Genomic DNA, 72,089 nt, shown 5'->3' on the forward strand with positions numbered 1-72,089 from the left:
TACAAGATATTACAATAAAAACATTTTACATACAATATAATATCTGATGCAATAACTGATTAAACATGTCAGCTTAATGCATTTACAACAATAATAAATCATCTTCATAGCGTGCCATGCTGATCTGGAAAAGATAAAGCTGCTGGTGTAACCCTAGATAACCCTGGACTTATTTGCCAGTAAAGGCAAATATGCAAATATGAATATACCAATGATCAATTCTTCAAAACAAAGTGTCCATATTATGTCTTCAACATTATCAAGTGTCTTCCATATCATTCCAGGTACCGGTGAACCATATACCAGTAACTGTGCAATAGTTACTTGCTTGCCAGTGAATGTTGTTGGATCTCCAAAGTGCTAGTGTTTTAGTAGGTGTTGACATCAATGACAAAACCATACCAAAATACCAACAATTTCCATGTACAAATACTGGTGTTATGTGTTGTGGATGACTTTGTATTTATGTTTCATGCATTAATCTTTACCGGTATAGCAATTTACTATTAACACTGTCTACCGACATACTTAACTGGTTTACCGGTATTAAGCATTAAGTTGGTTAAGTGGTTTTTGGTTTGAATTTATTAGACAATTGATTCACCCCCCCCCCCCCCCCTCTCAGTTGTCTCCAGGACCTAATAGTGGGTGATTTATTACATACATTTAAATAAAATCAAGTCCCACCTTGTAAAAAGTGCACTAGTAAATTAGGCTTAAGTGGGGGAGTATTCCCCTCTCCAAATGAACATTAAATGTATTACTAACATGTTTTTGATTAAGAGAAAACAAATTTTGAAAAAGACCTGAAACCCTATACAAAACAGGTTTAGGAAGGACCTGAAACTCAAATCTTAAGATAAGCCTAAAAGTCCACTCAATGAAACAGAAAACAAGAGAGACACGACCAAACCAAACAAAAGATGGGGGACAACACAAGAAGGACCCCCAACAAGAACCAATTGGTTGCAGCAAAGACCAGCAAGTAGCCCCAACCCAACCAAGACTGATCAAGAATTTGATCTACACTTGTGAGATCGAAGGGTCATATCAAAAGAGGCTTGGGACGATTTAGATTTCTTACTTTTAATGGTAATCTGGATCCCTCCTCAACCCTAGCAACGGTCCTTTGCAAATAAGATGGGTCCAGAATAAAGGACCTCCCACCACCAAGAGGAACAAAGGCAGCAATCAGAGAGGCAGGGACAACAGAAATCTGAGAATCAGAATGATCAGACAAAGATCCAACAGCAATCTGGGAAGCAGGAAGGTCATCCTCCAAAGAAGAAGATCTAGCAAGTGGGGTAATAGACAACAAACCATTTTCAATAGAAGAGACAACAACATCCTAAATTCCAACAATTTTTATCTCCGAGCCATCCTTAGTGGCATCCAAAGAAACATTCTTCACCTTTAAACAATTCTAACCAGCCTTTGAAATCCCAACATGCAATGATTCATTGGAAGAGTCCAAAGATTTATTAATAGAATAATGCAGGTAAGAGGCCCCTGACCACCATGAAGTCACAATATTTTTCTTCTCGAACCTACAATTCCCAGCTGCATGGCCGGTTTTGAAGCATTTATGACACCTGAATGAAATACCTTCGTAATCCAAAGTTTGGACCCAACTACCAAAAGAGGAGTTGATGGCAATCTCAGCTGGAAGTCCCTTAGACACATCTAGCTCCACCAGAATGTGAGCGAAATTAGTGTGGTAAAGCTCAAAGGATTCGTTATCCACCATGATGAAACTCCCAATAGCATCCCCAATTTCCTTAAAGAGAGAGTCAGCGCACAAATGGATAGGAAGATAAGGAAGTCAAACCCAAACTAGGATTTTGTTGAACTTCTCATAAAGGGGGTTAAAATTGGAGTGCCAGGGTTTGGCCAAAAGCGGCATTTTATCTTTCTCATAGAAAAAAATTTCACACAATTTTTTTTTCTATCCTTAGCATCTTCAAATCTAGCTACAAAGAAACCTATACCCATAGGGTATATATGAACAATACCAGATATGAGTGGTTCCCAATGAAGAGAGATCCATTTATGTAGCTCTGGGAAGCTCAGCCAAAAACCCTTGAATCTGCAAATAACACCATGCTCCATAAAAACCTTCACATTATTCTCTATTTCCCTATCTGAATCCTTGTTCACATTAACAAAGGCCAAGCAGGAGATAGGGACAAACCCCCTCCCCCCCCCTCTGCAAAAATTTGTTGAAAACTCCCAAGTAATGTTGATGCAAGGGGTATCTTCTACCACCATTTCCCAAGAGGGACCAACAGCCACTACAGTAGACTGGGTCGCGGATTCAACTGGGAGAGCGGTAGCAGGGGATTGGGCTAGATCAACAGGTGGGACAACGACGGGGGGCATTTTCAATTCTTGTATATTCAATGTTATTTTCTATTAACCATGTATTCCTAACAAGTTTTTAATAATAAAAGCAACCAAAAATGAGGGGGTTGACCCATAGGTACAATTAAGAGAACAGTGGCAGGACCATTGTTTGCATAAAATCAGCAAAGTAGCAGCCTTTTACCTCTATCAAAAACAAAAACCATACTACAAGAGTTTATCAGTGATAAAAAACTACCAGTCAAAGTATAATTCATATGCCACACAGGGCTATAAACAACAAAATATAAACATAAGCCTAAATTGGGCTTATCCAGCCCGCAACTACACAACATAGACAAAAAACTCCTCCACATGCAGACAGTTATTTCTTTTTCCCTTGGCTCTTCTTAGGGAGCAGCTTTCTAGCCCATTCCTTCATGAGGAACTTGAATAGGCCTTTGCATTCATTGTCCTCGTTACCTTTCCCTTTGGCCATGGTATCCTGCAACATGCACAACGTAGTAGCCGAGCATCTCATTACATTTAGCGCGAACTTGGACACATCGTGCATCTTGGACTCCGTCACCTCCAGTCTATTGGAAATCACCTGCACATTGTCAGAGAGGGCCTCTATCTTTTTCTCAAGCTCAGCTAGGTTGGGATCTTCTTCCTTCATGCTATTGGCCTCTTCAACAACCAACATTTTTTCAATCCTAAAGGTCAGGGATGGGAAATTGGTTGGCTCCAAATTCATAGAGGAGACGGGGCTTTCAGAAATCTGGGTGGAGCTCACAGAATGGGGGGTCTGCTTGTGCTGGGTTAGGGGCATTTTGACATTCAGAATGGAGTTGCCCATGTCATGCGAGGAGGAGGGGTCTCTCAGGGATTTCTCTGAGGGTTTAGAGGCCAATCTGCTAGAGCGACGGGGGGTGTTGGCTTCTTCAATAATGTCCAAATCAGATGCAATCTCTTGGATTTTGACTCTTTTAGGGGTTTTGACCTCCTTCAGGGAGTGATTATTATTTTTCTTGTTGGAGGATCCAAATTCCGAGCACCGAGGGCTTGAATCATTAATGGTCGGAGTTTGGGTCGAGGGGCTGACTCTGCACAGAAATGGAACGGGGCGGGCAGAGGGTGAGGTGAAAGTTATACAGGCAGAGCATACGACCCCGATGCAAGATGAGAAAATCTTTCCCTTTCTTCTTAGCTTCGGCTATATCTTTAATGTTAGCATCCATTGAATGCAGTAAAAAGAACGAAATGGAAATGAGGTCTTTGTTCCTCAAATGGTTCAAGAACGGGAGATGGTAATAGTAGAAATTCCCATACCTGGCCTCCAACGTAAAATACTTCATCACAATGTAGCAGACTTTGTCCCATGGGTGAGGAAGCTCCTCCTTGTTGAATCCTCCAGCCCTCTTGATAGGGTTCTCACCTTGGCGAAAAAATTGGTTGAGGCTAGTAGAATCCACAATGCGGCTCTAGTTTTTCCATTTTCTGCCCTCCATTGAAAGGCCCATTGCTTAAGCAATGACCTCTTCATTGATTTCGAAAGAGATTCCCCCCATGGTCACCCTTCTATCCTCCCAGGAAGTCACGAATTGTTTGGAGACTCTCTCATTGTTGCCCTTCATATTTTCCATGAATTTGTCAATACCACCTTCAGTGCACACAAACCAGGCCACCGGTTTGGCTTTGAACTCATCCACTTTGTTGGGTTCCAGTTTGAGCTTGTCCCCCCCCATTCTTGAATCCTCCAGTTTCACAGTTTGAGAATGACAAAAAACCAGAACACAGAGCCAAAGAAAACTCAAGACGAAATGGTTGAGAAAAGTGTGTCGGACTTGAAATAAACAGTCATTATCCCTTAAGATCTTGTAGATATCGATGACCGGAGTTCTACTCAGAATGTGCGAGCCTTCACTCGGGCCAATGTGAGTTGACAGATCCCCAACGCCGCCTTTACCGTTGCTAGTTGGCTCCGTCTAGGTAATAATTAGAGGGTAATAATTCCCGATGTCAGTACTTTCATCATAAATCCATCCCATGTGGTAGTGGTGACTCAGCCTGCCCTTGATACGTGGCCGTCTAGGGTAGAAATTGGCGGGATCTTCGTGCCAATTTAAAAATTGTGAAAAGGTTTCCTTCATCATTGAGCAGATGGGATAGTCCTTTCCTGGATAAAGGCCTTTTCCCTTTCCAAGATTTCCTTAATGGTGATTGGCAGCAGATTGGGGTCCCTCTAGCATCATAAGCCATTCTGCAGCCTTCCTTCAGCCGCTATGGAATCAGCAGCTCTGTTTCCTTCTATGAAGATGTGGCATATAGTGAAGTCCTCCATTTTGACTAGAAAGCACCTGATGTCCCTCAGAATAGGTTCCACTCTCCATCCCACTAAAGCATTTCCTTTGGTAGAATCAATAATGATTTGAGAATCTCCTTCAATTTCTAGGTGTTTTATTCCTATGGAGTTAGCCATTTTCAAACCCCAAAGGAGGGCCATTCCTTCATCTTGAGTGACTGTATTATCCCTTAGGTTGCCAACATATGCTACAACCATGTTCCCTAGATGATCCCTGATGACTCCACCACCTGCCTGGCAGTTGCATTGAGAAGAGCCATCAAAATTCAGTTTAAACCAATGAAGCCTGGGGGTTGACCATCTAGTCATTTGTCTCTTTTTCTTGGTGTTGTTGTTTAAGCGATCAAAGCTAGGGGGGAGCTTCCAGAAAACAACGATCTTCTTGTCCACCTCATCGGGAGGATAGGGGGGGATTTTCCATTTTGTAACTTCTAAATTTTCAGTAATCATCTTAAAGCAAATGTGAGCCACAGAGTCCGAGGGGGTCTCAGTGTCTCTAAAAATTCTGTGATTTCTTTCTTTCCACAAGGCCCAGCAAATGTACGGTGGAATTTGTTTCCAAAGTTGAATGATGAGGGGATGATGGGAGGGGGGGTCCAATCAAAAGCGAAATTTTTTATATTCTTCTGGAAGACCCAACATAGACCACATTTCTGAAGAGTAATAGACCAAATATGAGCCGCAAAGGGATAGAGAACAAAAAGGTTGTCAATAGATTCCTCACATCTTTACACAAACTGCATCTATTGGGGAGATGGAATCCCCTCTTTTTCAGGTTATCAAGCATGAGGGTTTTACCATGCATGAGGGCCCACTAGAAGAAATTAATTTTAGGGATTAGCTGAGGGTTCCAAACTTTCTTCTAGCATTCTACGTCCACAGGGTACTTAAGGAGCTGATTGTAAGCAGATTTGACCGAGAAATAGCCTGATTGTGTCTCTTTCTAGATGGAGCTATCTTCATTCGGATCCAGGGGGATTCTGGTTTTCGACAATATGAGTTGCAGATCCTGAGCCAGGGGGACTAGATTAGGTCTATTGTTGTAGATGAGAATAATGTCTTTCCAGCCCCTTCCTGGGACCAAATAATCCACAACATAATCCCCCAGGATACCTTTAAGGCGATTCATGATTTGGTGGAAGCGAATGTTGACCAAAGGCCCATCCTCCATCCAAAAATCCTCCTAGAATCTCACCTTTTTACCATCTCCTAGCTGCCACTTCAGACCTTCTATAACCATCACTCTGTTCTTCAGGATGTTGTTCCACAACTTGGAACCTTGGGGAAGGTCGGTTGTATTCGAATTATAAAAGAAATGCTCCCGACCCAAGTACTTAGCTTTGATGATGTTGCACCAGTCCGCCTCACCTTTAGCTAGGGTCCATCCAATCTTGGCAATTAGTGCCTTATTGAGGGCATTAATCTTTCTTATGCCCAAACCTCCCAGAGATTTGGGTAGACACATAGTATCCCAATTGACCAAAGCAAGGCATTTTTTTTCCTCTAAGCCAGTCTATAAAAAGTTTCTTTGGATTTTTTCAAGTTTTTCTCCCATGGTCCCTAATATTTTAAACATGGAGAGGAAGTACACTGAAATTCCCTGTAGGGAGGCTGTGAGAAGTTGGAGCTTCCCCACACTACTGAGGAATTTCCCTTTCCATCCCGTAAGTTTTTTCTGCATTCGTTCCAAGATAGAGTTCCAGAAGGTGGGGGTGACTTCCTTGACCATGAGGGGGAGACCCAGGTAGGTCCCCAGGAGAGTTGCCACTTTGCATCTGAGGATGGAGAGGATTTTGAGTTGGAGGTCATTTGGGGTGTTGAAGAAGTAGAGATTACTCTTCTCATAGTTGATGCATTGTCTCGACACCTTGGTGTAGTCTGCTAGTAGGATCTTCCATCCTTTAGCCTCCATGACATAAGTCCTACTAAAAAGGAAAGTGTCACCCATGAACTATTGAATATTAGAGGGGGGAGCATGGAGGCCACTTTGAATCCTTGGAGCCTACCATTGGTGACCAGATGGGTCACATTTATGTTTAAGACTTCAGCTATCATGATAAACAGATAAGGGGATAAAGGATCGCCCTCCTGGATACCTTTCTCAGCTTTGAAGCATCCCCTAGGAGTCCCATTAATCAATACTGAGAATTAAACTGTGGTCACACATTCTCGAATTATATTCACCATTTTTGGTTAAATCTCAGTTTTAGAAGCACTTTGAAAAGAAACTCCCAATTAACCTTATCATAAGCTTTTGATATATCAAGTTTAAAGGACATACCTGGCAATTTGCTCCTATCCATGGAGTGGATTATCTCATGAGTTGCAATGGCAACATCCAAAATTTGGCATCCCGGGATGAAGCCTTTCTGAGACAGACTGATAAAGTTTTGCAGGAAGGGTTTAATCCTATTCACAAGGACCTTGGAGAGAATTTTATAAATGGTATTGCAGAGGCTTATGGGCCGATACTCCTTCAAGCAGCTAGGAGTAGTAGTCTTGGGGATGAGGACAATGAAGGTGTTATTGATCTTTTTCAGCAGTCTCCCCGTTTTGAAGAAATCTTGAATAGATTTAGTGACATCGTAACTAACAATGTCCCAAAAGTACTGGAAGAACGTCGGGGGGAAAACCATCTGGGCCCGGTGTCTTGTAGGCTCCCATAACAAAGACAACCATGTGAACTTCATCGGTCGAGATGGGAGCCAAAAGTTGTCGGTTGTCATCCTCATTGATGGCCATCGGCAACTTACTAACAAGGCAGTCCTGGAGTGGAGAATCCCTTCCACCATCCACATACAGTTTGGTGAAAAAGTCCACCGCATTCTGTCCAAGCAGAGAGTTCTCAGAGATCTCCTGGCCAGTTTCATCCTTAATACTTTTGATATAGTTCCTCCTCTTGTGGATAGAAGCCGATCTGTGGAAGAAAACAAAATTTATGTCCCTTTCTTTCAACCACTGGATCCTGGATCTTTGCTTCCAGTACACTTCTTCCCTAGAGAGGGTATCTTTCTAGCTCTTGCGGGAATCTTTATCCTCCTTCAAAATGGGGTCCGGGAGGTTACCGATAGCCATAATATTCTGAAGTTGTTCCAATCTGGCTCCTAGGTCCTTCTTTCTTTTGAAGATATCTCCAAATGTGGTCCTATTCCACCCTTTGACTTCCCTTCTAATTAACTTTAGTTTCTCCATAATTTTGAGCATGGCAGTCCCTTGGATCGGGGTGGTCCACTAGCATCTTACCGTTTCCCTGAAATCTAGGTGGGCGGCCCACATGATCTCATAGTGAAAGGGGGGGGGACCTTGGTAGGGTTTGTCTTTCTAGTGGAGAAGAAGGGGGTTGTGGTCAGACGCTGTCCTTGGGAGGGTTTTCAGGTAAGAGCTATTCCCAACATCCCAATTGGTGGAAATCAGGAATCTATCTAGCCTGACTTGAATAAGATGTTTGCCTTTCCTATTATTCGACCAGGTGAAGGGGGCACCCTGCAGATCAATATCCATAAGGCTTGTAGCATTGATGAAACTGGCTAGGTCGCCCATGCTGTCAGAGAAATCTTCTAAACCACCACACTTTTCGGATGGGTAGAGGGGGGAGTTGAAATATCCCACAAGCATAAATTGGTCCTTCTGGTTAGTCATAATGATATTAGAAATTTCCTCCCATAAGAGTCGTCTCCCCGATCTTGAGTTGGGAGCATAGATATTGAACATCTGCCAGCATTGTTTCCCATAATTAAGGGAAACCGCTAGGAAATTTTGGGAGCTAGCGAAAATCTTGCCTTTCATTTTAATGGGATCCCAGAGGGTAGCAATACCCCTAGAAGCACCCAAGGCATCAACATACAGATAGTCCGCTCCAGGCCAAAGTTTACCAGCAACTGCAATAAAAGTTTGAAAGGGCATCTTGACTTCTTGAATGAGGCAAATGTCAATTTTCATCTCAAGAATGAGTTGTTTTATGGCGAACTTCTTCTGGGGGTTGTTTAGACCCCTTATGTTCCAAGAGAGGAACTTCATTTCTTTCTTTTGTTAAGTCCATCCAGGGTCAGTTGTCTGCTCTTTGTAATGTCCCTTGCCATAACCTTGTGCCTCAGGACTCTTTCTGAGGGTCTGCCTACTTTGTTTTCGTTACCCCCCACATCTGCTTTCTTGGCCTTGACTTTCTTCTTCTGGGTTATCCATTCTTCATTATCCATCTGGGGGAGCTCGAGGGGGGACACTTTTAGCGGAGTTACCAGGGAGTTTCCAGGGTGCACATCTCTATCCCCTGTTATAGGGGAGAGAGGGGTTGAAGAGGTGGGTAAGCTATTTTTCAATCAAAAGAGGCTTGGCCAAAGCCGAGTTGAGGGCTATCTCCTACGGGATCTCCCCCTCTTCTAGGGGAATGCTTGAGTTTTTGACTGGGTCTGCTGGGGATTTTAAGATCTCAAGGATCTTGTCTGTGTGTGGGTAATCTTTAGAAATTTCATTCATAGTAGTCAGCTCAAGGGGAGCTGAGGATGATGGGTCACCAGGGTTGATGGGTTTGGCCTAGATGGCTTTATTTTTGAGCTTGGGTTCCATGACCACGAGGGCTTTACAATCAGTATATGAATGCCCCTGGTTATTGTATTTCTGGCAATACAAGGTGGCATTTTCGTACACAATAGCCTGGGACCATTTTCCCCATTTTGATTTTAGGGAGATAAAGTTTGGGAGAGCCTTGTTACTAGTGACATTGACACAAAAATGAGCATACACCAACTTGGATTTGTTGAGAGTTATCAAGTCCGCTGCAACAAAGCTGCCAAATGAGTTTCCTATCCAGCAGAAGATTTGTTCATCCTAGAATTCCCGAGGGAGTCCAGGAATCCTAACGCAGACTAGAGCCATGCGGTTTAGTTCTGTGGAGGGGTCAAAACCAAGCTTCCATTTAGCCATGGTTAGGAAATTCTTTCCATAAGCCCAAGACCCCGATAGAACATAGATCAGATCCTCGTCAATGTTGAACTTGAAAAGAAAGAGTCCCCTTGGCATAGCTGAAACCTCCAGGCTTCCTTTAAGCTTCCAATGAGATTTTGCCCATCGCCTGACCATGTCAATAGATGGTCGGAAGGAGAAGAAACGACCAACTATTGCCAGGTGAAGGGAAGAGGTGATTTTGTCCATCAGGTTGTCCAGGAGTTTGATCTCCATTTTGTCTTCCATTTGGGAGAAGGTGGCCACAACATCTTCAGGGGTCGACTTTGTTGACCCAAGGAGGCGTTCTTCTAGCTTGACTTGGGATTCTCCTTCACAAGATCCACATCCGACTGTCCAGCAAAAGTTTCCGATCTGGGATGGGGTATATTCCTTTCATCCCCTTTTAGGCTAGTATCAGTCAGACCTGGTGAAGTGGAAGGGGTGTGAAGGCTAGCATTTTCTTCCGTATGGTCCATAGATCATGGGGACCCCACAATCGGCTTAGAAGCATGCACACCGACCGTAGAATCGGGTGTTGGGTCCAGCGGGGGAGGCGAGACCTCCCTAGAGGAGGAAGTCATCTAGGGACATAGGTTCAAATGCGAAGTAGGCAGGAGAGTTGCAGACGGAAGGTGGGAGAGTTTTTTTTTTTTTTTACCTAAAATTGTTCATTGTATTTGATCAATTTTATTTGTAATTCATCTCATTCTTGATCCGTCTACTGATTACATGATTTTTTATTATTTAATTAATATTCACTATCTTGATATTCATCCATTTTATTTTTTTGTATTACTCATAATTCTTAATCTAATGTAAATAATCAATCCCAAATATTTACCTATTTCTATCACTAGCCCATCCCATTCTTCTAAAAAATAAATAAACATTTTTTATTTATTACAAATTTTAATGATGTCATGTACTCCGTATTTTTCTATTACTCATCCTAATATTCATCCAATCCCCAATTACTATTGTTGACACACTTAATCATGAATATGTGGAGTCAAATCTTCCTCCACCCACCTTACCCTCCTTATTAATTTTTCATCGTTTGGAAAAGATCTCAAGTCATTCGAGACATGGGTATTTTTTCCTCAAGTACCCAAAAGAACTTTAAATTATTTTTTCTTGTCCACTTTATTATGATTAAGGTGCCATATACCTTGTAAATTCTATGGCATGGTTTCAACATCCTTAGAAAGTGTCCTAAGGCACATAGGGTGTATTGAGAAAACATTTTGTAGTTTTTATTCTCACTAGTTTTGTAGTAAATTCATAATAGGTGATGGGTTCCACTAGTAGCACTTAAGGCGGTTTGTATTCACACAATTTTTAATATTATTTTCTCCACATTTGGACAACTAGAATAGGATAATTAATAACATGGGAAGAGGAAAAATGTGCGCCTTTTGGGCTTCTGCAAGTGGGCACTTGTAAGAGGCAACATATGTCTTTTAGTATTTCATCATTTATTGCATTAAATTTAATGTTTATCTTCCATGTTTAGACATCCAAGTTGGAGGCAAAGTACTGAATCTAAAAATAGTCTCATTTTGACTTTCGTGGAGGTAATCCAATAGTTGGGGTTATTTGGAGTGAAGAAATTTTTTTTGGACACATTCTTTGGTAGTCTTCGAGCTCTTGTTATTCTATATAAACAATGCTTTGGATGTAGAATTCATGTGGATTAACTGAATGTAAAGTTACTCTATAGGAAATAGGGTAGCTGAGAGGCATAGAAAGGTTGTTCATAGGTACACAAGTGCTACCATGTTGAAGGAAAAGAGAAGAATAGAAGTGTGTGACATATTGTAATCTAGATCTCTTATTTTATAATATTTGCATGTATCCTCTCATTTGGTTGTTTTGTTACTCTACCCTATTGATGCAGGAGCATCCTCAGTTCATAGCAATCTTGCATCAACCAAAAACATTTTCCTTTCTATTTTTCTTTTGGTTTGTAATTTCAGTTTTTCTTTCTGTGTGTCCCAGTTTTCACTCACCGGATCCTGTGGAGTTGGATTCTACTTGAAGACTCGATCATGTTTCTTGCTTCTAGACCACATCACTTTTGGACCATTTTCTGGCAAGATATCACTACTGGTTTTTATGATAGTTTCTTGTTACCGGCTGACAATCCTTTGCTACCGGTTGCTTGGACCTATTTTGGTGATCTACGGGAACCCATTTTGAAGCTTGCGGATCCTTGGGTGTTGATTTTGATGTTCCTTGGCATTTGGTTGACCTTTTCCCATGATCTACGTTTCATCCTTTGGATTTTTTTAAGGAATCTCTTGGTGGAGGTCGACCTTGTTTATTTTACACATTAGGTCTTGTTCTTCGGGTTTTGATCCCTTTTTGGGCTGACTGGATCCTTTGGATTGATATATAATTTTAATTGTCCATTTTAATGTAATCAATCAGAGAATTAAGTATCTAGGCTGTGCGTAGAAGATAGATTTCATGATTCAAGGTCTTGATTGTGACCTATTTTCTATGTTCTACTAGGCCTGTGAGCTGGTATGTTGTAACCCGGGTGTTACCAGTTGGATGTAATCAATTTTCATGAAATAAAACAATTTGTTATGCATTGCCTCCATCATATATGTTTTCTTCTATTGTGTTTACTCTTGTTGACCAGTCTGGATTGATCTCATTGAGGTCCCTCCTCGCCGATGACTGCTTCAAGTGGTATCAAAGAGAAGTTTTGTTCCGGAGGTTGTGTGTCTTCAAATTTTGTTATAGGGTGGTGGATTGTGGATCCGACCTGCAGCAACAGAGGACTAGCATGAACGATAGTGCAAAGAGTAGCTAGGAATGGTGGACGGCGTGGGAATGTAGACCGTGTTGTGATGGGGATGTTGCGAGGTAGAGCAACCCAGTTAGAAGCCTTGGAGATAGCCCAGAGAAGAGGCCAACATATTGAAGATGTGAGCGAGGATGAAGGAGAAGAAGCCCCAAAATAACAAGCAAACCTACCGGTGGTTGATCCAGATGAGAAAAGGTATTTGAGGGTTTTGAGTAGGGTGAATACTAAACCTCATTTTACCCCACCAAAATATGATGGGAAGTTAGATTCAGATGGATTGATGGATTGGATCTTGGAGATGGAGAAGTATTTTGATTTTGAAAGCACTGTAGAAGAGAGGAAGGTGAAATATGCATGTACCCGGTTGAAAGGTTATGCATCTCTTTGGTGGGAGCATTTGCAAGTTGATAGACAAAGAAGAGGTAAAGAGAAGATTAAGACATTTGATCAGATGATTGCTAAGTGATCAACTTATAAGGCACTGAGAGGGGGGGTGAATCAGTGCAAGCAAAAACAATAACACAAATTTGATCACCATTTTGAATAACTTAAATCTTAATAAACATAAAAGAAATATCACCACATAAGCTAACACCCAATATATCAAACTCTACATAACACAGATTTATATGTGGAAACTTCAAAGGAAAAAACCATGGTGGTAGGTAATACCCACAAGATTCACTATCTACAGAATATAAATATTTGACCAATTAAGGTCTTACAAATATGCCCAGTTAGGAGTAGACCCTGTTAGGAGTCGCCCAGTTAAGGGATTTACCTCAACTCTGTTAAAAGCTTTGCCCTGTTAGGAGCAACCTCGCAAGAGGATTTAGACTCAAGTTAATGAGCTACCCTGTTAGGGGATTTACAATTTCAGGCCTATTAGGACCTACCCGGTTAGGGGATTTGACTGCTGCAACTGTTAGGAAAACAACTGTAAAATGATCTGCATGTAGCACCTTTGTGCTTGATAAGATCCGGTTTAGTTTTTCTCAATACATCAACAACACATCAATACAGAGCTACTTAGATTACCGTGCGATCAAACTCTGAATATTCACTCACGATCTCATACAACATCTTCTAACTCATCACACTTTTTATAAGCATCAATTAAGTCAGCTACTAACCTTGGAACAATTTCCTAGGTTCAATGAATCTGGACAATCTTGCACTACACACTTTACTTATGCCAGCCACCGACATAATAACTCAAAAATAAAACATTATGTTTACTGATTTACCGATCTTAGTGACTTTGTTCTATCGGTTAGCTATTCTTCATGATTGACTTCTCTTTACATCATAACTCGTTCATCCTGTTGAGTTTGCCACTACGGTATGAAACATAGCTACCTGATACAATCTCCAACACTCTTGCAAAACCACATCACCTAACTTTTTATTGATCTCTCATACCGGTTGCTTTGAATACAACTCTGTTCCTATTTACCGGTGGAAGTCCTATTTATCGATTCACTGATAAACTGTCTCCTCTACTGGTTATGCTTTAGCAGTTGACCTAAAAGACTTAGATGACTATCAAAACATAATTTCTATCAATGACAACATAGAACAAGTCATCAATCAACCTAGTACATCAAAACATCATCATCAAGCCAACAATCTCCCCCTTTGGCATTGATGTCAACACTTAGGAATATTTTTGTCTAAGTGTGCAATACAAAAATTGACTCAATTTAGGACACATACTCCCCCTTAGCAATTACAACATTTTACAAGACTTATCTACTATTCCCCATTACAATTCAAAATTTTACCTCATAAAACTACTCCCCCTTTGACAACAATGGCAAAGGTAAGCAAATACTTGAAAGATAAATGCAATATACATCCAAAAAAAATTCTTATCATATATAGATATAAAATTTCAAAATGTTTTACAATGCCATCTTAGAAAATGCATCTCCAAAATGAGACTGTAACTGCTTCAAATCATTGTGCCAAGTTTCCAAAAGAGTGTTGGTTATCTCAACATGTGTTCTTATTTGGCAAGCCAGCTTCTCCATATAATCAATTGTACTCATCTCAGGTGTAGCTAGAATAGCTACAATTTCCTTGTAGCCTCTTTGCAAAATTTCAACCTTAGGGATCAAAAGTGTTTGTAGCTCCTGTAGTGACTTAGTCCTTTTGACCTATTCATTCTCATAATATTTTAGCTTATGTTGAAGTTCAACAACCAATCTACCATAAGTTATAGTAGAGTCATTTAGAGGGATAAATGATTCACTTAGAACTTCAAGTTCCTTTTCAACTTCCTGTTTCCTTTTCATCAGATCATCACAAAATAATGAAAACTTTGTAATAGTGGATAGGATTTTACCTCTGGTTTCAATTGCATCTTTAATATGATCTTTATTAACTGTCAGAGCAACTTTGTCTTTATCAATATCATTCATCAATTGATTTCTTTTCTTTTTAAATTTATTTTCCACATTCAAATATGTTGCATCTTCAAAACTTTTCATCTATTCACCAGTATCAACAACCAATTGATTTAACTTATCAATCGGTGTAGACAATCTATTAGTGTTCATCTCTGATAATAGACTAGACAAAATCTCAACTGCACAATGTATAGTTTGATCTTCCTTTTGTTGTTCCTTCATTCTTTTCTTCTTAGCTCTAGATTGCATGGCAATTGCAATCTCCATTAGTTCTATAGAACTCAATGCATCCATATTTGACATAGTCAAAGCAGGGAGGTCCAATGAAGGACAACCCAACCTTGCAGCTTAACATATAAATCATGCACAACATACCGGTAATCGGTAACAAGATGCCAGAAATAGTAGAAAGAACAACTGGTAACGAGACACAACACATAACCAGTAAACAATATGAATAAATCTTATTACAATCTAAAGAGTTACACATGCCACATGTTGGATCACAGTCTAGGATACAAACAATGCTTACAACACAAATATAAGATCTGTAGATGATTTACACATCAATTCAGCTTTCGGGAACAGTCTGTCGATTCTACCCTAATTCAAACCTCAACCTTCTGGCCTTAGTCCACCAGTTCAGATCCTCGCCAGATCTACATCTTTTCTCAATCTCAAGACTTTGTCTCTAATCTTCTAACTTATATCTTCTCAAATTATTCATAGGCTTCCATTTATACCATCCGCAAATGATTACAACTCAATCAAGTCGGACCAAAGACTAACCGGTTCATGAAATATGCAACGGTAACATGTCGGCTCAAATCACTAAGAATAAACACCAACTTAATAACTCAAAAATAAAACATTATGTTTACTGATTTACCGATCTTAGTGACTTTGTTCTATCGGTTAGCTATTCTTCATGATTGACTTCTCTTTACATCATAACTCGTTCATCCTGTTGAGTCTGCCACTACGGTATGAAACATAGCTACCTGATACAATCTCCAACACTCTTGCAAAACCACATCACCTAACTTTTTATTGATCTCTCATACCGGTTGCTTTGAATACAACTCTGTTCCTATTTACCGGTGGAAGTCCTATTTATCGATTCACTGATAAACTGTCTCCTCTACTGGTTATGCTTTAGCAGTTGACCTAAAAGACTTAGATGACTATCAAAACATAATTTCTATCAATGACAACATAGAACAAGTCATCAATCAACCTAGTACATCAAAACATCATCATCAAGCCAACAATCTCCCCCTTTGGCATTGATGTCAACACTTAGGAATATTTTTGTCTAAGTGTGCAATACAAAAATTGACTCAATTTAGGACACATACTCCCCCTTAGCAATTACAACATTTTACAAGACTTATCTACTATTCCCCATTACAATTCAAAATTTTACCTCATAAAACTACTCCCCCTTTGACAACAATGGCAAAGGTAAGCAAATACTTGAAAGATAAATGCAATATACATCCAAAAAAATTTCTTATCATATATAGATATAAAATTTCAAAATGTTTTACAATGCCATCTTAGAAAATGCATCTCCAAAATGAGACTGTAACTGCTTCAAATCATTGTGCCAAGTTTCCAAAAGAGTGTTGGTTATCTCAACATGTGTTCTTATTTGGCAAGCCAGCTTCTCCATATAATCAATTGTACTCATCTCAGGTGTAGCTAGAATAGCTACAATTTCCTTGTAGCCTCTTTGCAAAATTTCAACCTTAGGGATCAAAAGTGTTTGTAGCTCCTGTAGTGACTTAGTCCTTTTGACCTATTCATTCTCATAATATTTTAGCTTATGTTGAAGTTCAACAACCAATCTACCATAAGTTATAGTAGAGTCATTTAGAGGGATAAATGATTCACTTAGAACTTCAAGTTCCTTTTCAACTTCCTGTTTCCTTTTCATCAGATCATCACAAAATAATGAAAACTTTGTAATAGTGGATAGGATTTTACCTCTGGTTTCAATTGCATCTTTAATATGATCTTTATTAACTGTCAGAGCAACTTTGTCTTTATCAATATCATTCATCAATTGATTTCTTTTCTTTTTAAATTTATTTTCCACATTCAAATATGTTGCATCTTCAAAACTTTTCATCTATTCACCAGTATCAACAACCAATTGATTTAACTTATCAATCGGTGTAGACAATCTATTAGTGTTCATCTCTGATAATAGACTAGACAAAATCTCAACTGCACAATGTATAGTTTGATCTTCCTTTTGTTGTTCCTTCATTCTTTTCTTCTTAGCTCTAGATTGCATGGCAATTGCAATCTCCATTAGTTCTATAGAACTCAATGCATCCATATTTGACATAGTCAAAGCAGGGAGGTCCAATGAAGGACAACCCAACCTTGCAGCTTAACATATAAATCATGCACAACATACCGGTAATCGGTAACAAGATGCCAGAAATAGTAGAAAGAACAACTGGTAACGAGACACAACACATAACCAGTAAACAATATGAATAAATCTTATTACAATCTAAAGAGTTACACATGCCACATGTTGGATCACAGTCTAGGATACAAACAATGCTTACAACACAAATATAAGATCTGTAGATGATTTACACATCAATTCAGCTTTCGGGAACAGTCTGTCGATTCTACCCTAATTCAAACCTCAACCTTCTGGCCTTAGTCCACCAGTTCAGATCCTCGCCAGATCTACATCTTTTCTCAATCTCAAGACTTTGTCTCTAATCTTCTAACTTATATCTTCTCAAATTATTCATAGGCTTCCATTTATACCATCCGCAAATGATTACAACTCAATCAAGTCGGACCAAAGACTAACCGGTTCATGAAATATGCAACGGTAACATGTCGGCTCAAATCACTAAGAATAAACACCAACTTAATAACTCAAAAATAAAACATTATGTTTACTGATTTACCGATCTTAGTGACTTTGTTCTATCGGTTAGCTATTCTTCATGATTGACTTCTCTTTACATCATAACTCGTTCATCCTGTTGAGTCTGCCACTACGGTATGAAACATAGCTACCTGATACAATCTCCAACACTCTTGCAAAACCACATCACCTAACTTTTTATTGATCTCTCATACCGGTTGCTTTGAATACAACTCTGTTCCTATTTACCGGTGGAAGTCCTATTTATCGATTCACTGATAAACTGTCTCCTCTACTGGTTATGCTTTAGCAGTTGACCTAAAAGACTTAGATGACTATCAAAACATAATTTCTATCAATGACAACATAGAACAAGTCATCAATCAACCTAGTACATCAAAACATCATCATCAAGCCAACAATCTCCCCCTTTGGCATTGATGTCAACACTTAGGAATATTTTTGTCTAAGTGTGCAATACAAAAATTGACTCAATTTAGGACACATACTCCCCCTTAGCAATTACAACATTTTACAAGACTTATCTACTATTCCCCATTACAATTCAAAATTTTACCTCATAAAACTACTCCCCCTTTGACAACAATGGCAAAGGTAAGCAAATACTTGAAAGATAAATGCAATATACATCCAAAAAAATTTCTTATCATATATAGATATAAAATTTCAAAATGTTTTACAATGCCATCTTAGAAAATGCATCTCCAAAATGAGACTGTAACTGCTTCAAATCATTGTGCCAAGTTTCCAAAAGAGTGTTGGTTATCTCAACATGTGTTCTTATTTGGCAAGCCAGCTTCTCCATATAATCAATTGTACTCATCTCAGGTGTAGCTAGAATAGCTACAATTTCCTTGTAGCCTCTTTGCAAAATTTCAACCTTAGGGATCAAAAGTGTTTGTAGCTCCTGTAGTGACTTAGTCCTTTTGACCTATTCATTCTCATAATATTTTAGCTTATGTTGAAGTTCAACAACCAATCTACCATAAGTTATAGTAGAGTCATTTAGAGGGATAAATGATTCACTTAGAACTTCAAGTTCCTTTTCAACTTCCTGTTTCCTTTTCATCAGATCATCACAAAATAATGAAAACTTTGTAATAGTGGATAGGATTTTACCTCTGGTTTCAATTGCATCTTTAATATGATCTTTATTAACTGTCAGAGCAACTTTGTCTTTATCAATATCATTCATCAATTGATTTCTTTTCTTTTTAAATTTATTTTCCACATTCAAATATGTTGCATCTTCAAAACTTTTCATCTATTCACCAGTATCAACAACCAATTGATTTAACTTATCAATCGGTGTAGACAATCTATTAGTGTTCATCTCTGATAATAGACTAGACAAAATCTCAACTGCACAATGTATAGTTTGATCTTCCTTTTGTTGTTCCTTCATTCTTTTCTTCTTAGCTCTAGATTGCATGGCAATTGCAATCTCCATTAGTTCTATAGAACTCAATGCATCCATATTTGACATAGTCAAAGCAGGGAGGTCCAATGAAGGACAACCCAACCTTGCAGCTTAACATATAAATCATGCACAACATACCGGTAATCGGTAACAAGATGCCAGAAATAGTAGAAAGAACAACTGGTAACGAGACACAACACATAACCAGTAAACAATATGAATAAATCTTATTACAATCTAAAGAGTTACACATGCCACATGTTGGATCACAGTCTAGGATACAAACAATGCTTACAACACAAATATAAGATCTGTAGATGATTTACACATCAATTCAGCTTTCGGGAACAGTCTGTCGATTCTACCCTAATTCAAACCTCAACCTTCTGGCCTTAGTCCACCAGTTCAGATCCTCGCCAGATCTACATCTTTTCTCAATCTCAAGACTTTGTCTCTAATCTTCTAACTTATATCTTCTCAAATTATTCATAGGCTTCCATTTATACCATCCGCAAATGATTACAACTCAATCAAGTCGGACCAAAGACTAACCGGTTCATGAAATATGCAACGGTAACATGTCGGCTCAAATCACTAAGAATAAACACCAACTTAATAACTCAAAAATAAAACATTATGTTTACTGATTTACCGATCTTAGTGACTTTGTTCTATCGGTTAGCTATTCTTCATGATTGACTTCTCTTTACATCATAACTCGTTCATCCTGTTGAGTCTGCCACTACGGTATGAAACATAGCTACCTGATACAATCTCCAACACTCTTGCAAAACCACATCACCTAACTTTTTATTGATCTCTCATACCGGTTGCTTTGAATACAACTCTGTTCCTATTTACCGGTGGAAGTCCTATTTATCGATTCACTGATAAACTGTCTCCTCTACTGGTTATGCTTTAGCAGTTGACCTAAAAGACTTAGATGACTATCAAAACATAATTTCTATCAATGACAACATAGAACAAGTCATCAATCAACCTAGTACATCAAAACATCATCATCAAGCCAACAATCTCCCCCTTTGGCATTGATGTCAACACTTAGGAATATTTTTGTCTAAGTGTGCAATACAAAAATTGACTCAATTTAGGACACATACTCCCCCTTAGCAATTACAACATTTTACAAGACTTATCTACTATTCCCCATTACAATTCAAAATTTTACCTCATAAAACTACTCCCCCTTTGACAACAATGGCAAAGGTAAGCAAATACTTGAAAGATAAATGCAATATACATCCAAAAAAATTTCTTATCATATATAGATATAAAATTTCAAAATGTTTTACAATGCCATCTTAGAAAATGCATCTCCAAAATGAGACTGTAACTGCTTCAAATCATTGTGCCAAGTTTCCAAAAGAGTGTTGGTTATCTCAACATGTGTTCTTATTTGGCAAGCCAGCTTCTCCATATAATCAATTGTACTCATCTCAGGTGTAGCTAGAATAGCTACAATTTCCTTGTAGCCTCTTTGCAAAATTTCAACCTTAGGGATCAAAAGTGTTTGTAGCTCCTGTAGTGACTTAGTCCTTTTGACCTATTCATTCTCATAATATTTTAGCTTATGTTGAAGTTCAACAACCAATCTACCATAAGTTATAGTAGAGTCATTTAGAGGGATAAATGATTCACTTAGAACTTCAAGTTCCTTTTCAACTTCCTGTTTCCTTTTCATCAGATCATCACAAAATAATGAAAACTTTGTAATAGTGGATAGGATTTTACCTCTGGTTTCAATTGCATCTTTAATATGATCTTTATTAACTGTCAGAGCAACTTTGTCTTTATCAATATCATTCATCAATTGATTTCTTTTCTTTTTAAATTTATTTTCCACATTCAAATATGTTGCATCTTCAAAACTTTTCATCTATTCACCAGTATCAACAACCAATTGATTTAACTTATCAATCGGTGTAGACAATCTATTAGTGTTCATCTCTGATAATAGACTAGACAAAATCTCAACTGCACAATGTATAGTTTGATCTTCCTTTTGTTGTTCCTTCATTCTTTTCTTCTTAGCTCTAGATTGCATGGCAATTGCAATCTCCATTAGTTCTATAGAACTCAATGCATCCATATTTGACATAGTCAAAGCAGGGAGGTCCAATGAAGGACAACCCAACCTTGCAGCTTAACATATAAATCATGCACAACATACCGGTAATCGGTAACAAGATGCCAGAAATAGTAGAAAGAACAACTGGTAACGAGACACAACACATAACCAGTAAACAATATGAATAAATCTTATTACAATCTAAAGAGTTACACATGCCACATGTTGGATCACAGTCTAGGATACAAACAATGCTTACAACACAAATATAAGATCTGTAGATGATTTACACATCAATTCAGCTTTCGGGAACAGTCTGTCGATTCTACCCTAATTCAAACCTCAACCTTCTGGCCTTAGTCCACCAGTTCAGATCCTCGCCAGATCTACATCTTTTCTCAATCTCAAGACTTTGTCTCTAATCTTCTAACTTATATCTTCTCAAATTATTCATAGGCTTCCATTTATACCATCCGCAAATGATTACAACTCAATCAAGTCGGACCAAAGACTAACCGGTTCATGAAATATGCAACGGTAACATGTCGGCTCAAATCACTAAGAATAAACACAAAAACATAAAATGATGCATGAACCTCTGGGAATACCGGCCAAGGCCCAAAGCAACATCTCCAATGATCCACAAGTCAAAGAGGTCAACTGCAACCTGATCTAACTTTGCTCAACACACTGCCAGACTAACCAGTAAGAACATATCAACCGGGCCAATACCAAAATCCACATCTCATCGAAAACAAAGCCAAATGCCATGAAACTCGAACATGACAAGGATCATGAACACAAGGGAATAAATTTTAAACCACAACACTAAACACTCAAACCAGAAGAAATGCCACTCTCTCAAGCAATTCCACTGAAAACTGCCCAACTAGTAAGAACTAGACCGGTGCTCTTGCATCAATATTGATGGGTCCTTGTATACTTAATGCATCATCATCCTCATCATCATCAATTTTCTTCTTAGAAGTGAGTGATAGAGATATCACTTTAGGTTCTGGTTTCAATTCTTCCTCTTCTTCTATCACTTTAGGTTTTGGTTTCAATTCTTCCTCTTCTATCTTCTCCTTGTCCATTACTGGTGGTGTCTGTGTATCAACTATTTCAGTGATCACTGATGGCTCTTTCTTAGTCTACTTTTATTCTCCTCTCTTCGGTTCCTATTCCTATTTTTTAGTCATCTGAGCACCTTCAACCTATATATCCTCAGTGTGATATTTCTTTTCCTCCTCAGTACCAGTTACCTTAACTTCTATATCATCATCTGGAATTATAACTGTTTTAGTTTGTACATTTACCGGCTGTCTTTTCTTCTTCATCTACCAGTTGGTTTCCCATAGCAATCTCATCAGGTGTAAAATCACTGATATCAATATTGTCTAGAATATCTTCTGCTTTGAATTTCTCTAGTTGCTCTTCCTCCCCATCAACTATTAATCCCAGTAACTTCTTCAGTATCTGCTCAATTTCCATATGAACTAATTGGGTCTCACTAATTAACAGTCTTGTCAATCTTTTCTTAGATCTAAAAGATGATTTAGCCTTTGCAATAATTTCATCTATCTCCTCCTTTGTGGCTTCAGGTTGTAAGTTTTTAAGAATAAATTCAATAAATTCTCTATCATGTTTTATGGTTGTCTGCCATCTAGCATCAAGCTTATCATACAAAGAATTTGAAATCTACCCTTGTAATTCAATTAGGACTTTACTATATTTATTCATCACAAAAACAAATGCATCCTCTATCTACCTTTGATCATCCTCACTAAACTTATCATATAGTTTATCCAAACAATTAAGAACACAATATTCCTTAATATGCATTAACATCTTTTCAAAAGGTGTAGGTTTAGTTACCGGTTTCTTGACGGATTTGACAGTAGATGCTCCTACAACCTTTGACTTTTTGCCACTAGCTCTTAGAGCTTTCTTCTCACCTTCGGATTCAATTTCTTCATCATCACCAGTTGTCGGTTTCTTTGCTTGCTCCTTTTTCCTCTTCCCTATAGTTACTGATGCTCTAGGTGTAGGGGGCTCAATGACTTTACCTTTTCTCTTGAATTGTATCTTGGAAGGTTTCTAGTTCTTAACCTTGAGATTGTTGGCAATATAACAAGGATATTGAGAAGGTTGTTGATGATTATGGACATAACTGATTTTACTATCTTGATATTATTATTTTGTCATTGATGTCAAGAAATTGATTTTCTAATTCAGTATGATGTTGCCATATCTTAAGAAATATGACATGAAGATTATAAAGAAGTCGGTAAAGACACATGAAAGAATATGATGAATATAGGGATAAGTTATTCAATGGGCAACTCTACCGAGTCAGACAATGATGAGATCTTGATGTTTTAGATTGTTTTAATATCATACATATGTTGTAAAATGTAAAGGTTAATACTACACTATGTTATCAGGCAAAGAACCTAGTTGGTAAACCCTAAGGTTATCGCAGTCGGTTAATGAAGACAGAATGTCTACTGAGTAAAGTTTAGTATTCACCGAGTTGTAACCGAGCTATAATAGAATGCATTAAATGTTTACATGTGATATTTAATGAAAGATGCTGATGAGCTAGAGCAGATCAATGATTGGCAAGCCATGGAAGAAGTTTGTTAACAAATCTAAGGCAATGGAAAGTCGACAAGAAGATCTACAGCTCAGATTGAACCGCATTACCCTAACACAAGTTCCAAGATGATTGTACAAGTTCCGAGGCTGGGTAAAACATTTTTCAGATCGTAAGATACAATGAACCTGGACAAGATTGAAGATCTAATGGCTATGATTGATCATGGGAAATGTGATCAAGGAGATTAAGCGGTTAGATGATTGTTTATAAATAAGGAACTGTTGATAAACAATGTATGCAGGCAAGTGTATGCATAGGGATGCTACATAGTGATCACTGATCATAGAAGCTTGAAGACCTGTTGGAATAATAGAGTATTGATGCCCAATAGATAGACAAAAATAGTTCTATGTCTAGATTATGTTGAACAAATAAGAATCTGCTTTAGCATTTTAGATGTAAAGTTGCAGATAGATTGTATTACTATTAGCTTGTGAAAGTAACAGGAAATCTCTTAACCGAGTGGACTTAACAGTCTTATAAGTAAATCCTCCAACAAGGTGACATTCTAAATGAGTGTTTGAAATCCTTTGACAAGGTCACTTCTAACAAAGTGAAGATCCTAACAAATCTGAGGGAAATCGCTTAACCGGGTCACATCTAGCAATGTGTTTTGTAATCTTTAACAGGATTGGCTTTTAACCGAGCATACTCTAGAAGAGTATATTTCTTAGTGGGTCCAAAATCCCACAATGGTTTTTCCCTATTTGGGTTTCCATGTTAAATCTGGTGTTATGAGGTTTATATTGTTCATATGCTTTTGAGTTTGCATGTTTGACAGTTTTTATTCTATGACTGATATATGTTACCAAGGTTGAATCTAATGTTTTCATTAATGATTAAGTTTGTATGATTCACCCCCCCCTCTCATCTTGTTGGCTACTGGATCTATACTTATATTAAGTATCGAAACTATCAATTGGTATCAGAGCCTTGGACTCCAAAAGGAAAGTTTAAAGGCACTTGAGTTAAAGATCCAAAGATGTATAAGAGGGATGCACCTAAGCTGAATAAGTCATGTTTCTCTACATGGAAGAAAAGGATGAAGCTACATCTATCAGGAGTTGGAGAATATGCTATATACTATCTAGAGAATGATTTTGTTACATTGAGCACCTATCCATTGACTATGGAAGAGATAAAGGCAAAGCAAGAATACATTCAAGCAATGATTGAAATAACATTTGCATTGACCGATTCTGAGTTTAATGATCTAGAAGGCTACAATGATGCGAAGGCTATGTGGACTAAGCTCATATCTATATATGGAGGAGGTGAACATGTTCAAAGAGCAAAAGTTGATAGTCTAAGAGGACAACTTGAATCTATGAGGATGAATGAAGGTGAGAACATAACCCAGTACAATACAAGACTAAAGGAGATTGTAAATCAAATCAAGGGAGCAGGAGGAACTATTGAAGAAAAGGATGTGACAAGTAAGTTTTTAAGAACCCTTCTACCTGCCTATGCAATCCGAGTCTCTGCAATCAATGAATTGAGGTCTATACCTAATATGCCAGTTTCCTTGGATGCTACTATTGGTAAGCTACATGCATGTGAGTTAAGTAATTTTGATAACAGTGGGTCATCGGTAAATAAAGTTAAATCTGCATTTAGTTCTTTTCATCTGAATGAATCTAATGATTACAATGAAAGAAAGTATAAGTACTCTGAAGGAGATCATAGTGGAGCAAGTGAAATATTTCGAAAGAACATGGAGGAGGTACACAAACTATATGAAGAAATCAGAAAACAAGAAGAGTTTGAAGCACTATTGGCCAAAAGGTTACCAAGAGGCAAAGGTAAGTATAAGGGAAAACTACCCTTGAAATGTTTCAATTGTGATAAGATTGGACATATGGCTTCTAACTATCCTGACAAAGATTTCACTGAAAAGAGAGATTACTGAGATGACAGATAGAAAGATAATCATTATAGAGGTCATCGAGACTTCAGAAGAAGAGATAGAAAGACCTTCTTAATTGCTGATGAGGAATCTGAAGATGAGACTGATACAGAGGAAGTTGTTTATGTGGCTATCAAGGATGGATCAGATGAAGAAAGGTATGAAGAAAAATCCCTAATATCTCACATAAACACTAATGATTCTTGGATTATAGATAGTGGATGCTCACATCATATGACAGGAGATAAACACAAGTTTGTTATGTTAGAAGATTATGATGGAGGCTATGTTAGATTTGGTAATGATGCACCATGTCCGATAAGAGGTAAAGGATCCATAACACTTCTTGATAATGCAAGATGCAATGATGTTTATTGGGTTGAAGGTTTGAAATATAATTTGTTGAGTGTAGCACAACTAAACAACACAGGTTACCGAATAGAATTTCAGAAAGGAATTGTCAAAGTTCATGACAAAAATGGAAAGTTAGCTGCTACCAGAACACAAACAAAAGGTAATACATTTCACCTTGACTCAACTCACAATAAGTGTTTGCATGCAAAGATTGATAACACCTGGTTATGGCATAAAAGGTTTTGTCATGTTAATTTTGATAATCTAATAAAGATAAGTAAGAAGCACAGAGTAAGAGGTCTACCGAGTCTTGAAAAACCTAAAAATGCTATGTGCCAAGGATGCCAAATGGGCAAGATGACAAGATCCAGCTTTACAAGTAAGTCCTACACTTCTAAAGGAATTTTAGATCTTGTGCACACTGATCTTTGTGGTCCTATGAAAGTTCAAAGTTATTATGGTGATAAGTATTTCATATTATTTGTGGATGATTATTCAAGGATGATGTCAGTAATGTTTTTAAAAGAAAAATCAGAAGCTTTTCAAATGTTTAAGTGGTACAAGGCTAGAGTTGAAAATGAAACAAGAAGACAATTGAAATGTCTTAGATCAGATAGAGGAGGAGAGTTCACATCTGATGAGTTCAACCTATTTTGCAATGATCATGGTATTAAAAGACAAGTCTCTACACCAAGGACTCCACAACATAATGGAATAGCTGAAAGAAGAAACAGATCTATTGTGGATTGTGCTAGAACACTGATGATTGAGAAGAAGGTTCCACAAAATTTTTGGAGAGAAGCAATAAGCATAGTTGTTTACACCTTGAACCGAGTTCAATTGAAGAATGGTACTTTGAAGACACCTTATGAAATCTGGTATGGCAAGAAACCTAACGTAAGTTATTTTAAGATCTTTGGAAGCAAATGCTATGTTCATAAAGATGATAGAAATGGCAAGTTTGATTAGAAAAGTGAAGAAGGAACATTTCTAGGATATTCTTCTAGAAGCAAAACATTGAAATGTCTGATCAAATCATCTAACAAAATAGTAGAAAGTGCAAATGTGAAAATTGATGAATTTGCAGAAAGAACTGATGACAGGAATTCCAAAGAACCAGAAGACTATGATGAATTTGTCTATGTGCAACCAAAAAGTCCTACCAAGATAACTGTTGAAGGAAATGAGGAAGATATCCAGTTACCAAGTGATGAAGAGGATCATACAGAGCCTACCGAGCTTGTATTAGCCAAATATGTCAGAAGACATCATGCACCAAGTTAGATTATAGGAGATAAGGATGATCCAGTGATGACAAGGAACAAACTGAGATAGAACACATGTTTGATATCTGAATTTGAACCAAGAATAGTAAAAGAGGCATTCAACAGTGAAGATTATATAAATGCTATGACTGAAGAGATTGATCAAATCAAGAAGAATGACACATGGACACTAGTCCCAAGACCTAAGGACAAAAATGTAATCGGTACAAAGTGGATCTTCAGAAACAAGCTAAATGAGAAAGGAGAGGTCATTCGGAACAAAGCAAGATTGGTTTGTAAAGGTTATGCCCAAGAAGAAGGAATTGATTATGGTGAGACTTTTGCACGTGTTGCCAGAGTTGAAGGAGTTAGAACATTGTTGGCATATGCTGCTTTCAAAAACTTCAAGGTATATCAAATGGATGTCAAATCTGCATTTCTGAATGGAATATTAGAAGAAGAAGTTTTCATTGAACAACTTGAAGGATTTGTTGAAGACAATAATAAAGATCAGGTATGTAAATTGAACAAAGCTTTATATGGTTTGAAACAAGCACCTAGAGCATGGTATGAAAGACTGCACTCTTATTTGATTAAGATTGATTTTATAAGGACAAGTGAGAACAACAACATGTACATGAAGAATGATGAAAATGGAATACTAATCTCAGCCATATTTGTTGATGATATTATATTTTGTGGAAATGACTCTTTATGCAAGAACTTTGGAAATGAAATGAGCAAAGAATTTGAGATGTCATTAATCGGTGAGATAAAGTATTTTTATAGGCTTACAGATACTGCAAATGAAAAATGAAATTTTCATTACTCAATCCAAATACATAAAGGAAATCTTGAAGAAATTTGGAATGGAGGATTCAAAGCCAGTAAGTACTCCTATGACTACAAACTGCAAACTATCAAAGAATGATGAATCTGCATCTGTTGATAAGACACTCTACCGATCCATGATTGGAAAACTACAATATGTTGTTCACAGTAGGCCTGATATAGAACATGTAGTAGGTATTGTTGCAAGATTCTCTGCAGATCCTAAGGAAATACACATGATAGCAATCAAAAGAATTTTCAGATACTTGAAAGGCACTGAAGATTATGGCTTAGTATATCAGAAAGGAAATGATTTTGATTTGAAAGTCTATACTGATGCTGATTGGGTAGGCAACATTGATGACAGGAAAAGCACAAGTGGAGGAGCTTTCTTCTTAGGAGAAAGACTAGTGAGTTGGCTTAGCAAGAAACAAGGATGTGTTTCTTAGTCAACAGCCGAAGCTGAATGTGTTGCTGCAGCACTGAATTGTACCAACATTGCATGGATCAAACAATTGTTGGAAGGAATAAATGAGAAAGTTACCGAGCTAGTAACTATATTCTGTGATAATACTAGTGCCATTAATATTTCAAAGAACCATGTTATGCACTCTAAGACAAAGCACATATCTATCAAATATCATTATCTTAGAAAAGAAGCTCATGAAAAGAAAGTGGTGGTGGAATATGTTAACACAAAGGAACAAATAGCTGATATCTTCACCAAGCCACTACCAAAGGATGCTTTTGAATATCTCAGAAGTAATTTAGGGGTCCTACCCCTATCTTTTACTCACTAACCGAGTTCGGTGAAAGTATCACTTCGATGAATCTATTGAATATCTTTTAGGGAGCTGATGCTGGAGTGATACACTTTAAGAATGCTTTTCTGAAAGTGTACTAGAACAATATTGGGATAATACAGATAATGATACAAAGAATAGGAATTGTAAAGAAATGCTAACTGAGACTCAGTTGATACACATCGGCAGGAAATAACTTCTTACAGAAACAACTTATGTTTTAATTCTTTTCTTTTTGGCATTGTTGTCAAAGGGGGAGAAGATCTACCCAAGGGGGAGAAGACTAAATGAGGAGAAGACTAGCAGGAGGAGAAGACCTGAGAAGATTGAGAGAAAACCAGAAGAGAAGTTTGATGTATGGGGGAGAGCATTTCAACATTTCAAAATCACAGCAATCCGAATTCTTAACAGTCAAATCAATTGGTTTTGCCATCAATGCCAAAGGGGGAGATTGTTGGCAATATAAGAAGGATATTGAGAAGGTTGTTGATGATTATGGACATAACTGATTAAATATGTTTTACTATCTTGATATTATTATTTTGTCATTGATGTCAAGAAATTGATTTTCTAATTCAGTATGATGTTGCCATATCTTAAGAAATATGATATGAAGATTATAAAGAAGTTGGTAAAGACACATGAAAGAATATGATGAATATAGGGATAAGTTATTCAATGGGAAACTCTATCGAGTCAAACAATGATGAGATCTTGATGTTTTAGATATTTTTAACATCATACATATATTGTAAAATGTAAAGGTTAATACTACACTATGTTATCAGGGAAAGAACCTAGTCGGTAAACCCTAAGGTTATCGCAGTCGGTTAATGAAGACAGAATGTCTACCGAGTAAAGTTTAGTATTCACCGAGTTGTAACCGAGCTATAACAGAATGCATTAAATGTTTACATGTGATATTTAATGAAAGATGCTGATGAGCTGGAGCGGATCAATGATTGGCAAGTTGTGGAAGAAGTTTGTTAACAAATCTAAGGCAATGGAAAGTCGGCAAGAAGATCTACAACTCAGATTGAACCGCATTACCCTAACACAAGTTCCAAGATGATTGTGCAAGTTCCAAGGTAGGGTAAAACATTTTTCAGATCATAAGATACAATGAACCTGGACAAGATTGAAGATCTGATGGCTATGATTGATCATGGGAAATGTGATCAAGGAGATTAAGCAGTTAGATGATTGTTTATAAATAAGGAACTGTTGATAAATAGTGTATGTGGGCAAGTGTATGCACAGGGATGCTACATAGTGATCCCCAAGCACAGAAGCTTGAAGACCTGTTGGAATAATAGAGTATTGATGCCCAATAGATAGACAAGAATAGTTCTATGTCTAGATTGTGTTGAACAAATAAGAATCTGCTTTAGCATTTTAGATGTAAAGTTGCAAATAGATTGTATTACTGTTAGCTTGTGAAAGTAACAGGAAATCTCTTAACCGAGTGGACTTAACAGTCTTATAAGTAAATCCTCTAACAAGGTGACATTCTAAATGAGTGTTTGAAATCCTTTGACAAGGTCACTTCTAACAAAGTGAAGATCCTAACAAATCTGAGGGAAATCCCTTAACCGGGTCACATCTAGCAATGTGTTTTGTAATCTTTAACAGGATTGGCTTTTAATCGAGCATACTCTAGAAGAGTATATTTCTTAGTGGGTTTGAAATCCCACAATGGTTTTTCCCTATTTGGGTTTCCACGTTAAATCTGGTGTTATGAGGTTTATATTGTTCATATGCTTTTGAGTTTGCATGTTTGACAGTTTTTATTCTATGACTGATATATGTTACCAGGGTTGAATCTGATGTTTTCATTAATGATTAAGTTTGTATGATTCACCCCCCCCTCTCATCTTGTTGGCTATCGGATCTGTACTTATATTAAGTATCAGAACTATCAAACACTTCATGTCTTCATACTGGTGTTGGTATCGGTTGGGGCATTGGATGCTCCTTCTCGTTTATCTTCATATTTTTCTCTAGCCTCTACTATTGTCTCCTTGGTTAAACCTTGTTGCTAAGAAAACTCTTCAACTTCCTTTCTAACCTTCTTTGCAATTACTAGTTGTATAAACAAACAAACCCTAAAACACCATTCAATATTGTTGGCATTCTACACTCTTATGAGAATGGTGGTGTTGTCATTGATGGCAACCTGTTGGAAACCATCTAGCACTTATCTGGTAAATCCAATGGCAAGCATCGACATCGGCAGATACTTCACTGGCAGCGGCAACAATGCATATCGACACCCCATTTGACAGGGAATAAACTTTTGTTTATTTTATTTAATTGTAATTATCTTTTGTAAAGACGACAAGGCATATTGTAAAAGACTCATATATATGTATGATATCTTATAGGTCATTTGTGTATAAGGTATGGATAAGAGTTGTGAATTATGTATAAGTTGATATAAGTGACAACAAAGGTTTTTGGTTATTGTATGAGCTTAAACTGGTACTAAACCTGGCATAGTTGATGCTGATTTGAAGTAGTACATTGTATTGGATTTCATAATCCACTTTTGTAGTCAATGTGACTCTTATTGAGCAGTGAGCTCTAGGTAGTTGGCCTTCCTGCATGTGCAAGCCCCTCATTGTAAGTAATATTTATTCATTGGCCAGTGAGTGAATATTGTGGGTCACAAATCCCACCGAGGTTTTTCCCACACCAGGTTTCCTCGTTAAACATCTTGTGTTATGGTGTGTTTTCTATGTTGTCTTTACTATTCCTATTTATTGCATTAATTCTTATTTACTGGTACACTATTTTGGAATGCAAAGTTCTTAATAAGGTTGAATATTTTATTAACTGGTTAGACACTGATTCGCCCCCCCCCCCCCCCCCTCTCAGTATCTTTGGGACTATCATTAATCCTAACAATTGGTATCAGATCCTGGATCTCTATTTTCAAAATCCTAATAGCTTGAGGAAGATTCTGACACCGGTACAGATAGAGAACTTAAGAAAACAATTGGAAGGAGCTCTTGTAGACTATGATGCAGAAAAGTTGAAAAATATCAAACTTGAAGATGATCTAAGGACTGCACAAGAATTCATTCAAGGACTTAAGGAGAATCTTACTATAGCTAGAAATAAAAGAAAAGAACTTCATGAGAAGATGCAGAATGATAATGATGAAAAGGAAACTCTTAATGAACTTGTGAACAAGTTGAGACAAGAAAATAGTACTATGAGAAATGAAATGCAAGATATGACTATGAGATTTTGTAAAGACATTGAAGATAGAAAGAAGAATGAAGATGACTTGACTAGGAGACTCAATGATGCTGGAAATGAAAATCTAAGACTCAGTCATGAAAATGATATGTTGAAGGAAGATCTAATTCACATGCAACATGATAAAACTGAACTTATGAGACAAAAAGGAATTCTGGAAAATGAGTTGGCTACTGCAAATCAACACAAAGAGAAATTCAAGAAAATTTTAGAGGAACTTGATAACATGCTGAAAAATCAAAAACCTAATGGAGATACTAATGGACTTGGATTTGAAGTTGGAGAAAGTTCTAGTATTGCAAACAATCATGATCACAGTAAACTGGTAAGACAGCCTAATGCTTACAAATTTAATGGGAAATGCTTTAACTATAAAAAAAATGGTCATAGAGAAAATCAGTGTAGATTCAGAAACAATCAGAACATCAATGCACCCACCGGTCAATGTTCCAAATGCAACAAAGTTGGTCATAATTCAAAAAACTGCAGAATGAATGTGAAATGTTATGTTTGTGGAAGATTTGGACACTTATCTAATCAATGTAGAGCACAAACCGGCATATCATATGGAAAGGATATTCAGAAGAATAATGTGACTTGTTATGCTTCTAAAAAAATTGGACATATTGCAAAATTTTGTAGAAGCAAGACTTCATTGGAGAATAATAAAGGACTCAGTTTGAAAGGCAAAGAAAAGGTTGATGAGGTAAAGAAAGAATTTTCAAAACAATGGATTAGGAAGACATATCAGAATGTTGATGAGACTATTTCTTCATTGGTAGAATAGAGTATTACTCCACCGGCCGAAGATTCTTCATTCCACTGAGAAGTAACCCTTTGGGGGTATTGCAGCAAGTTGAATATCATGCAGATTACCCTCGGTTGATGGTGAGAAGATAGATTTCTTCTCTACCAGTAGATGTGTTAAGTTTTCACTTAACCGATGAGAATTTAATGCGGTTGTTGAAGGAAAAGTCATTATTAATCATTGGTTTTCCCTCATTTTTGATTCACCAAGCATTCAAATTAGCAGAGAGCACGAAATCCGAGCAAAGGCATTCAAGGTGAAGGTGTGAAGCAATTTCTTTCAAGCATTTAGACATTATCAGGAAGATAAAGGTATTTTTCAAATGGCTTCTTCTTTTGCTCCCAAATTTATTTCAAACCCTATTGTTGTGGAAAACATAAAACACCCTAGGTCCGTATTCAAAATTATTCCTCAAATAGCTAAGCAAGATGATTCCATAGGCACATTTTCAAAGATTCCTAAAGGTGTAGCTTATGCTGAAGACCCTAGGATTTATATTCACTGAAATATTGAAGAATTAGGTTCTGAGGAGTTGTTAAAGATGTTTAAAACCGTAATTTGTGATGAAAATGGCATTGTCAAACTTGAGCACAAGATTATTGAGACTTTAGGTTTTGTGGAAATTTTGAACATCACTGAATTTCTGAAGGAAGTAGTAAGAATTGTCCTAAGTAGGGAACATGGAGAATTTCTTTGGTTATATTCAGTCTGCAAATTCACCCGACAAGCAATCAGAGCAATAAAAGGTTTACCCTCTACCGACAGCAGACCAGACAAAACTAAGAAGGTTCCTAACAAAAAGTCATGACCTTAACCATAGCAACATCTGATAGTAGATCTCTAAGAGTAAATGACATCAAGGACATAAATGTGAGATTCATAAGTATGATTTTAGGTTACAAGACTACACATGCAAACATACTTAACTCAGTTTCTAGTCTTTGCATTAACAGTGCTTATGAAATGGTAAACAATAATGCAAAAATTGATGTGTGCTAATGGTTGAAGGATGAACTAATAGATAACTTGAAAAAGATAAAAGGAGACAAGAAAGGAATATTTCATTTTGGTAATCTCTTAGTATGCCTTATGTTGTATTTCACAAAAGAGATCCCCAGTATTGGACAAAAAGACTTTGGATATGACATACCGATAGGAAAACAATTGCAAGAAGCTTTCACTAGCATGGGTACTACTAAGGAAAACAATGTCACTGAATACTTCAAAGCTTTCCAAACCAAGATGAAAACAAGAGAAAGACTACCACAGAGTGTAGTGGATAAATATGATAAAGAAATCTATTTTGTAATTAAAAAGGATGAAATATGGATGGAAGTTGTATTACCTAGAACTGTATGGGTAACAGAAATGGGTTATGAGGTAGATCTAAACATTATTGAGACTTATGCGAAAGCTTTGTTAGATGCATCTAGAGAACCATCATAAGAAGTTTTGGGTAGTGCAGAAACAATTGAAAGTGGTGTACAAACAATGAAGCAAAGGAAGAATAGAGAGAAATACATAAGAGATGCTTCTAAGAAAGTAAAGGAATTAAAAGAAAATGTTCTAAACATTACTGGTATAAAGGCTAGTGAATTGGAAGGACTGCAATCGAAGGCACACATTTCACTAGTTGACACATCATCTAACAGTGAGATACCTATGGAATTCAAAAGAGTTGATAGGAAGAGAAAACCCTCACTGGTACCCTCTCCTTCACCCAAGAAAACAAGAATCTTGAGAAAGAAACAACAAGCAGTAAGGCAACTGACAAAGAAACTAACACCCAAGAAGAAACAAAAACATGTTATTCCTCCATTGGATAATTTGCTGAATGAAATAACTGATGATGGTAATTTGGCTAATGTGAGCAAATTGTATAACACATTCACTGACTCAGAAAATGAAAGTATTGAAAATAGTATATTTCTACATCTAGACATATACAAGAAAGTGTTAATTGAAGTTGTGGATGACTTACCAAATGAACTATATAGGAGATTAGATACAAAGAGGATTGTAGTAATGGAATTAGACAAGAAACTCAAAGTTGAAAAACTTCTAGCTATACATCAAGTTAACTTTAAAGAAGAAATTAATGATCTAATTTGTGAAGCTAACAGATCAGTTTTTGCTAGTGGTCACCAACAAGTAAGTTTGATGGTTGGTAGAGTTAATGAGATTGCAAAGGAAACGGCTGATAAATGGGATATCTTTTTGTGGAAAAAGAAAAACAAGAAGAATTGAACAGGCCAAAGAAAACATTCAAAGTTTATCAGAAGGATAAGGACAAAGGGAAAAGTAAAGTTGGTGGAATACCGAATATCAAGATAATTGATAACTTACCACCACCTGTGGACACTGCACCGATACATTCTGATGATCCAGCAGATACTAAAAGTGAAGGTATCACACATGATGACACTAACCCTGAATCCAAAATTCTATACACCATGAATGTAGATACTCAGGAAGTGAAAATTGTTGTGGATAAGGACAATACAGAGGTAAAGAATGATATTGCTGACAGTGGAAACATTGCTGAGCAACCGACAAAGAATGTTGAGGTTGAAATCCAAACAGAGAAAACACTAGAAACTGAGAAACCATTGGATACTGGAATGAATACTGGTAGTATAGATGTTGGCACTGAGAAACCTACTGAGACAGATATACCAGCAACTGAGCACATAGAGAAACTGACATAGGCTAAGGTACATATTGAGATAGTGAAACCGGTAATCACTGAGAAATCCAAACCATTGATAGTTGAAATGCAAACACAGGCTGATACACTAGAGGATGATACAAGAAAATTGGTTACAAATTTTGGAAGCACTGAGGTAATCAAGACATTTGGTCACACATCTGGTACTTCATTAAGTGAATTTAGGCCTACCAATGTGACAGAGGTACTCCTAGACTCTATCAAGAAGATAACTGACTATAATGCATTGGCCTACAAGGTAATTGATGATAAAATACCAATTCTTAAGATGATTGCACCAAAATGTAATATAGGTAATGTAAAGGATTCTTTAGGTCAGTTGGACACATTGTCCAAATTCATTACTGACAATGTAATAGCAATTGATAAGGTGAATGAGGACACCTTCAAAGAGAAAATTGAAAAGGAAAAGGAAAAATTCTTTGAGGACAGAATAAAGAAGTGCACACAACACATTAGCACACTTTTACCAGCACTTAATACTACAATTTTGGAATATAAGGAGTTGTACAAAGAAACATGCAAGCCACATCTGTTAACAAAGGAATATTGAAGAAGAAATAAGCAGAGTACAAAAGGAGATAGATGATATAGCTGATAACATAATTGGTCCATCTGAACCTATATCAGTTATTGAGCAAGAAATAGCAGGTTTGGAGGAGAGAATGGAGAAATTTGAGAAAGAGAAGTCAAGGATTAAGGCAAATGCCAGAGAGCTTAAATACAAACTTGGTCCCAAGCTAGACAATCTTATCTCTTTGAGGAATGAGATCTCTAAGGTATTAATTCAAGGAGAAAGATCACCGGAAGAGCATATGCATCATCTTACCAGCACCATTCAACAAAATCAGGCAACCTTGAATGATAGCAACATATCCATGCAAAGCTTAAATTTGGTTTTGGCAGACATATTTCAGATTGTAACCAATTGGTTACAAACCTTGAGGTGACATTTTTGCACTCGTTTGATAATTTTGACAACCTTTGTCATTGATGTCAAAGGGGGAGTAGTAGAAAGAGAAAAATGTTTAATCAGAGGAGATAATCTACTCAGGGGGAGCAGATATTTTTGGTAACTTTTTGGACTTTTCTCGTGAGTGTTGCCATCAATGCCAAAGAGGGAGATTGTTGGCATTCTACACTCTTATGAGAATGATGGTGTTGTCATTGATGGAAACCTACTAGTAACCATCTTGTAACCTTCTAGCACTGACACCAGTAGATACTTCACTGACAGCGGCAACAATGCATATCGACACCCTAGCCGATAGGGAATAAAATTTTGTTTATTGTATTTAATTGTAATTATCTTTTGTAAAGCTGACAAGGCAAATTGTAAAAGACTCATATATATGTATGAGATCTTATAGGTCATTTGTGTATAAGGTATGGATAAGAGTTGTGAATTATGTATAAGGTGATATGAGTGACAACAAAGGTTTTTGGTTATTGTATGAGCTTAAACCAGTACTAAACCTGGCATAGTTGATGCTCATTTGAAGCAGTACATTGTATTGGATTTCATAATCCACTTTTGTAGTCAGTGTAACTCTTATTGAGTAGTGAGCTCTAGGTAGTTGGCCTTCCTGCATGTGTAAGCCCCTCATTGTAAGTAATATTTATTCATTGGCCAGTGCATGAATATTGTGGGTCACAAATCCCACCGAGATTTTTCCCACACCAGGTTTCCTCGTTAAACATCTTGTGTTATGGTGTGTTTTCTATGATGTCCTTACTATTCCTATTTTTTGCATTAATTCTTATTTATCGGTACACTATTTTGGAATGCAAAGTTCTTAATAAGGTTGAATATTCTGTTAATCATTTAGATACTAGTTCACCCCCCCTCTCAGTATCTTTGGGACTATCATTAATCCTAACAAATATACTACTGGTTTGATCACAAAATCACTTTAAAACATCATAAAGCATCAAGATATACTGATTTATCTTACCGCACACCATATAGGGGATCCGGAAATGGATCTGACATTAAGCTCCCCCTAAGCCTTTTAACAACTTAGTTTGTCGGTGATGAGTTCTCCACACTAGGTGAAGAATTAGGATCTTTCGATGATTTATCATCACTCTTCTTTTTTCAGATCTTGTTCATCTCTTCTCTGGTATCTTCTACATCAACTTTCTTCTTCCCTTTGTGGTCAGCATATTCATTTATCGGTTGACTCATTTTAGCTCTGCAAAAATTTGCAAGGTGTCCCGATTGGTGACAATGAAAACATGACATACCAGATGCTCTCCAAGGTCCAACATTGCCTCTACCCGTCCTTCTTTTGTAATTCATAGCTACATGACCGTAGTTATGATAGATTGTGCAAATCACATTCATTCTCTTTTCGATCTCATAGGGACTAGACCGGTTAGCATAGGGTCTCTTCCAATTAGTATTTCTCTGTTCATTAAAAGTTCTTTTCCAATCTCCACCAGACCTCTGATTCATATGGGGTGTCAGATTATTTTCTCCATACCTACATTCAACAGCTCTATGCCCATACATGTTGCAAGTGTAACAATATCCATTAAAGGTTCTAGGTTTGTATCCTTGATAGGCATTAGGGCTATAACCATCAAAAGAATTAGATCTACAAAAATTAGCAAGATGTCCTGGCTTGTGAGAATTAAAGCATATTGGTTTGTAGGGTTTCTTACTGGTGGATTTCTGGATCTTAGGTGCAGATATAGCTTCTTCAATGTTGTCCTTTGTACTGGAAGGCTCACCTTTCTCAAAAGTAGTGTAACCCAAGCCTTGTGTCTCATTTTTCATCCTTTGTGATTGAATCTGTTCATCAAGCATAGTAGAACTTTTGTTAAACTTTGCAAGTGTTTCATTAGCATCAACAAGTTCCTTTGTAAGATCTTCATTCTTTTTCATCAGACTTTCTCTTAGAGACATTTCCATTTCTAGATCAACCTTTATTTCTTCTTTTTCCTCTTGTTCCTCATGAAGATGAGCATACAGAGTTCCAATCTCCAGGTTCAACTTAAAGATCTCATGTTCTTTTTCTCGGATCTTGTCTTCAGTTGTCCTCCTTGCTTCAAGCTCTTGACTCATCCTGATGGTTAGGGATTCCAACTCTCTCCTCACATTTGCCTTGTCATCATTCAACTTTTCTACCTCATTAACCAATGCATCCGTGTTTTCTTCATCAAAATAATTACTTTCAGTAAACTCCATCAATTGTTCTGCAAAATCTCTTCTCTTAGAAAGTGAGTCTTTATACTTGCCTTTCAATGTGTCTAGAGCTTCCTTAGTTTTTGCAAGCTGATTAGACAACTCTCTATAACTCATATCTCCCATGATAGCCTTAGGGATCTTTCCCAAGCGGTTAATCCTTAAGGGAATTAGGCTTTGATACCAATTGATAAACTTATAAGGCACGAAGAGGGGGAGTGAATCAATGCAAGAAAAAACAATAACACAAATCTGATCGCCACTTTAAATAACTTAAAGCTTAATAAACCTAAAATAAATATCACCACCTAAGCTAACACCCAATATATCAAACTTGACATAACACAAATATTTATACACGGAAACCCAAAAGGTAAAAACCACAGTGGGAGTTAATACCCACAAGATTCACTATTTTCAGAATAGAAACCTTTGACTGGTTAAGGTCTTACAAATATGCCTAGTTAGGAGCAGACCCTGTTAGGAGTCACCCAGTTAAGGGATTTACCTCAGCCCTATTAAAATCTTTTCCCTATTAGGAGAAACCTCATATTTAGACTCAAGTTAATGAGCTACCCTGTTAGGGGATTTACAATTTCAGGCATGTTAGGACCTGCCTAGTTAGGGTATTTGACTGCTGCAACTGTTAGGAAAACAACTGTAAAATGATTTGCATGTAGCACCTATGTGCTTGATAAGATCCGCTTAAGTTCTTCTCAATACATCAACAACACATCAATACAGAGCTTCTCATATTACTGCACAATAAAACTCTCAATATTCACTCATGATCTCATACAACATCTCATAACTCATTACACTTTTTATAAGCATCATCTTAGTCAGATACTAACCTTGGAAAAATTTCCTAGGTTCAATGAATATGGACAATCTTGCACTACACACTTTACTTATGTCGTCCACCGACATAACAACTCAAAAATAAAACATTATGTGTATTGGTTTACTGATCTTAGTGACTTTGTTCTATCGGTTAGTTGTTCTTCATGATTGACTATTGTGTACATCATAACTTGCTCATCTTGTTGAATCAACCACTGCGGTATGAAACATAGCTACCTAATACAATCTCCAACACTCCTGTCAAACCGCATCACCTAACTCTTCATTGATCATTCATACTGGTTTCTTTGAATCCAACTTTGTTCCTATTTACCCGTTGAATTCCTATTTGTCGGTTCACTAATAAACTGTCTCCTCTACCTGTTATGATTTACCAGTTGGCCTAAAAGACCTAGATGACTATCAAAACATAGTTTCCATCAGTGACAATATAAAACAAGTCATCAATCAACCTATTACATCAAAACATCATCATCAAGCCAACACTAAGTTGAAGTCAAAGTTTGTATTGGCAAAATATCAAGTGGATCTGTTCTGAAAGTTACATAATTTGAAATAGAAGGAATCTAGTGTGAAGGAGTACACCAAAGCAATTTATAAGTTGAATATCAGATCTAGACATGTTGATGATGAAGTTGAAAAAGTTGCAAGATATTTCAATGGATTGTAGATGTCTATATAACATGAACATAGTATGATCATATTGGAGAGTGTTGAAGAGACATACCAGTATGCCCTAAAGGCATAAGAGAATTTAAACAAAAGGTATAAGCAGAGACAGAGAGGCAGAGGTGGAAGGTTTACCAAAGGAAGATTTCAAGGAGGAAGAGGAACTAGTAAAGATCAGAGCAAGGACAAAGAAGTGAGTAAAGAAGGTAATTCATACCAGAAGGATGAGAGAAATGTCTACCGGAGGAGAGAATCAGATGGTTACCGAAATGAGAATTTTGAAAGACAAGACAAGAGGACATTCAGAGGAGCCTTCTTTAAGTGTGGAGGAGAAGGACATCATGCATTAGAGTGTAAGAAGACAAAAACTACTGGAAGAGTAACAATGGTGGAAGAAAACCCCACCGGATCAAATAATAAACCGAAATATGGAGAACTATTGGTGATGAGGAGAGCTTTGTGTCATACCAGAGGAAATAAAGAGCCCTTGCAGAGAAAGAATCTGTTCAAGACCAGATGTAAGGTATTCAGTAAGTGTTGTAAAGTTGTTATTGATAGTGGTAGTTCAGATAATCTTGTTTCATAAGAGGTGGTGAATAAGTTGTGTAGCGTCCTAAAATTGTGACACTTGCAATTTCAACTGCATTTCGGTCTTCACGATGGCGACGCAACACAGAACCTGAATGGAGACCCCGAAACCTATTTATGACACCAAAAACTGCATTTTCAAGCACCCTGGCCTGAACCTCCTTTGCAACCTGCTATCCCGGGAGGTGGGACCAGAGCGCCCAGCGCCCTGGTCCCTGGCCCTATTTTGGGCCCGGTCTCCTATGGGACTTCGGGTCTTTTTGTTTGCAAATTGGAAATAATATTTCCTGGTCGGCCTAAGGTCGGGAAAATCAGTCTATTAACCCTAATTGACAAGTATATAAACTACATTTTCTCTCCCATTTGGGTAGATAAAAAAAGACAAAAAAGAAAGAGGATGAACATATGTGGAAATGATATTCAAGCATTCAAGCATTCAAGCATTCCTTCAAGCAATTGATCATTCTAAGTCTCCATTCAAGGCTAAGTGTTGCATTCAAGACAAGGATTCAACCATTGAAGAGGAGATCACTTACTACATACTACTACAACATAAAACATACAACAACATCTATACCTTCGCACATAAGGATACAAACATCCTTACAACAAGGTATTAGTACTTGTTTTACATTACAGACATTTACATTTATAACATTTCTCATTTCTTGGTTAATTCCAAAACTGGGGTTTGACCTAAAGGCAAACCCCTAATCCCTAATCCCCCCAATCGTCTTCACTTTTCTGTGTGTAGGTTGCAGGTACGCGGCTGAAATTGAAGATCTAGAATCCTTGTGCAGAGACGAACAGATCCCCCTTCGTTTCGCGGATTTTTCGGAGGACCGTGTGCACACCGGGCACCATCGTCCTGTCAAATTTTGCTCAAATTTGCAAGACAACGCCGTATCGACATTTTACTACTAATTCCAGGTCCGCAACTTCATCCTATATCCCTATCTCAGTTTATAAGCGAATCTTTCTCACTTTCTATGCATTCCTAGCTTAATTCTTCTATCAACATTCTTTACAAAAGAGGGTAGCCTTGCTGTCTTAACCCTTGAAATTCATTTAGCATCCAATCTTACATTGTGTGGGATTGGATCTTGTGGGTTTCAACCCCTCTTTTGAATGTAAAGTCTCCCTAAGTGAAAACCATCAACCCTAGCAACCTCCCTTCTCTCTCCTTGGAGTTGGAAGAGGGGAGAGCAACTAGGGTTCGATCGATTTTCCGCTTTACATTTTGGTGAACCCGACGTGAACATCCTTTCTGATTATTCATGGTTAGATCTGAAAATTTGCTTCCTTAATTACATTTGCATGTTTGATCTTTTGCAAAATTTAAGAGGTTGATTGCATGAAAACCCTAAATTTTCTTTTTAGTAATTAAGCTTGTGAAATGTCTAAATGTTAATGCTTGTTTCAGATCTACCCTTCTATTACGAATTATCAATTCATATCTATGCTTTAATTTTGAAAATTAAGTGGTTAAGTGTTAAAACCCTAATTTTTGAAACCCTCTTGATTCAACCTTTGTCCGACAATTTCACTGATCAAAACATCTCCAAATCAGCTGTAACTTTGGATTCCGCAATAAAATCACAATATCTTTCATCCCTGAAAATTTGGAAAAAAGTTGCGAGGACCGTGTGCACTCCGAGCGCCATCGTCCCCGACATTTTTTCCAAAATTTCGGGAGCTAGATCTTACTGTATTTTCCTGCTAAAATCCAGAATTTTGGCTGATTTTATCAATTATAACACTTTCAAAATTACAGTCAAAGTTGGTCTTGTGATTGCTTGGTTTAAGGCTTCTAAACATTCAAAAATTGTTGAAATTGAAATTTTGTGTCAAAATTGTGTTCTTACTATCCTAAATCTGAAAAGTGTGTTTGCATTCATTCGAAATTTCAGTGCTTTATTCAAATTCTTGCAATTTGTGACTTTTGAAATTAAGTGCTTAATTACAACAACTTTGATTTCCGCTTTCAAAATTGAATTTTGCATGAAATTGAGTCAACTTTTAAATTTCAAAACTTGCATTGCTCTTAACATTCCCTCTAAAATCATAAAATTCAAAATTTCAGTTTCCCTCTCTTTTTCAAAATTCAAAATTTTGCATTTTTCGACAATCTTGGTAGGGTTCAATTTTGAGATTGCAACTTTAATTTGGCCTGTCTACAGATCGTAAAATCACTCAATTTTTTCAGATTAGCTTTAAAATCATCATAACTTTCATCCCTGAAAATTTCGAAAAAAGTTGCGAGGACCGTGTGCACTCCGTTCGCCACGGTCCCGGACATTTTTTCCGAAATTTCGGGAGATTGTCGTGATTGCATTTAACAGCTTAAATCTAGAAGATTGGCTGATTTTACTGAAAATTGCTACCCCTAAATTCAAAATCTTCTCTCCCTCTCTAGTGCATGAGTTTTACAACAATAAGCCCTACTTACACTATTCCCGTTAGACGAAGCCGTAGAATTAAGTCTTTCCGAGGTTTAATTACCGAGGAGATGGAACCTAATTTGAATAGCCTTTTAATGAGGACATGGGTAATTCCTCTAATCCTCCTAATGATGAAGAAGCTCTCCATGAGGTTTTTGTTGAACAACTTGCGAAATTGGATAATCAATTTGACGATTTTTGACAATGGATGTCTCAAGAATACCCCGATAGTCAAGCTCTTCCTTTACTTGAGGGTTTAAAACATATGCTTCAAAGTGATAAGAATGGAATTGATATTTTGCGTGGTATTTCACACATTGTGGATTCGAATGTGATGCCTATGAAGAGTTGTGCTGAAACTTTAGGTTATACACAACCTCCCACTCAAGCCAATCATTCTATTCCTTTGACAACTTCTATTGCTAGCATACCTACCTTTACATCAAACATAATGACTACTTCTATACAAGACATTCCTCCTATGATCACCAGTCATGGGGGCAATCCTTCTTCTTCAATTAACCCTCTTCCTTCATTCAATCCGACTTCTTCATTCATTCCTTCAATGAGTGTTCCTATTACATCTTCACAAATGAACCTGGCTCAAGGGGGCAATTCGTTTAACCATTCTATTCCTCCTTGTAGTGTTCCTCCTGTCCAATCATCTCCTATGACTAATTATCATAGAGTCCCACCACCTTACTCTTTACCTTCTTTCAATAACATAACACCTCCATCTCAATCTAACACATCTAATATGAATTCTTCGATTGAAGCGACCATTAACAGTCTTGCACAAACTGTCTCTTCTTTACAGCAACAAATTGCCTCTATGAATCAATCTAAGTTTAGTGTGCCCACATTTGATGTTGCGAGCCCACTTTCTCTTGACATTGTTCGAGCTATCCCTCCTAAACATGTTGAAATCCCGCATTTGGAACTTTATAACAGTAAAGGAGATCCTCTAACACATGTTAAGACTTTTCAAATAATATGTACTGATTTTGCTTATGACCAAAGGTTGCTTGCAAAACTGTTTACTAGAACATTAAGAGACAAAGCCCTACAATGGTATTGCTCGTTGCCTTCTTATTCTATTACTTCTTTCGAACAACTTGCAAATGCTTTCATTCAACAATTTCAAAACAATATAAGTCCTAAAGTTACTTTGATTGATTTAATGCATTGTAAACAAGGTGTTAAAGAAAAAGTGACTGATTTCATTGGTAGATATAAGCATTTGTATGCTCAAATTGCTTTTCTAGTGCCTGACAATGATATTCAAAGAATCTTTATTTCTAATTTACAAAAAGATATTCGAGACAAACTTCTGTTTTCTGAGTTTACTTCTTTCCAACAGTTGTGTGCAACTCTTCACAATTATCAACTGACTGTGAGTCAAATGGAACAATCACATCCTATGGCTCCGAGTGATAAGGGTGATAGTAGTCAACAACAATTTGGGAAGTTTAAATCGAACAGAGATTCCATCAAATTCAATGAAAACATCATCAACAACAATGTGAATGCAGCATCAGGTGTGCCTCCTATTTCTAAATTTTTCAAGAAAGAAAGAAAGTATACTCCGTTGAATGAATCATTGCATAGTATTATGAATAAGTTATTGGAACAAAATGTGCTTACTCTTCCTCCTATAAGGCAAATTGATCCTGCAAAGATTACTTCACCTTATTTTGATAACAAATCTTTTTGTCAATTTCATCGTCAGCCTGGGCATGATACTGAAAAATGTTTTTCTTTAAAGGGTAAAATTCAAGATTTGATTGATAATAATACTATCTCTGTTTCTGGAGTGAATGATAAAGGCAATACATCTGTAGCTCCTCCTAACCAAAATCTTCAGATTTTTACTGATCCATTACCTTCTCATACCTCTAATGCGATTGAGGCTAATGATTCCTCTCTCTCATCTGATGGTCTTGTGTCTATGACTCCGAATGTGATTAACTTTGTAGAGCAGCAAGAAAACCCTAAAGAACCTTCCATCACATTTGATTCTAGTGAAACTATCAGGGCACCTGATGGTCCTTTATACATAGTTGCAAAAGTCAAGAATACACCTTGCCGTGGAGTGCTTATTGATCCTTTGTGCATGATTAATGTTATTACTGAAGAATTTCTTTTTACTTTGCAATTGAATCAAGTGATCTATGACAAAACAGATGTGGTTGTGAAATTATTTGATGCATTTTCTTCTCCTGCAATTGGTTCTATTACATTACCTATTGAAGTTCATAACAAATCCCTTGATGTGAACTTTGCTATTATTCCTTCATCCGAACAATTTCGTGTGAAGCTTGGCTATCCTTGGCTATCTTCCATGAAAGCTATTGCTTCTCCTATTCACAAATGTTTGAAATTTCCCCATAATGGTGAAGTTGTTACTGTCAATCATAGTCTCTTTAAACCAGCTGAAAGAACTTCTAGTGTTCCTATTGATTATTTTTGGCCTAAACAATTCCAATCCCTTCCTCCGCGAAGTGATCATCTTTTCAAATCTTATCAAAAATGGAAAATAGATATGATCCTATCTTTAAGTGAACCTAGAACACCCAAACTTGATATTCCTATCATTCTTGAGAAGGAAGTTCTTCCTTTGAAAGATAAAACTAATGTCTTTCCTCAAGAAGATTCCCAACCCATCCCTATGGATGTGACTATGTCTATGCCTAATAAACCTTCTAAAAGTAGACCTATACCTCCTCGTCATGATGGACTTGGTCTTCTTCCTAAACCAAAAATTCCTCCTTTATATGGAGCAGTTCCTCCTCCTTTTTATAGAGAGAAGAGACCTTCTTCTTCTCCTATTATCCAGCCTAAGAGACCACAACCTAAACATCCAAGTGATAGGGATGAGAACATTCCTCCTCCTCAATCTTCTCCACTTCCTACTAAGACTAGAGGAAATCGTTCTGTGCGTGAACGCCGACAAAAGCGTCGTCTTAGAGCTCAAGCAGCTGCTTCTCAAACTTTACAATCTCCAAAAACACCTTCAACAAGCATTATTCCATTTTCTCCAAAATCTCCTAAACATAAGATGAATGATGGTCTTGATCCTGTGCGAGTTAAAGATCCTATTTTTATAAATCTTGATGATGCTATAGATGAAAATGTTATTTATGATGAAAATGTTACTTCTCTTGCTTCTGATAGTGAATATGAACTTGTTGATATTGATAACCATTTATCTAATGAATTTTCTAAAGCACTTATCCTAGCTCCTAGACAAGAACAATGTGGCTTGGAACATGAACATAGCCCTTGTTTGGATCTTGTGATAGCTCCATCTGCTGTGTTGGATGTTCCTCCTCTAGTGTGTTCCCTGCCTTCCCAAAACATTGATCAGCAAGATCGGGGGGTAGATGAGGTGCTAGACTAGTTTCATTAGCATAGCAGATTCTCTCCTCCTCTCTTTTGTTACTTCTTCTATATGTTATTCTCATTCTTCTATTTGTTGTCCTTAGTGTTGTCTACTTGAGGATGATGCAAAGCATTGAGATCTCTTTTGGTCTCTCTCATGTTGACTCAAAAGACACATGTGTTCCCTTCTTCTAGGCGACCTTCCTTGATTGGGGAATGAAGAACAATTATGCATACATACATATGATATACATGAATTATCATACAACATACTGACCCCGAGGAAAGCGAAGTCATCTTGTGCTTTGTGTTTTGTGTCTATTATCCTTGGGTTTATCTCACACTTGGGGGCTAAATCCTTGCGATAATGTGCTCCTTTCCTTTCTCATTTCTTACGTGTATCACTACGTTAAAACAATCACCCCCGTTGAGGCGTGTGCGATCGCTTTAATGTAGGGGGGCATACACCCTGTCTATCCCTTCAGGATACTTGAAAATTTCTTGGCGAACTTAGCTTTGCCTTGAAAATTTTTGATATTTCTTTTGCATGACTCATAGTGAGGGAACCTTACTACTGACAGTCATGGTTCTCCCTCGTGATCTTCCCTTTTACTTTGTCAATCGAAGTCGTAAGATCCTTAGTCCACTGGGGGCTTGGTGTATCTTGCCTCCTTGACGTGGTGAAAGTCTTTCAATATTGTTTCCTTGTACTTTACCGGAAGTATGAGCATACATACTCCCGCTAAAGTGGGGGCTAAATGTAGCGTCCTAAAATTGTGACACTTGCAATTTCGACTGCATTTCGGTCTTCACGATGGCGACGCAACACGGAACCTGAATGGAGACCCCGAAACCTATTTATGACACCAAAAACTGCATTTTCAAGCACCCTGGCCTGAACCTCCTTTGCACCCTGCTGTCCCGAGAGGTGGGACCAGAGTGCCCAGCGCCCTGGTCCTTCAGGACCATGGCGCCCAGTGCCCTGGTCCCTAGCCCTATTTTGGGCCCGGTCTCCTATGGGACTTCAGGTCTTTTTGTTTGCAAATTGGAAATAATATTTCCTGGTCGGCCTAAGGTCGGGAAAATCAGTCTATTAACCCTAATTGACAAGTATATAAACTACATTTTCTCTCCCATTTGGGTAGATAAAAAAAGACAAAAAAGAAAGAGGATGAACATATGTGGAAATGATATTCAAGCATTCAAGCATTCAAGCATTCCTTCAAGCAATTGATCATTCTAAGTCTCCATTCAAGGCTAAGTGTTGCATTCAAGACAAGGATTCAACCATTGAAGAGGAGATCACTTACTACATACTACTACAACATACAACATACAACAACATCTATACCTTCGCACATAAGGATACAAACATCCTTACAACAAGGTATTAGTACTTGTTTTACATTACAGACATTTACATTTACAGCATTTCTCATTTCTTGGTTAATTCCAAAACCGGGGTTTGACCTAAAGGCAAACCCCTAATCCCTAATCCCCCCAATCGTCTTCGCTTTTCTATGTGTAGGTTGCAGGTACGCGGCTGAAATTGAAGATCTGGAATCCTTGTGCAGAGACGAACAGATCCCCCTTCATTTCGCGGATTTTTCGGAGGACCATGTGCACGCCGGGCGCCATCGTCCCGTCAACTTTTGCTCAAATTTGTAGGACAGCGCCGTATCGACATTTTACTGCTAATTCTAGGTCCGTAGCTTCATCCTATATCCCTATCTCAGTTTATAAGTGAATCTTTCTCACTTTCTATGCATTCCTAGCTTAATTCTTCTATCAACATTCTTTACAAAAGAGGGTAGCCTTGCTGTCTTAACCCTTGAAATTCATTTAGCATCCAATCTTGCATTGTGTGGGATTGGATCTTGTGGGTTTCAACCCCTCTTTTGAATGTAAAGTCTCCCTAAGTGAAAACCATCAACCCTAGCAACCTCCCTTCTCTCTCCTTGGAGTTGGAAGAGGGGAGAGCAACTAGGGTTCGATCGATTTTCCGCTTTACAAGTTGAAATTGGAAAGATTGACACACCCTAAGCCTTATCAAATAGCATGAATTCAGGATGAACATAAGTTGTTAGTAAGTGAACAATGTTTGGTGAAATTGAAAATTGGGAATTATCATGATGAAGTCTTGTTTGATATTATGCCTATGCATATTTGTCATCTTTTCTTGGGTAGACCTTGACAGTTTGATAGACAGGCAGTACATGATGGAAGGAAATTCATGGATGGACTGAGACATGAGAATGTGTATTTTGCCTTAATTCCTGAGAAGACTAGGAAACCAGAACCGGAAGCAAAACACTTGGAAGAAATAAAATATTTGCTGATAGAATATGAGGACATCATTTTAGATAATGTACCTAATGGATTGCCACCTGTAAGAAGTATTGGTCATTGCATGGCCTTGGTTCCCGGAGCTAGTTTTCCTAACAAAGTTGCACACCGGTTGACACCACTAGAGAATGAAGAACTGAATAGACAAGTGCAAAAGCTATTGAATAAATGTTTGATTAGGGAAATTATGAGCCCTTGTGTAATACCAATAGTATTAGCACCTAAGAAGAATGGAGAATGGAGAATGTGTATGGATTCTAGAGCAATAAACAAGATCATAGTGAAATATAGGTTTCCTTTGCCTAGGATGGATGACATAATGGACTATTTGAGTAGAGAAAAATACTTTACAAAGATATATTTGAAGAGTGGATATCATCAAATTAGGATTAGAGAAGGTGATGAGTGTAAGACAACATTTAAGAAAAATGAAGAACTATATGAATGGTTGGTGATGTCTTTTGGATTGACTAATGCACCAAGTACTTTCATGAGGTCGATGAATGAGGTATTGAAGAAATTCTTGGGTAGGTTTGTTATTGTGTATTTGGATGACATTCTGATTTTCAGTAGGACAAAAGAGGAGCATTTGTTGCAGTTAAGACAAGTTTTGTAGAGATTGAGAGAAGAGAAGTTGTTGATCAATGTCAAGAAGTGTACTTTCATGAGATGAATTAGTCTATTTGGGATTTATGATATCTAAAGATGGTTTGAAGATGGACCCTGAGAAAGTGAAAGCAATTGTTGAGTGGCCTAGACTGGAAAGCATTGGAGAGGTAATATCATTTCATGGATTGGCTAGTTTTTACCAAAATTTTATCAGAAATTTCAGTTTAGTTTGTAACCCTATGACTGAGACCATGAGAAGAGATCGGAAGGAAATCAAGTGGACCACTAGAGAAAACAAAAGATTTGAATTGTTGAAGTAGAAAGTGACTGAGAAACCTGTGTTGGATTTACAAGATTCCAATAAAGTATTTCAAGTGGATTGTGATGCAAGTGGAACAACAATAGGAATAGTCTTGAGTCAGGAAGGGAGAGTAGTATCTTATTTCAGTGAGAAATTGAATTATTCCTAGAGGAGATATTCAGTGTATGATCAAGATTTTTATGCCATAGTTCAAGGTTTGAAGAAGTGGAGATATTACTTGTTACCTAAGGAGTTTGTGTTGTATACAGATCATCAAGCATTGCAGTATTTGAATAGCCAGAGTAAGTTGAATCAGAGACATATGAGATGGGTAGAATTCTTGAGAGTTACACCTTTGTGTCGAAGCATAGAAGTGGGAAATCTAACAAAGTTGTTGATGCATTGAGTCAAAAAAGGAATTTGCTGACAGAGATGAGAGTGACAGTATTAGGATTTGAAGACCTTGTATGACGGTGACCCGGATTTTGTAGAACCCTAGAAAGAATGTAGAGAATCGATTATGGTAGATAGAAGCAAGTGGTTGGATTACTTCATTCAGGATGGGATATTATTCAGAGGAGTTCAGTTGTGCATACCTAAGAGTTCTAGGAGAGAGAATCTGATAAAAGAGAAACATAGTGGAGGACTAGCTGGACATTTTGGCATTGACAAAACAATAGCATTGGTGAGTGAGTAGTACTTTTGGCCCCAGATTCATAAGGATGTTAAGAGATATGTGCATAGTTGTAGAGTTTGTCAAGTTGCAAAGGGTAGTAGTCAGAACGTGGGATTGTATAAACCTTTGACAGTACCCGCAAGACCTTGGGAGGATATAAACATGAATTTTGTACTTGGATTGCTTAAGACACCGAGAGGGAATGATTCTATATTTGTGGTAGTGGATAGATTCTTGAAGATGGCTCATTTCATACCTTGTAAGAAGACATCAAATGTATTACATGTAGTAGATCTATTTTTCAAGGAAGTGGTGAGATTGCATGGATTACCTAAGAGTATAGTTTCAAACAAAGATACTAAGTTTGTTGGCTATTTTTGGAGAACACTTTGGAAGAAGATGAAGACAGATTTGAAGTTCAGTTCTACTTTTTATCCATAGACTGATGGATAGACAAAAGTTGTTAACCAAATTTTGGGAAACTTGTTGAGATGTTTAGTATGAGATAAAACTGGAAGTTGGGATTTGATCCTTGCACAAGTAAAGCTTGCCTACAACAATTTAGTGAATAGAAGTATCAGAAAAACACCTTTTGGGATTGTTACCGGAGTGCATCCTAGAGGTATATCAAAATTGAGAGACATTGGCAGTGAAGACCGGAGGATTTTAGAAGAAGAAGACTTTGCAAACCACATGGTAGCATTGCATATTCAGGTTAAGAAACATTTGGAAGACATGAAAAAAAAGTATAAGGAGCAGGCAGATGAGAATAAGAGACATAAGGAATTTGAAGTTGGTGATGAAGTGATGGTATATCTGAGAAAAGAGATATTCTCGATTGGAACTTATAACAAGTTGCAGATGAAGAAGTTTGGACCTTGCAGGATTTTGAGGAAGTTCAGTTCTAGAAATGCATATGAAGTAGAGTTACCGGATAGTCTAAATATTTCACCTATGTTTAACATTGCAGATCTTCATGAGTACCATGAACCAAAATTCAGTGAGAACAGTGTTGCAGACTTGGAGAAACAGTTTCCCCAAAAGGAACCAGATCAGATTGAAGAGATTTTGGACAGTAGGATTGGGCATAGTACACGAAGCAGTCAATATAAGGGATATCTTATGAAGTGGAAGGACAAACCAGTTGATGATTCATCTTGGATTTATTAGGAAGAGGTAGATCACCTTGGTTTCCCTTTGACCCCGACAAAGTGAGAGGCTCACTTTTTCAATAACCCAAGATGTTTGATGTAGGAGCATCCCCGGTTCCTAGCAATCTTGCATCAACCAAAAATATTTTCCTTTGTGTTTTTCTTTTTGTTTGCAGTTTCAGTTTTCCTTTCTGTGTGTCCCAGTTTTGGCTCACCAGATCTTGTGGAGTTGGATTCTACTTGAAGAATTGATCATCTTTCTTTCTTCCAAACCACATCGCTTTTGGATCATTTTCTGGCAAGATATTGCTACCTGTTTTAATTATAGTTTCTTGTTACTGGTTGAAAGTTCTTTGTTACCAGTTGCCTGGACCTATTTTGGTGATCTATCGAAACCCATTCTAAAGCTTGTGGAGCCTTGGGCATTGATTCCAATGTTCCTTGGCATGTGGCCAACCTTTTCCTGCGATATACGTTTCATTCTTTGGATTTTCTAGAGGAATCTCTTAGCAGAGGCCAACCTTGTTTATTTTGCACGTTATGTCTTGTTCTTTGGGTTTTGATCCCTTTTAGGCTGACTGGATCCTTTGGATCGATATATAATTATAATTGCGCATTAGATTGTAATCAATCAAAGAATGAAGTAGCTAGACTATGCATAGAAGATAGATTTCATGAGTCAAGGTCGCGATTGTGACCTATTTTGTATGTTCTACTAGGTCTGTGAGCCAGTATGTTGTAACTCAGTTGTTACCAGTTGGATGTAATCAATTTTCATGAAATAAAACAATCTGTTATGCATTGTCTCCATCATATTTGTGTGCTTCCATTGTGTTTACTCTTGTTGACCGGTCCAGATTGATCTCCTTGAGGTCCCTCCTCGTCGGTGATTGCTTCACCTATGGTCATGTGTAGTTAGAAAGCTTTCATTTTGAATGGGTACGTGTGACATTTTGGTCACATGGAGAAACATCAACTATTTGGACTAGCGAATGGAGTTCTTATATTGGGTTCAAAGTTATAGCCCATGGTTGCATGAAAGCACTAGAAGATAAGCCACTAATCTCTATTTGAGTTGTGAAGTTTATATGTCAACATATGAACATGTAACCTTTGAAAATTATAAAAAATAGTAACTTTTGATCTTAAGTATGACATAAATTGATCTAAATGATCTCATTCAATTTGTAGGACATATGAAAATGTAAACTCGATAATGAGAATCTACTTGTAACTATGTAAATCTTAGAGTTTTAGTAGTAAAATATAAATTAATCCTAAAAGTAATCCTAATATAACCAAATGTATAAAAAATAGAAAATATTTAAGGGTAGAAGAAATAATAATAAGTCCATTCTTTGATGATGTCAAATTTACCTAGTTAAGAAGACATATTCCTTGAAAATCAATCTTTCTCAATGAGCATATATGTAGTCAAGAACACAAAATGGTGTAGATTAGGATAGCTTGACAATAAAGGAAAAATGCAAGAATCCAAAAATACACATTTGCAAATTAATAACATAATTCTTTATACCTTCAACATGAATGGTTCTTTAATAAATACATAGCATTATTTTCACCAACTTAGTTGAATTTAAGGAAATAAAAATAACATTGTTCATTGTTTGAAAAAACATAAAAATAACTAAAAAATATCTTTTATTACATGAAATAAAAAACAGATTCAACTCTACATTATATAAACTAATTATTTGTAAACAACCATCTCAAAATGTTAAATCCCATACAATTTTTTAGAGATAATAAAAATTAATTTACAATCAGTGATTGAAATTTATCATTTATTTACATGATCCAATAGCTCTAAAAAATTACTAAATTTAAGTTTCATTGCAAGAATCTTTGTCGCTACCCCTTTCCTAAACTAGTTTTTTATGTGGCAACTAGTTTGAAACAAAGCCCACTATAGCTACTCATTTAGATATCATATGACAATTTTACTTAAATAATCACTTTGCAACCACCTTCTCCAAGGTAGCTCCTTGGTAAAATGAGGTCCAAACTTGCCCTCATTGGATGGTACACTTTATATATAGGTTTCTTTCTATAGGCTCTCAAGGATTTCATTCCCAAGACACAAGGTTTGAATGATAATTTCACTTGATCTTCAAATAACTCTATATATCAAATTGTTCTCATCTTATAAACACATTTCTTCCTTGCCTTCAATGACAGTATTGGCATTAACGTGTCTCCTAACATGTTAAATTATTTAATTAATTGTTTCCTAATTGATTTATCTTAAATTATAAAATTCCTAAGTTGTCATTCACTTTGTGGGACCTCTTGGTGAGGTGGAATTCTACATGGTAGGTGATGAGATGGAATATTCCTTATTTTCTAACAAGTTGGAACCCATTTGGAAGATGTTATGTTGGAGTGGAAATTTATTCTGTAATGTCATGCGATGATAAAGAGCCTTTGTTTTCATCTTCTATTATGTATTGGAGATGTATTTTAGCTATTGGCTTCTATGGTGGAGTTCACTTTTCACAAGTGATGTGAGGTAAGAAAGGTGCCTATTCCCTGTCATAGTAATTTCTATATTCTATTATATTGTATTTGGCAAGATGGTCATTATGGATGAGATGGGTGTTGTTGCCTTGGAAGTTGATATGAGAAACATGTCATGTGATTAGAAAGATGTTGTTTATGACACAACTTACCTCTTAGGTGTTAAAGATGGTTTTCAAAACCATGGATGCCTACCTCTTTGTATTGAGATCTATATATATTTTGATTCCTTAACTAATTTAGGAGAGGAGAGGATTTCATTACATAGGGGTTATGCTATTAGATTTTCACTAGGATGGAACAAGATGTAAATATCCATGTAAATGATTAGAAATTGAAAATGTATTGTAACTTGTTGCTAAATAATACATTGGTGCAATGTTTTGGAGTGTGGGGTTTTTTGCTCGAAAAGTTTTTCCCTCTGTATATCTATATTCTCTCTTCTATCTTATTCTTCTTGTTTCATAGTTTTAAAGTATTAAATATGTATGTTGCACTGCTGCTGAAATTTTCTTAAATTTGTAAGTTGCATCATCCTTCCTTTAAGGTTTAATGTATGGGAAATCAACTATGTATGTTTTCACTTTTACGACACAGTACAGTATGTGCTTGTATCAGCATGTTGTAATTTGTTTTTAAAAATTGATTGGATACCAGATGTACATACTGATCTGAAATAGATTTATAGGATGCCCCATTTCCCTTCAATTGGTATTAGAGTTTTGTTCCATGATTTGTATGGTGCTTGCATGTGAGGATTTGTGATGTTTCAGGTTCTGGGTATTTCTTCTATTAATATTTCTTAGCTTGGAAATCTCGAGGAAATTTGTTTTGAAGGAATCTAGTGATTAACCTTTGATGAGTGGAATTCTTGTTGTTGATTTAGTTTTTGAGGAGGCAACAACCATTCTGAAGGATGATGAAGATGGAATCTATTGGAGTTGATCATGTGCTTTCATTTAATATGATGTTGATTTGGAGCTCCTATTTGATAGAATTATAACCCTAATGCATGATGGTGATATTACATTTCATGGTTGTGGGCAACAGAGTTTTCATATTGGGTGTCTTAAACTCCTTGGCAATATGGAGAAACTTGGGTTGTCTAAGCTATGGCGTGATTGTGCTTATGTTCGGTGCTTATTTTAGTCCTTGATATTGGAAGGAATTATTTCATTATCCCTAAATGCATGGAGACTATGGATTTAATCATTGGATGATTTGGAAGCTTCTAAAATAGCCCATCTCTCTCATATGCATGTACTAGTGGTGGTTGTGGAGTTGGCCTACAAATGGGCTTGAATTTCCAGAATTACTTTTCCTTATGGATGGTTGTACTTGCATGGCTTGGATTCATGTTCCTTGAGTTTGTAGGTTTTATCAATTTTATGATCAAAATCTATGGTGATGCTCATCTATGGTAATATTTCCATTGTTCTAGTTTAACCTTTTTCGTGTTTTCAAATTTTTGAGTCTTCCAAATGTGAAGTGGGTATGGATCTGCATAGGTTTTCTTAAAGACAATGGCTTTGTTGGTTTTACACAGTCAAGAAAAATGTGTGCTTTTGTGGATCTGTTGAAGAGCTATTTTTATAGACCTTGTTTTTTCTTCAAGGTGACTTTGGATGAGATAGTTGTAGCACTACATATATTCTTTGTGCATGGTGATAGGAAGTGTGATGCTTTCTCTTCATGGAGATGTTGGTACGTGATTAGTCACTCAACATTTATGTGGTGATGTGTGATGGATTCCTAGACTATGGTGCTCGATGTGGACATGATTGACAAATCAAATTTGTGCTTGATTTAATGCTTGAGTCATGTTGTCTACATGATTTCTCTCTTTGAGATCCTAGTTTTGTAGTTTGCTAATGCAATAATGGGTTTTCATGTTTCAATGATTAGATCTATGATTCATGCAATCTGTAGGTGTGTACACTGGGATGAATTAGATGTGGATTGTCTATATCCACAAGATTTGATTCAATGTTTTTACAAACTTGTTAGTTGGCCACATTTGTGGTCACTTGTGCATTAGAGTGGTTTCTTTTGAGATGAGAGAATGGATCATGAGTGAGTTCCTGGATAGTCAATTAAATGGGGTCCTATAGCATGTATTATTTCCTTGGTTTGTAGATCTTGGTTTCACTTGGTGTGATTATAAGTACACTTGTGTGTGTGGACTTGGAAGAGTTTTAGTTTTGGGAGATGTTTTGTCATGATGCTTGGAGAGATTGATACCATGGTTCAGTGGGAGCTTTAGTAGTGATTGTATAGTCATCACCTAGTGATGGAAGTTTCTTTTTAGTGGTGCAGATGATTTGGAGGGATTCTTAGATCTTGTTGTTGAAAAAGAGTTCTTTCACCTTTGCATGTACACATTACTCTTGAGATCGTGGTATGTTCACTTGGTGCATGTGATCTTCTAGTAGGGGATGGTTAGATCACGATACCATGATGGGTTCCTATTTCATGATTGGAGCTATGACAGTGGTCTGGGTGGTTCTCTTTGTATTGAGTTCATTGGTAATATGCTTGAGAGATTCATGGGAGTGCAATGTTGTATTTTGGAGCTCAAAATGGGTTGACCAATCATTAGTGCCCATGGATACATGGAGACTTAGGTGAGTTTGTAGTTCTCTTGAGATGAGAGACAAGTACTTCGATGGTTACTCTTTATGAGATTTCAGTTGGAAGCTTGAGAAGCCTACACCTTGGTTTGGCATGAGTTCAACACAAACCTATCAGGAGATTTTTCTTGGATGAGTCATGTTGACTTGGATATCTTGGAGGAGCATTCTCATTCCCCAATCTTGGTCTACTTGGTAATCTATCACTCAAGAGGTATAGCCCATTGTTTCACTCAAGTGATTTATGATTTTCTTTCAAATCCATGGATCTTGAGCTATGATTAGATGGTTTTGGAGGATTCATTATGAGAGATGGATAGCATGGTTATTTCCTTGGTATGTGATTTATTTTCTGATGGCCATAGGGGATGGTAGTGGGCTGATTTCCTAAAATGGGAAATGGAGTAGTTTTATCTTCTTTGAGAAGCTTGCATCCATGTAGATACATGATATATATGCTATGTTTGATCTCTTAAGGTTGAATGAGTTTGGATGTTGTTGCATGGTTTTTCTCTTGGGGTTATGAAGGAGATCATACTTGACACAACTAGCATTTAGAGGTGTTATTATGAGGGATGTGATACATGTTTATGGTTTGCAGTTTTTATATTTTTTGGTCTTAGTGATCTTCTTGGAGGTTCAAGTTCACTTGACACTGGATGTGAGGTTTTGTGTGGAGCTATGGTGATCACTAGTTTGTGGTCATATGTTGTCACTTGGGTGATAACATGGAGGTTTTTGTATCTCTTTCTTCTGTCAAATGTAGATAACTCAAGGGACCTATGGAGACTTGTTGAGAGAGATGTTTCTTGCAGTAGTGTTATTGTGGGATTTTCATATCTTTGTGGATGGTCCTCGGTACTTCATGATTAGACTTTCTATGTGTTGTGATTGCTAGAATCAATATACCTTTTGATCTTTTCAAATTTGGCATTACCCATACAACGAGAATTCTTGGATGTGTTTGGTCTTCATCAAATGGTTTGCACATGGAGCTTGTGCTTTCAATTTATGGACTGGTTATGTTGGTGGCATGAGTTTACTAATGTTGGATACCTTTGAGGTATGTGTGATTAGATGGGTTATCACTTGTTGTGGGTGCTATTTTCAGTCTCATGGGTTTATCGGTTGGATGGGAGTAGTCATTTTAGTTACATTGTTCTAGCTGATGTTGCATCTTGTTTTCTAGAGGATTACTTCACAGTTGTGTTCTATTTATGGGCTTTTAAGTTTATGTTATTGATATAGAGTGGAACAAGTGGCCACAAATAGAAGGTTTGTCCATCATCAAAGAGAAAAGTATGGAGAAATCACTAAAGCAAAAGGAACATCCATTTGTGCCAAGTGGTGCGTCGTGCACAATATAGAGTGGAAAATACAACCCTTTTATTGTCTCTAACCAATATCATCCAATCACTTTCCAAAATTTGTGTGGCTCATAAAAGGGTGTTAGGTGGGTTTGCTTGTAACAAAGTATAATAATCTATTGGGTTTGCATAGAGTGGATGTGCAGTCAGCCATTATGTGGGCTACTGATCGATGGTGAACCTTCCTTTATGACAAAAAGATCACATGTTAAAATTGAGTAGCCCACAACTAAAGATCGATCCAATAGTTAGTGATGATGAGGTAAGTTGAGAGAGCAATCTTGAAACTAATCGAACTGCATTGGCTGCCAACCCACCTTTATCTACTCTCAAATTGAAAGGACCCACATAACTTCAAGACACTTCCATAAGTGCTGATATAATGATTTTAGACTATAACAAATTTTGTTGGCTATGTCAAGCCAATGGTTGACCATAGTATTTGACTACACAATGAGGAGGGGTTTCTCCAAAGCATATAAGCTTGATAAAGGCATTATATGCCCTCCATTAAGGAAAAGGTAGGTGGGTGATTGAAGGGAAAACTTGGTGTTCAAGGGAGTATATGAGTTCAATGATTAATTAAGGACTATCAAAGTAGAGGATTAGATCGTATATAAATACATTGTTAAAGAATTGAAATAAACATACAATAATTTTGACTATGAATAATATAAAACTATCATAATATCATACTCTCATGAGAAATAATTATAATAAATGATAAATTTAAATGTTCAATTTAATTATCCAAAAGAAAACTATCTATGGATAAAAGATGAAAAAGTGATCTTCTCAATCTAAACCAAGATTTGAAGCTATAGGATCACACGAGCAAGAAATCTAAAACTTAAATCAAGTTACTAAAAATGGGGTGTTACAGGACACATAATGCAAGAAATAACATGACTATAATGTAGAGGCTAGATATTTCAATATGGCCCATTCAAGTTTTGTTTCTAAAGATACAACTAGAATTTGTCACCTACCTAAACTGTGTGGTGTGTGGTGATTTTTGTGAGTTTGTGTGGGGAGATTGTTGCAAATATGCTTTTGCATTGTCATTGATGTCGGGTATATGTCATCAATGGTGCTATATTTGGAGTTTGCTCATGTGTTCATATTGATGTATGGAGAGTGATGGTGATGATTGTAGATGGTATATCCTATTGACTCATGTATGTTCTGGAGCATTGAAGATGTATTCAGTTATCCACAACAGATTTTGGCTAAGTGTGACTATTTTGGTGAACAATCTATCAAACAAGGTTCAATTTATTGGTTTGGATTGTACTACATTGGTTCATCTTTTTCTATGGTTGTAGTATAATGTTCATGGATGCAAAAGAATTCTATATATAATTTTGCATGTTCTCATTTGATCCACAATTGATTTGGTGTCGATCTGAGTGTCAATTCTATAGTGACAATGTACATGTTTCATGTTTGCAGGAATGCTTTGCATTCCTTTGTCTTTTGATGTTTCTGGTGTTGTAGTTCTTTGATGTAGTGTTGTTAGTATTAGTTGATTCTATGTTGTGCATCTACAAGTGTTGTGGAGGTTTTCATCATATTTTGAGTATGTTTGGTCCATGCAGTAACATGTGGAGTTGAAGGTGATGATTTGGGATTGTTTCGAAGGTGTGCCAACATGGTATGAGATTCACACATCTTGTTTCCTTTTCACATTGCTTTGGAGAAAGTATTTAGGGTCGACTATTTATAGTGTACGTATTACATCTAATTAGGCCAACCTAATTGACGTATCTTCATTGTGTGGATGATATATAAAGGATGAGATTATTTGGAGGACTGTATGAGTTTAATAAGTATTGAATGGTGTGTAGTGTAAGTGCGAAGATGCACAATTATAGATGAGCATTGATGAAGTCAATTTAAGATGTTTAGAACAATGAACTATAATGAATAGTTCAAAGAAGTGCTTCTACTTAGTTCAACAATAGTTATTCTTTGCAATCAGATCCATTGTATCTTGCCCTAAAACAATAATCTTCAGTGTTCTACAAGTCCATTGTATCTTTAACTAAGGCTATGTGCCTTAGCCTGCAAGTCCAAATAAGGAGTAGTGAGCTTCCTTGGCCTAGAACCTAGAACCTAGAACTTTGTAATTTGTTTTTGTATAGTGAGATAGCTCTCATCATGGTTTTTCTCTCATTGGATTTTCCATATAAAATCTTGGTTTCATTGTGTGATTGATCTTTGGTTTTCTTTTGTTTACTTATACACATGTGATAACTAGAATGAATGCTAAATGAATAGTTAAGATTTAATATATGTTGATTCACCTACCTCTTAGCATCCAGAGGCATTCAATGTGAGCTTGCCTAATTCAAGCCCCATTTTGGTATTCTTACCTCCATGAATAGCCAAGATGATAAGTGATAAAAGTGTGTGTCATTTGAACCTTAATTTTGTCTTCAGATTGTGGAGAGCAACGACAAATGCATAAACATAACATACAGACCCTACTCAAGTGTATTAGTGTAGATTCCTATATTATTCAAATAAGAGGTGGTGTAAAGTCCAATCCAAGAGAGCATACTATGTTGAAGGACAAAAATAACAATTATGTAGATCTAGAAATCAAAATTTAGAATTGTGAAAATAACATAAGAGCCTTACAAAACCATGGAGGATAAAATAAAATAACCATTTAATACTAAAATAAAAAAAATTATTGTTGATAGTAGGAAAAAAGAAATATAAATTTACCAATAGATGTACTTTTCCCCACTATCCTTCCTCCTACTAGAAAAGACATAACAATATAATACCACTATTCCAAAATTGATTCACCTATACCCATCCTTCATTTTAAAATCTCTTGTTACAATAAACCACACAATCAAAACACTCACCTTTCTAAAAAGGGAAGATTATGATTCTAGGGTTAAATACAAGTCACCATAAGGATCCCTAAAATTACTCCATGATGAGTACATATAATACAACATACTAATAACCCAACTTTCCATCCCAATTTTCCACTCCCAATCCATCTACATGGATAAAAGATTTAATAGAATTTATCAAATAAACTCATATGATTTTAACCCTTAGTAACCTCCTTTTCTCTAAAGTATAACTTCAGAAAATTACCTCTCCTTTCTCCATCTCAATAGATCTAAATTACTCAAACACCTAAAGGTATTTCTCTCTTGATATTCCACTAAGATTTTTTATTCTTCTTTTAAATCTTGTTTCAATTTTATTCAAACAGCTATTCACTCTTAACCAAGTCCTTACTAGCTTAAATTGGAAGTTTTAGACAACATGCCCCAATTTACTAAACTACGATTTTCCCCACATCATCTAGACCAATTATAAAATATATCATTTTAAAATTGTTCATTGGACCCACAAGGAAGATGTTTCTTAACCTATGTCCAAAACTACAATATTTTAGAGAGAATATCACCCTTTCTTACCATTTTATCCCACTTGCAAGAGAAAACTTCACTCATGTTACAAAGGAAACCAATAGAGAAAATAAATTAATGGAATCCATGCTGAGCAAATAATATAAAGAGCATAAAATGTAGTCAGGTGCTCCTAGGAACACCACTTAAACCTTTTAGAGGCATAATACCATGTGAGAAGCAAAGGGAGATAAATCTCCTACGAATATAGTAATTACTTATATGGAACATAAATTTCCATATTCCCCTATGATGCCAGCTTTCAATAAATAAAAAAGAGAAAAAAGAAGCTATAAATATAATAGTGCATAATGATTACAATGAGCATCATATATTTTTAAAAAAACTACTTTTGGGTAATTTTTTTACTTATTAGTGGATTCCAATTGAATTTGGATAAGAGCTTTCAATACACATCCATAATTTTTGCTTGATTTTCCCCTATTTTTATATTAAAAAAACTCATGATTATGATTAACAATTAAATAAAATAGGCATGTAGAGTACTATATTTTTTAAAGATGAATATATAAGTTTCTCATAAATATTCTTGATTATGGTCTTCGTAAACTTGTAGAATGTTGATCTAGAGAAGTGTAATAATTGGATTAGAAGAAATTCAATTGGTAAGGATGTACCATTATATCATCATCATGAAAAGTATGGATGCACATCTCTAACTTGTGTGGACCTTATTTCTAAAGTGTCCATATTTTGGAGGAGGAACATCTCTATAAACTTTTAATTTCTAAAATTGGCCATGTGACTTCTTTATGAGCCCACAATTTATCAACACTTTATATTTTAGTATCTATAACAAGCTTTGAATAGGTGAAGCCATGGGTGAACATTGCATGGAAGGTTTTGCCCAATCTCATATTTGAAAAGTGAGTTAAATAAGAACATTAGAACATTCAAACTTTTTTGGACATTAATAATGTTTTAAACTTGGTTATTAGAATATAAAAGTTTAGGAGGTAAAAATGAAATTAAGCTTGATGAGTCCTATGGATTTTGTTCATTTACAAGGAGAATTGTAATAGAATTTTTAAAGTTATTAAATAAGTTAATAAATTTATCAGAATTTCCCAATGAGGAAACCGTTTGGTTATGGAGAGCTGTTTGGCTTGAAATATAAACATTCAATTTTCTAGACTTATTCTTTCTGTTTTGCTCAGTCAGAATACTGAGAATGTACGCATTGTTGTTAAAGCAATTTGTGTTTCCCACGTTATCTTTTCTTAGTCAGAAGTAGTTTAACTTCCTCTCTTGTGTAAATTGACTGCAAATAACATCAAAGAGTTTTTTCAGTCGTCAAAGTCCTCCTACAAATCAACATAATGTGTAAGCTTGGGCCCATTAACTCTTCTATTATTTCCTAGTTTTCTTCGAAGATATGATGATATGCATATTTTCTGAAAGGTGACAAAGTCAAGCTCTTTGTGAAGAAGTCATAAATCACCACGTGGATGGCGATGCTTGAGCTGAAGAGTCCTTTGTCCATTGGATTGAATAGGGTCAACGACATAAGGAATTTTACATATCAACAAACTTCTCATCATCATGTAGATAGATATAAAATATTTGGTCTAAATATTCTTTGGTGTAAGTTTATTTTATATTATATTATATTAAAGATGAATTTTTTTACGTGCAAGAACTTAGTCATAAATGTATGGTTGACGTGCATTATTATTGTACATGATGAATATTGGATCAAATCTAATTCATATATTTTCAAAGAGATTTAAGATATAATATATCAATTTTTGAATTGTTACTTAATTTAGCTTTATTCTCATTCAACTCTAAGATCATGTCACTTTTAGAATATTGAGAAAAATTTCTATTATCAAACTATCTTGAGGGCTTATTGATATTTAAAACTTTTTAGAAGCTCTATCTTGATTCTCTTTAATTTGAGCATTTTTTTATTCTCCCAGATTAAGGTGTTGTTATATTGTAAGTGCATTTGGTGTGCAAATTATAGAGCTGAAACCTCAACATGTGATAATGTATAATTTATTGTCATCTATGCCAATCTATAAGAGAAGTGTTGAGTGCTTGTTTTGGTCAAACTTGATTATCATATGCAAGGCTTTTTTTAATTGATTATTCCAAAATCTTTGGTTATCAAAATGGTCATTCTAATGAGTAGCTTTGAATTTTTCTTTTTGGTTGAATTCACTAATCGATTACTTTGAGCATAGAAGTTAAATGATAATTTCGTGTATATATCATGCCCAATAAAGGAATTAGTGATCTATATTTTGATTCTTGCTTTGGTATCATATATGATGATGGGAGAGTCATAGAAACCTTGCAACTTTGGGAAGTAAACCTTTTTCCTTTTGATGGCTTCCTTTAATGCTACAAATATAGATAACTTAGAGAAGTGGGTGCTTTATTTCATATATTTAAATAAAATCAAGTCTCATTTTGTAAAAAGTGCACTAGTAAATTAGGCTTAAGTGGGGGAGTATTCCCCTCTCCAAATGAACATTAAATGTATTACTAACATGTTTTTGATTAAGGGAAAACAAATTTTGAAAAAGACCTGAAACCCTATACAAAACAGGTTTAGGAAGGACCTGAAACCCGAACCTTAAGATAAGCCTAAAAGTCCACTCAATGAAACAGAACACAAGAGAGACATGGCTAAACCAGACAAAAGATGGGGGACAATACAAGAAGGACCCCCAACAAGAACCAATTGGCTGCAACAAAGACTAGCAAGTAGCCCCAACCCAACCAAGATTGATCAAGAATTTGATCTACACTTGTGAGATCAAAGGGTCATATCAAAAGAGGCTTGGGATGATTTAGATTTCTTACTTTTAATGGTAATCCATCCCTCCTCAACCCTAGAAATGGTCCTTTGCAAATAAGACGGGTCCAGAATAAAGGACCTCCCACCACCAAGAGGAATAGAGGCAACATTTAGAGAGGTGGGGACAACTTAAATCTGAGAATCAGAATGATCAGACAAAGATCCAGCAACAATCTAGGAAGCGGGAAGGTCATCCTCCAAAGAAGAAGATCCAGCAAGCGGGGTAATAGACGACAAGCCATTTTCAATAGAAGAGACAACAACATCCTAAATTCCAACAATTTTTATCTCCGAGCCATCCTTAGTGGCATCCGAAGAAACATTCTTCACCTTTAAATAAATCAAACCAGCCTTCGAAATCCCAACATGCAACAATTCATTGGAAGAGTCCAAAGATTTCTTAACAAAATAATGCAAGTAAGAGGCCTCCGACCACCATGAAGTCGCAAGATTTTTCTTCTCGAACCCACAATTCCTAGCTGCATGGCCGATTTTGAAGCATTTATGACACCTGAACGAAATACCTTCGTAATCCAAAGTTTGGACCCAGCTACGAAAAAGAGGAGTTGATGGCAATCTCAGCTGGAAGTCCCTTAGACACATCTAGCTCCACCAGAACGTGAGCGAAAGTAGTGTGGTAAAGCTCAAAGGATTCGTTATCCACCATGATGAAACCCCCAATAGCATTCCAATTTCCTCAAAGAGAGAGTCAGCCCACAAATGGATAGGAAGATAAGGAAGTTGAACCCAAACTGGGATTTCATTGAACTTCTCAGAAAGGGGGTTAAAATTGGAGTGCCAGGGTTTGGCCAAAAGTGGCATTTTATCTTTCTCATATAAAAAAATTTCACACAGTTTTTTTTCTATCCTTAGCATCTTCAAATTTAGCTACAAATAAACCTATAGCCATAGGGTATATATGAACAGTACCAGATATGAGTGGTTCCCAGTGAAGAGAGATCCATTTATGCAGCTCTGGGAAGCTGGGCAAAAAACCCTTGAAACTGCAAATAACACCATGCTCCGTAAAAACCTTCACATTATTCTCTATTTCCCTATCTGAATCCTTGTTCACATTAACAGAGGCAACACATGAGACAGGGATAAACCCCCTTCCCCCCCCTCTCCAAAAATTTGTTGATGACTCCTGAGCAATGTCGATGTGAGGGGTATCTGCTACCACCATTGCCCATGAGGGACCAACAGCCACTGTAGCAGACTGGGTCGCGGATCCAACTGGGAGAGCGGTAGTAGGGGATCGGGCTAGATCAACAAGCAGGACAACGGTGGGAGGCATTTTCAATTTTTGTATATTCAATTTTATTTTCTATTAACTATGTATTCCTAACATGTTATCACCTATAGAAACCTAAAATTGATCATTATATTTGATCAATTTTATTTGTAATTCATCTCTTTCTTGATCCATCTACTGAATACATGATTTTTTATTATTTAACTACTATTCACTATCTTGATATTCATCCATATTATTTGTTTGTATTACTCAGAATTCTTAATCTAATGTAAATAATCAATCCCAAATATTTATCTATTCCTATCACTAACCCATCCCATTCTTCTTAAAAATAAATAAACATTTTTTATTTATTACAAATTTTAACCATGTCACGTACTCCGTATTTTTCTATTACCCATTCTAATATTCATGCAATCCCCAATTACTATTGTGGACACACTTAATCATGATTAAGTGGAGTCAAATCTTCCTCCACCCAACTTGCCCTCCTCATTAATTTTTCATCTTTTGGAAAAGATCTCATGTCATTCGAGACATGGGTATTTTTTCCTCAAGTATCCAAAAGAACTTTAAATTCATTTTTCTTGTCCACTTTGTTATGATTAAGGTGCCATATACCTTGTAAATTATATGACATGGTTTCAACATCCTTAGAAAGTGTCCTAAGGCACATAGGGTGTATTGAGAAAACATTTTGTAGTTTTTATTTTCACTAGTTTTGTAGTAAATTCATAATAGGTGATGGGTTCCACTAGTAGCACTTAAGGCGGTTTGTGTTCACACAATTTTTAATATTAATTTCTCCACATTTGGACAACTAGAATAGGATAATTAATGACAACACAAGATGGAAAAACCATCAAAGTGCTAAAACAGAAATGCGAAAAACCAAAAACCAACAATCTCCCAAAATACAGATACAAAGAGTAGTCAATCTCTCCAACAATCTCTCCCCCAAGGGATAATGTGTTTTTCCATATCAATCTCTCCCCCTTTGACATCAAATGCCAAAGAAATACAAAACTAAATACAATTAGTTCAAAGAACTTATCATAAAATAGCAACTCATTCAATATACCAACTACTCCCCTTGAGAAGTAGCTCTCCTTATCAAAGCGAGAAAAAGATTTATCTGTTAATTCTGCCGGTTGATGACAAACATCAACTGTCTAAGTCTCTACCGGTGGGGGTAGGACTCCAAGTTGCTCTCTGAGATACTCAAATGTTTCCTTAGGCAAAGGCTTTGTAAAAATATCTGCAATCTTCTCTTTAGTATTCACATAAACCAATTTCACTTCTTTTGCTTCAACATTCTCCTTTAAAAAATTGAATTTGATAGAAACATGTTTAGTCTTAGAGTGAAATAATGGGTTCTTAGATATATCGATTGCTGACATATTATCATAGTAGGTAGTTATAGGTTCCTTGCATTTTACCTTTATGTCCTTCAACATTTTCTTGATCCATAATACCAGTGTACAATTAGTTGTTGCCGCAACATATTTTAATTCTGTTGTTGATAGACTTGTACAACTCTGTTTCTTGCTCAACCATGAAATTAGTTTGCTGCCAAGAAAAAATGCTCTGTCGGTGGTGCTTTTTATATCATCCACATCTCTTGCCCAATTAGCATCTGTGTATGCACATAAGTCAAAAATTTTATCTCTAGGATACCATAAACCAAGATTTGTAGTGCCTTGTAGGTACCGGAAAATCCTTTTCACTGTTGATTCATGATTTTCTTTAGGATTACTCTGAAATCTTGAAACAATACATACTGCATTCATAATATTAGGTCTTGTTTGTGTCAAACATAGTAAACCTCCTATCATAGATTTGTATCTAGTCGGATTAACAGGGATAGATTCATCCTTCAAAGATAATTTATCAGTTGTAGTCATAGGTGTGCTTACCGGTTTATAGTTTTCCATGCCAAATTTCTTTAGTAATTCCTTCAAGTACTTAGATTGACATAGGAATATACCTTTATCAGTCTATGAAATCTGTAATCCTAAAAAGAATTTTATCTCTCCAATCATAGACATTTCAAATTCTTGCTGCATTTTGTTAGAAAAGTCTTTACACAAACCATCTTCTCCTCCAAAGATTACATCATCAACAAAAACTTCAATAACCAAGATGTCATCATTAGTCACTTTTTAGTATAGATTGCTATCAGCATTACCTTTAGTGTAACCAAACTTCAAAAGATATTTGTCCAATCTAGCATACCAAGCTCTAGGAGCTTGTTTCAAACCATATAAAGCTTTCCTTAACTTGCAAACCATGTCTTTGTTATCTATCAAAGAAAATCCATCAGGTTGCTCAATGTAAACTTCTTCTTCAAGATCTCCATTCAGAAATGCAGATTTAACATCCATTTGATATACTTTATAGTTCTTATGTGTTGCAAAAGCCAATAAAAGTCCGACTGCCTCAATTCTAGCTACCAGTGCAAAGGTTTCATTGTAATCAATTCCTTCTTTCTAATAATATCCCTTACACACCAATCTTTCTTTGTTTCTGATTACCATGCCATCTTCATTAAGTTTATTTCTGAAAACCCATTTAGTTCCAATTACATTTTTGTCTTTAGGTCGGGGAACTAATGACCAAGTGTTATTCCTTTCAATTTGTTCCAATTCATCTTCCATAGCTTTAATCCAATATTTATCTTCACATGCCTCATTAATTGATGTAGGTTCAATTTGAGAAATAAGACATAGCTCCTCATTTTCCAATCTTCCTCTAGTCATAACTCCTTGAAATTTGTTTCCAATTATCTCATCTTCAGAATGATTCAATCTTACATACCGGGGTTTTTTTACTTGGTGTTGTTCTTCAGTGACTATTGAACCTCCAAATGATGTTGGTGTAACTGGATCACCATTCTATACCGATGTATTCACAGTAGATTCATTTGTGATTATTTCTATTGTTGGTTCAAAGTCTGTGTACCTTGAATTTACTCTAAACCGTTCATCAATCTTCACATTTGCACTCTCAACAATTTTCTACAATCTCTTGTTAAAACATCTATATGCCTTGCTCTTAGATGAATAACCAAGAAATATTCCTTCATCACTTCTAGGATCAAATTTACCAATATACTCATCTCTTCTAATATAGCATTTACTTCCAAATATTCTGAAATATTTAAGAGTAGGAGTATTACCAAACCATAGTTCATGTGGGGTCTTACCGATTTCTCCTCTGATGTGAACTCTGTTGAATGTATAAATAGATGTATTAACTACTTCTCTTCGGTATATATGAGGTAGATTTTCTTCTCATATCATACTTCTGGCTGCATCCAAGATAGTTATTTTTTCCTTTCCTTAACTCCATTCTGCTGGGGTGTTCAGGGTGCTGACAACTATCTTCTGATCCCATTCACTTCATAGAATATATTAAATTCCTTAGATGTGAATTCACCTCCTTGATCTGATCTCAAACATTTGATTTTCTTGCCGGTTTCATTTTCTACCATTACCTTGAATAGTTTGAATTTCCCAAATGCTTTAGATTTTTCTCTGAGAAAAGTAACCCAACACATTCTAGAATAGTCATCAATGATTAGCATAAAGTATCTATCTCCTTGTATACTTCTAGTTCTTGTTGGACCACATAAATTAGTATGAATTAAATCAAGAAAATTGTTAGACTTCTCTGGAATAGTCTTGAAAGTTGGTCTAACTTGCTTTCCAAATTGACAATCCTTACATACCGGATTGTGAGGTTTAACAATCTTAGGTAAATCTCTAACAACCTTAGTAGTATTGATTTTCACAATGCAATCAAAATTTACATGACAAAGTCTCTTATGCCATAACCAACTTTCATCAATATGTGCAATCAAGCATGCTTTCTAATTATTGTTCGAATAAAAGATATTACCTCTAGTTTGATTACTGATTGCAATTTCCAAACCAGTTCTATTTAAGATTTTGCATTTACCATTCTTGAATTGTAACTGAAATCCTTTTTCAACCAATTGGCCAACACTCAAAAGATTATTCTTCAAACCTTTAGCATAGTAAACATTATCAGTATTGTGCTTACCATCAAAAGATATAGTGCATTTTCCTTTGATCAAACAAGCTTTATCATTTCCAAATCTTACTAGACCTCCATTGTAATCCTGAAAGGTTAAGAATTTACTCTTATCACCAATCATATGATGTGAACATCCTGAATCAATAATCTATTCATCCTTATCTTCAACTTTAGCTTCCAGGGCCTGCTCTACCGGTTGATCTTCTGTTATAGCAACAAAAGCCCATCCATTGTCTGCCAGATCCTCATCAGAATCATCAGTAACTCCTTCATCAGCATAATAACAAGATTTGTCTCTATTCTTCTTAAACTTGTATTTTTGATAGTCAGGGTTAGGCTTATATGTTCTTTTAGCTTCTTCTCTTAATCTTGCATGTCTATCAGGACATCTAGATGCCATATGACCAATCTTATTATAGTTAAAACATTTAAAGGGTGCTTTACCTTCATACTTACTTCCAATTGGACCTTTAGGCATTTTCCTTGCAAATAGTGCTTCAAGTTCTTCAAGTTCTCTTTCATAGAAGGCTTTCCAATCAGATTTATCATGTGATGATGATGATGTAGTCATTGATGATGATGCCTTAAAAGCTAGATCTATCTTGATAGTAGTATTAGGACCAAATTCCTCAAGCTCAAAAGGTGAAAGTTTTCCAACCAAAGTGTCTCTAGATACTGATGCATTATGCACTGTTCTTAATTCATTTATAGCAGTAACTTTCATTTTATATGTCGGTGACAAAGCTCTTAAAACTTTAGAAGCAATCTCATCTTCACTTAAGGTTCCTCGACAACATTGTATACCCAAAATAATTTCATTTACTCTTTCCATAAAAACAAAAATTCTTTCTTCTTCTTCCATTTTTAGACTTTCATGCCTGACCCAGAAGCATTCAATTTTTTCAATTTTGACTGTGTAATCTCCTTCATTCAATGTTTCCAGTTTGTCCCAAATATCTTTAGCAGTAGATCTATCTGACAATCCTATGACTTGCTGATCTGACAATGCGCTCAAAAGTGCTTCTCTTGCTTTGCAATCATTTTCCTCATCTTTAGCCAAGTTAGGTGGAATAGGTTGACCTTGAGTAGGAGCAGTATAGCCATTCTTTGTAACATCCCATATGTCCTTTCCAATGCAATTCAAATGTGTTTCCATCTTGATCTTCCATATGCCATAGTTAGTTCCATCAAGTTTCAGACTGTCCTTCCTGAAATAGTTAGAAGACATTGGATCTCCTCAAACTATTAAACTTCTGCAAAAAGAGAACTAGGCTCTGATACCAATTGTTATATCCCAGAGACAAATAAGAGGGGGGGGAGTTGAATCAGTTGTCCAATAAATTCAACCAAAATTTACTTAACCAAAAATTAATGCTTAATAATGGTAAACCAAACTTTATGCCAGTAGACAATCTTAACAATTAATTGCAATACTGGTAATGATTAATGCATGAAACAGAAAGATAATAACATCCACAACACATAACACAAATGTTTGTATGTGGAAACCCTGTGAGGGGAAAAACCATGGTGGGAAGCCTTACCCACAATCAAATGATATTACTGCAAATAGTATGTGTGTACAATATGGATTCTGCACATGCAGAAAGGCCAGCTGCCTAGAGCTCACTGCTCAATCACAAAATGAGAGTCACACTGACTACAATTAGATGATTAAATCCAATGATAATGTACTGCATAAAATAGCATCTTCATATGCTAGATTCAGTACCGGTTTAGTTCTGATTGCCTTCACAAAATCCTTCCTTCAACCTTCAAATGATGTCTGTGTGTATAGCTTTGCTTATTTTCGCATATATCTTATTGCA

At 36.4% G+C, this 72,089-nt stretch overlaps 1 protein-coding gene across 1 annotated transcript; it reads right to left on the minus strand.

Moving 5' to 3' along the window:
- Positions 1-4,591: 4,591 nt before the first annotated feature.
- LOC131876559 (uncharacterized) lies at positions 4,592-39,238 on the minus strand. The gene is made up of 3 exons (XM_059221989.1): positions 38,898-39,238; positions 7,316-7,622; positions 4,592-4,939 (listed from the first exon to the last, which is right to left on the minus strand). Exons 1-3 carry the CDS (start codon positions 39,236-39,238, stop codon positions 4,592-4,594), a joined length of 996 nt encoding a protein of 331 aa, XP_059077972.1.
- Positions 39,239-72,089: the final 32,851 nt, after the last annotated feature.

This window comes from Cryptomeria japonica, chromosome 6 (assembly GCF_030272615.1).
Source record: "Cryptomeria japonica chromosome 6, Sugi_1.0, whole genome shotgun sequence".
NCBI lineage: Eukaryota > Viridiplantae > Streptophyta > Pinopsida > Cupressales > Cupressaceae > Cryptomeria > Cryptomeria japonica.

Coding starts and splice junctions, on each gene's coding strand:
- LOC131876559 (XM_059221989.1), bottom strand. CDS start 39,238: ATGGGAGATATGAGTTATAGAGAGTTGTCTAATCAGCTTGCAAAAACT. Junction 7,623..38,897: donor AACCTGGAGATTGGAACTCT/GTATGCTCATCT, acceptor TTTCTTCCACAG/ATCGGCTTCTATCCACAAGA. Junction 4,940..7,315: donor TTCCCCCCGACGTTCTTCCA/GTACTTTTGGGA, acceptor TGCAACTGCCAG/GCAGGTGGTGGAGTCATCAG.